General features: G+C 38.2%; 2 protein-coding genes across 2 annotated transcripts; both read left to right on the plus strand.

Annotated features, from left to right (window-relative positions):
• The first annotated feature begins 13,755 nt into the window (after positions 1-13,755).
• Positions 13,756-18,457, plus strand: LOC134531569 (uncharacterized). Its single transcript, XM_063367280.1, has 2 exons — positions 13,756-14,409; positions 16,186-18,457. Exons 1-2 carry the CDS (start codon positions 14,199-14,201, stop codon positions 17,748-17,750), a joined length of 1,776 nt encoding a protein of 591 aa, XP_063223350.1. The 5' UTR covers positions 13,756-14,198; the 3' UTR covers positions 17,751-18,457.
• Positions 18,458-27,002: 8,545 nt separating this feature from the next.
• Positions 27,003-41,456, plus strand: LOC134531570 (putative nuclease HARBI1). The gene is made up of 2 exons (XM_063367281.1): positions 27,003-35,173; positions 36,059-41,456. Exon 2 carries the CDS (start codon positions 40,377-40,379, stop codon positions 41,370-41,372), a length of 996 nt encoding a protein of 331 aa, XP_063223351.1. The 5' UTR covers positions 27,003-35,173; positions 36,059-40,376; the 3' UTR covers positions 41,373-41,456.
• Positions 41,457-72,089: the final 30,633 nt, after the last annotated feature.

Genomic DNA, 72,089 nt, shown 5'->3' on the forward strand with positions numbered 1-72,089 from the left:
TGATACCACAATGTTAACATTCCCTCCCACCCTGCTCCTTTTTTCTCAACAGCCAATCAGGTTGTGAAGTTGCAGATGAAACCCTTCAAAGACATGCAAACGATTGCAAGTGCGTACTTAACAAACTGACGAATAGTTCATAGATTCTGTTTCAGCTCTGCGTGTTTTTTTTAGTGTACGTTTATTTTCATTCTTCAGTCATACAGAACTTATTTTTGCTGGAGATACGTATTTCCCAAAAAAAATTATGCAAGTGTGTTATGAAGCTAGTTATTTTATATTTTTTCTATTGCCAATTTTTGTGCTGTTTTTAAATGCATACCTTTTGTTTCACTTATGTATTTTTCATTTATTGGCACCTCAATTTATTTATATTTTTTAATGTTTGCCATTTTTATATTATGTAAACATTTTAGAAGTACATGTTTTACCTTCTTGAATTGCAATACAACCCCTATATTACACTTTTCTAAGAACAAACAAAAAATTGTATACATGAAGGAAAATAAAATTGTTCGGTTTCATCTGCAACTATTAAAACTTAGTTTACATTACAAATGTATGGAATATTTAATTTCAAATGACAGTTCAAAAGCCAGTACAAATTTTGTTGTAAAATATTACATGGTGTACTCGGATGTACTGTCACCAGTAGTTAATGTTGGTGCCTGAGCTACCTTGTCCTTTCTCTAGGTAGGGGGGGGGGAATACCAGTCACATCCTCTATCCCCGCTCCCCTGTGCAGAGAGGTGCCCTGATATCAGCCAGTCACGGTACCTATTGGAATTTGTTTGAATGGTGAAAAGTTGTAGTTAACTCGGCACTTAACAGAGCGCGCGCGTAGCATGTAGTCGGCAAGCTACCGATATTGATATTCTGCTACGTGCGCGTGCTCTACATAGTGATCAACACAACCAAACACAACTGATGCCAACAGGCACTGGTTATGTTTTTATAAGCGGTACACAGCGATGCCGAAGACCAGATAACTTTGTTTTACTATTAATGAGATTAGTAAGCGGTAACATGCGAACGAACGGCGTTAATTGCAGGAAACAGATTATAGGCGTGTTGTAAACAACAAGAATTTATTGCAATGCATCAAATGAGGTTAAAACGGGACCAAAATAAAATGGTGCAAATAACGGGAAAACGTAAATAACGGTAACGTAAATAAGGATTTTCGCTGTAGATTGCTTTCCACTCACACTGTTTAGTGATTAATTACATGTTAAGTAAAAAGAATATTTAGGGAGACACTGAAAATAACATCTCAGAAATGTTTCAAGCCTATTTACTTACAAATGTCTTCATGAACTGTTCCTCAGACAATTTCTCTTCAAAAGCCATATAGTCTTCCATGGTCTTCAAAGGAAGACACCCAAGCAACACCACATGATCAGAGTTTTTAACCGAGGTTTCTTCAGTAATATTTCCTTTTTCAGCAAGGAGTACATCAAGTTTTCTTTCCACAGACTGTACCTGACTACACAAATCTGCCAATGTTGCCTGCAACTGCCCAAGTAGTTTTTCAGAACCTAAAATCAAATAAATACGTACATATAAATGTGGATGAAGGTGTTCTCTATAAAGGAAATGGTACACCAGTTACGGAAATTTAAATTACTGTCAGAATAACTGTTACATTAACTGAAACAAGACCAAAAACATTTAATATGCCCAAAACAAACAGTAAACTCCCAATTATCTGGGTGTGGATTAACCGTGCCATTTCACTTTCACAAACCATTAATACAAAAATAAAGTTTTGACTTTTTTCCGTGCACGCACAATGGCAACAGCACTTGTGTAGCATGAAATATAGAGCAATCAATTAGTAATGCAACAAATTAATATGACGAATCCACCAACAATATTTCGCTTTTCCTCAATTACTATCAGCTTCCTTCATTGCATAATTATTTCCGACAACACCCAAGTCCGCCATTCTGCCTGTCAACGGCAGCTCTGGAGAGAAAAGCCAGAAGCTTGCCGGGCTAGTTTATACTTTGCTCACTAAGATGCGCATTTAGTAAACAACAGAGTCAAGAATTAAGATTAAATAATGTCTCTAATAATAGAAAACTTTATGTAAGTGTATGTTTTTTAAATTATCATTAGAACTGAAATATATCTTCTGTATCAATAACTTTATCATTTTGTAACTCAGAAATGTTGGTAATGTCTACATTAGGAAAAAAAAAAGAATGCCAAAATCCTATTACTGTATGTAAACAATATGATATGTGAAAATTTAATATAAATGTGTTTAATTCCTAAATGTTATTTAACATTTTTTAATGTTATTTAGTAGTATACTTAACCCATTTGCACCTAGTACACAGCTGTTTTACTGGCCGATAACACCATAGGCGTACTGGTACGCAAAATGGCTAATCTGCCCGAAAAACTTGAACAAATCTCTTTAGAATGAAAATAACCCCTCAGAGTAGCTAGTATTGTTATAACAAAGGTTTATTATCGTGAAACTTAAACTATTTTTAAAATTTTATTTAAAGAATAAAAATATAATGAAAATAGAAAATAACTTTAATAATAGTAATATATAAAAAATTTATGGATTCCATGGTATGTCTAACCTTAAAGTGAGTGGATGAAAATGGGTTAAATGTACTTCTAATGTATTTGTACATTTATTAGTATGATAAATTAATTTTAACGGGAGTATTGTGTTGGCAAGCACACTAAACCATTTCTAAACAAATTATTTTTTTATAATACTCCCTTAAGCAAAAAAAGTTATATAACTAACATTGTTTTGATTAACACTATATATTATCAAAACCAATTAGGTGCTACTTTAAGGGGTGGATGTTTCAGTGTTAAAGATAGTCTGGTTACTAACATTTTAGTCATTTTTGATGAAATTGCTTTAACAGTGTTTTTCAGGTATTGTGGACCCCTTGCCAGTCATTACCCCAGATAATCGGGAGTCTACTGTACTTTGTACTAGTGAATATTTAATTGCCAAATTATTACTATAACCCCAGACGTAACAATGTTTAAAACACCACACGATTTGTCAAATACCTTTTCTCTAAACCATTAGAATGGCTGGTCAGAAATAACCAATTTAAACTATAGCTACTTATCCTAACCTAAACTACTGTTATGATTTTACACAATATTTGAACACCTAACTAGGCAAAACACACATGGTGTTGAAGTACACAGGAAGAAAACCCCAAGGAAGACCAAGGCGATGGGAAGAGCAAATAGTTAAAGGTGTGCAGGAGGAAGGAGAGGACTGGAATAAAGTAAAGAATAAGGAATGGTGGAAGGACACAGGAGGATGGAGGCATTTTGCTTCATACTTGATTGTGGTGATAACGACGATACTAAAGAAATCTGTCACCTTATTACATTTCAACAAATTTGGATGCAAATGTTTGAAGGCAGACATGACAATAGGTTCAATGATACTCACTCGATAAACAAGAATGTGTATCTTGATACTCCACTGCCACTGTTTCCAGTTGCTAGTCTCTGTGAAGATCCAGGACTTGAACAATTATTAGAATTTTCAATTTGAACTTCACTATTATTCTGGAACCCAGAAAGAGAAGGATAAACTAATGTGGACTGCTTTTTAATTAAAGGCACCACATCATCATCAGTTTCTTCACCAGGCAAAGCAATGATTTTTTGTTTCTTTTTTCTCCTCAAGCTCTCATCATTGCTCTCTAGATTAGAGGTTTCCTCTGCACATCTTAAATTTAACTTGCCTCTGAATACGTTCCTGAAATGAGATATATGCAACTGTTTTTCACAAACACAAATTATTGATCTTCAAATATAATTCACTTTACAAACATGGATACTACAAATGTCGCAAATATGTAAATGAGAATAAATTATTACTTTTTGCTAACATGGAAATTAGGTCAGTTCATTTTAAATAATAATTTTTATTACAAATTATTGTAATTCAAATATCTGCAAGAAGCTATGCAAATCTCTTCCTGTAGTTACAATAATAAAATTGCGGGCATAATTGAAATCAACACAACCAAATTTGTAAATATTGTATATTTCAGAATTAACAATGCACATTGAAAATTTTATTTAGCATTTTCGATCCATTGTAAAAATATTTTGGATCTATAAACGGACAAAGAACAACCTCAAAAACCTATCTAATCTGAGAGGTGACACTTGTGTTGATAATATGACAGCAGTAAGATAACCAAGTTTGAATGTGCTACACTAAACAACACTCAAAGGAAGGAAAAGAACTCCAATTTCAATAAATTTGTAGAATAGCCAGAGTTTAAAATGTGATTTACTGTAAGAAATACAACAATGCTTCATCTCACGTGTACAAATGAGACAAAGGATTAATTTAATTTGTATACAACAAAGGTGATTTTTAGCGGCAAAATCACCAACTTTTGAGAAATATCAGAAACACGTCTGATATGAACATCTGACAAGTCACTAACTTGAAAAACTTCTAAAGCAGAGCTTTCACAAAAAGGAGAGGAGTAGAAATTGTCTACCTGCTTGAACTTTTTGCAAAGAATTACCATGCAGTCTAGTGTTGTTGAAAAAGTGATATTCACAACTAACACAATGCTGTTATCAATTAAACTACAGCAAGAATTTGGCAAAGTGGTAGTCAATTTAAAATTCTCAAATTGTACACATTTATACTGCTCTGAAGAGAGACAACCCTCCAACAATGGACCTTCATGATGGGGTAAGACAAAGTATGGAAAATCTTTGGTCTGATGTAAATTAGCATGATTGTAAAACAAAACATTTGAATTTGACATTTCTACTAGACGTTTAACTACTTGTTGAAGTGGTTTGTCACCTTTCCTGATGAGTTTTTTAATGAACTGCAAAAAATTTTCAAACTGAAATGCACTACATAAATCTAAATGTACAAATATGGAAACATCATCAGCTAAATGTAGTAAGCCATGAAAGTTATGCGTAATAAATTGCTGTCTGTAAATGTTCTTAAAAGTTTTAACAAAATGCTCCAATAATTCCTTTGCGTAAACTTGATGACGATGACAATGCTTAGGACTAAGAAGAATTGTCAACGAAATGTGTAAACTTAAAAAAAATTTATTATAAAGTTCTTCCTTGCTCGGAATCAAAACATTCTGTAGTGCAACTGGTCCAGTGTACAATAGAAATTGGTGAAACTCTGTTGCTTTCCATCTTTTTATAAAAACTAAACTACGTGGTTTCCTGCAAAATTCAACTGGAATGTATGATTTTAGAGAAAGAAGATTTACAGAGATGGAACTAATTAGATGATGATGCAATTTGAGAGGTACTGAAGCAAACATCCAGATGTATATCATGGTATGCACAACGCCAAGACAAACTAGAACCATATAGTCTAAAGGGAAAGATTTATTAAAATGTATATCAGGTATTCTAATGAGTGGAGTTTCTGTTGTGTGAAAATCTGGGTAAACTTTATTCAAAAAGCCCACATTTGTTCGTGGAGTACAGTGGAATTCTGGGAATGTCAATCTATTGTTGAAAAAACTCCCTTCCTGAATGCACTTGGTACATGAACTATAGCCAGTATGTCTTTTTATGCCCAAAATGAAAGCTTTTGCTGGCGCATCACAGCAAAATCCCATTAGGGAAACAGGAATTACTTGACCATTCAACATTATGCCATTAGTGACCAAAGATGAAATTTCTTGAACAAAGTCTTTGAAAAAGTCAGCACAATGTGCTGGTTTTTTGTTACCGTAGTATACACCCACAGGAAAAACCATATACATTAAAGATGGAACACTAACAACTGAAGCTAAAATGGGCCATAGTTTCCCAGCACTACTTTTGAACAAAAGAAGACCATCTATTCCAATTATTAATTTAATTTCTGAAACAGTGCCTGTAACTTTTGACCATATTCTTTTCAGACTAGACTCAAAGCCAACATGGCAATATAATCCAGGATCCACTGAACGAATAGGAACGGAAGTAGGGGTCTTCAATACAGTGTGGCTATCTGATGGTAGTGACCCAAAGCAACTGTGGGTTTTCGGAATACACAAAAGTGCTGAGAATGCAACAGCTGATATTTGATATTGAATTGACCAATCCTTTAGCCTATCGTTAAATTCTTCTGGATCCTTATCTGGTAAGATCTTATCTTCAGAATCATCGGACAAAGGCAAGTCGTTCAAGATATCTTGTACAGATGAAGTAGCTTTATTATTCTGAAGTGAGGCTTTATGAAATGTGATATCATCAAGATGATCAGCAGCACTTTCTTCACTCACATCAAGGTGATTAGTGGCACTTTCTTCATTCATAACACTTTCTGCAATATTTTGCCTTTGGCTCTGATCATTCTCTATATGTGACTGAAAACCATGCATTTTGCGCAATCTTTTCAATTTTCCTTGATGTGTTAAGTCCAAGAATGATTTCTGACATGCCATTTTTTCTGAAAGGAAGTAAAAATAATCTAAACATTTTCAAAAAAACTAAGACATTTTAAAAACTAAATAAAACAAGTTGTAAAACAAGCACATAGCTAGGATGTTGGTGGTACTGTGATTTCAGCATTATAATAATTTTAGGCCTATGCATAGAGTTGCAGGGTAGTCTTCTATGTAGTTACTATACTAATATTAAATTTTTTTCTTTTGTAAAATCAAGTTCCATTTTTATTTGAACTTGAATTTGATATAATTACAAAAACACTAAAGAAAACCTACTTGCATCAAGAAGGAAGAGCTACATGACAACACTATTCTAACTAATGGATATTCCTGCATTTTATATACAGTGGTTGGCATGAAAACAAAATGCAGTAGAACTGACCCATCCAGTAATACCAGATAAGCAAGTTTCTAGGCTACAAAAAAATCCTACAAATTCAACAAAGCACATGACTTACTTTTCATAGTTACTACTGGCAACTGTTCTGTAATAAGGGAATTGTGATAATTCAAATAAATTACAGTTATGTTTGTTTTCAGTTTTAACAACTAGGCCTACATAGAAAATACTATAACATATTATGTAGATGGTTGGTTAGGTTAAGTTATTTATAATCAGTAATTCATAATCAAATTCATGATTTAAAGTTATTTTTAATAAATATAACTAAACTTCTTATTAAAACTCTGTAATAGTGCTGCTAAACTACTTTACGTATCCTGTTGTGAATACATCCTGTTATGGAATACTTAATTTAGTAACTATAGACATTAAGTGAAATAATTTTCAGATATTTTGAACATGTGGTATTTATTAAGATTGGCCTCTTTTTCGTAAAAATTAAGATAAAAAAAATCTGAAACAACTTTCATTACGTGTATAGAAATTTCCTGTTTTTATGGCAAAAAGGCGCATTAAGAAATTCCTTCCCGTTTCGGAGAAATAATAGTATACATGAAAGTTTAAAATACCTGTTCCTTAAGATGCCAACGGACATTTGTTGTCATTGTAGGTTCGTGAGAGTGGTTTTTAGAAGTTTTCAAAGGGTATTTTTTCTTTTGGAGAATGTAGTCACGTGGCAGGCAAATTTTAAAATCTATTCAAACAGTATTGTATTACTTTGTTATATACGGCCTACAGCGTTTAGAACGGCAATTTTCACTATTAAATGTTGCGGCCGTTAACGGGAATACGTCGATCTAAATCCTCGTAAATTCTGATATTGATACGGCTAACAGTCTGGGTACCAGAGAACTATGTGGCAGATGTTCCTTGGACATATTAGATTTTGTACACAATTGACTTTTTTATAATGCACCACAAACCCTTACAGTAGATGCAACGGCTGCCATGATGGTTTTTGTTTACGTTCATTTATATTACATACACGACCATGTTCTTAAATAAAACAAGCATATAGTGACTGACCTAACCCAACCTAACCCTTCACATTTTTAATTGATCCCGGGGTTTCGCTGGCAGCGAAGGATTTGTACCAGACGCCAATATATTTATGTTAGTTTTGAACGTTTAAAATGTTATGTTAAATGTTAGTTTCGGTTAGGTCAGGTTAGGTCAGGTTAGTCATAATAATTATGCTTTTTTTTATTTATGAAAATTGTTGTAAATATAATATAAATGTACGTAAACAACAACAAACATGGCGACTGCCGCCATCATTGGTCAGGTTTTATAATGTAAACAATAAATGGTAATTACTCCGAAACTGTAAGGAATTTGGTATGTGCGCCTTTGCTTAAAAAATTGAGTAATTTTTTTGCACTTAATGAAAGTTGTTTCAGATTTGTATCTTAATTTATACGGAAAAGGGGCCAATCTTAATAAACACCGAACATCTTTTAGTGAGAAGCCCCTAGTACTAAGTTGGGTTTATAAACTACGCAAGAAATGCCAGATGCTAAAGTTATGGTAAACTACCCAAAAGGAAAAAACACAATGCAAGTGTTGGCCAACTTTCAACTCCTTGTATTTCTGCTTGCATTTCTGTCTTTCGTATTTGAAGTAAATTATTCCAAAATTTCTCAAAAATGCAAAAGTTGTGAGCATAGAGTGCCAAAATGGTTTTATTTGAAGAAACCTTTTTACTTCTAAAAATATGTAGTTACAGAAAATAACACTTTCAAAACAAATTATTGAAAATTGCATTTTTTTCGGTAAAAAAAAATTATCAAAAGCATGCGGTAGATTGTTTCCAACATTATATACACCCCCTTGTGCGACTCACTGACTGATCTATAAAAATTCTAACCCACTGCCAGCTGTGCTATAAACTAATAAATTTCACAGGCAGTAGCTCTCGTCCCGCAACCGATAAGGAAAATTCCGAAAAGTTGAAAATTTTCATTTCGAAGCCAAAAAATTACGATGCCAGACCATAATAGCATTGTTGTACACATGACAACACGAATCGGGCCAATGTTTATTAGCAAGCCATGGCCATAGACAAAATAACACGCAAATACTGGACAAGCTTTGCTCTCTTCATTGATTGATGTATTTTTTTTTGCTACCAAATCTAACATAAATGTTTCTATGATGTTTAAGTTGCTACTGAAATTGTACAAGTATTTAGCCCCCAACGAGCGATAGAGTTCTTTTTATAGAATTTCATGTCGTAAAATTCATAGGCCTAACACCTTGGATTTTGACTATTATAAACAACCGTAATTTTGTTGCATTAAGGCCGCTGCACACGACAAAATGTTTTTTACAAGCTTTAGTATTGGATAGTTTACAATTTTCAAGTTTCCAAGCTGACGTACTTTCTATGCTACAAGTTTTCGCTGCACATGATACTGGCTACTTTGATGGTTGTGGTCTGAGCATTTTCAAAACAATGAGTTATCAAAACGATTCTTTTCAAAGCTGCAATATGAAAATTTTTATTGTGGTAATTACTACTTTTCACCGCATACAAACAAAGAACTTCCATCTAAAAATTTATTATTGTTGTTAATTGGTCTTTCGTCCACTTCTTTCCTTCCATATTTATGTTTCTCAATCTTGCGCGCCAAATTCTAATGTTGTTTTGATTCATTCTGATTGGCCGCTGCTTAAATATTGTAGTGAAACTCGTATGAAAAAGAGGACACTGAGATTAGGCTAAACCAGTAGCCGATCTCTCAGGGCTGCTCGTAGCCAGCAAGTTTTTAAGTGACAAAACTTACAGCAAGCCAGGATAACATCTCTTGTACAATATTATAAGAAAAATTATGTCGTGTGCAGCGGGCTTTAGTTGGAGTTGCATCAATCACTGTGTAGTTTATAATCCTAGCCTAACTGATGTTAGGTTAGATACATTAATAGAAATACTGTTAAATTAGAATACACCTAACATAACCTTCAACACTACTTTTGAGAATTTTTTTCCATAGCTTTCCTAACCTCGCCAACTTTTAAACAATTTAATGCTATGAATGTAACTAACAACTATTACAAGGGTAAACAACTACGTATAAACATACGGTAATGAACTTTCACAAAATTATCATTAAACATGTAAGAAGTAAGAAAATGCAAGTAAATTTTTTTACATAGTATCATTTAAGTAGGCCTTCATGCTTAAATAAATTTTAAAAAATCTGCAATAACCCACTCTCATTAACCACATACATATCCATATAAAATTTTTATTAATAAAATCACTTCATTTGATTCCCTAACAAAAAGGTTTTAATGATTTCAGTATTTAATGAAGTTATCTAACCATTCTCCTTATTTAATGTTACTACTAATGTACAAAAACTTATGTTAAAACAGTAATCTAATTGTTAACGAATTAAAGCAGGCCTATTGTAATAGGTACCCTTTCATGGGGGTTAAGTTTGTAACACCTTTGGCCAGGCCGATGTGTTAGTGCCGTGATAAGTAACAGTTTATAGTGATAACTATCATAAGGAAGGATAAATCTAAATCATATTAATTTAACTATCATGTGTCGAATTAAGATGCCCATAGCCGGGCCATTCAACACAAAAAAGCCGTAACCTGCTTTATTTTTAAACATAACTTCTATAACCGTACCCAAAATTATTTTTAACAAAACTTCTATTGCCTTAACCTGCATTATTTTTTAACACAACTATCAATAATTAGTTTCACGAAATAAATTAATTCATAAAGGTTTCTAAAACAGAAAAAAATTGAAGGCCTAAAACGTATGGTTTGCTCATTTTTAGTGTAAACGAGTTAAAAGATTATTTCATTATTAAATTTTTTTTTTCAAATGAAATGAAAGTATTCAAACAAAACGACCATCCAATTTAAAAAACAATATTTATAAAACAGACTTATTTTCGAATAAACACATGTTAAGTACAACAAGAATTGTATTCAATTAAATTAACGAATGGTAGATCATAATAAGCATTAACACAACACAACTATAAAAAAAAATTACTTATTAAAAAATAACAATATATTTGCCTAAGAAAGTAATAAATTTACATAGTAACTTACCTTGATAGCCTTATTCAACTTCAGCAATATGGAGTATTTAAGCTCTGGCCAGAAAAAAATAAAGGAACATGGAAACGGAAACAAAAATACTAAACTCCCAGGATGCAACAGGGCTGCAACACGGCAAGTCAAATTCAAGCCTTCGGCAAGCTTACCGAAAAAAAAAAAAAGATTGATATAGCTCACAGATGACTTAAATCAAGCTTGAATCAACCTTGCATGGAAAGTTTAATTCATGCCTTTGGCAAGCTTGCCGAAAACAAGTGTAGGTCGCAATGGATGACAGAGCACTTGAATCAAGCTTGATGCTTCAAGCTTGCATAGCAAGCCAAATTCAAGCTTTCATGCTATGTGGGCTGTTTTTACACTCATGTGTTTTCAGCTAATGATTTGCTGGTATTATTGCATGATAGCACAAATTATAATCAGCTCCTGACTGATGCAGAAAATAATTTCATCTCATTTCATGATTGAGAATTATCATATGTGGTAGATCATCTGCTTCATGTACAACACTATTATATAATGTCTTTCAGGATATTTCACTTCTTTAGTAATTTGTCACACAGATTCAAGGCAACTACTGGGAAGCTTAAGATTACTTTGCTCGCGACACCAGTGTTCCTCATGTTCTGTTCCTAGCCAGAAGATGAACCCCAACATTAGGTCACCCTGAACTTCAAGTGAGATTACACTCGAGTGACAGTGATTATTTCAAGACATAGTGTTTTCCTAATATAAATGCAGTGATAAATAAATTAATAAGGCCATACATTTCTTTCTTTATTTTCTATTTTCTTCTGAGTGGGCCTGATTACAAGTGTCACGCTGCAGTATGGATTATCCAACAGAAGGTAAATAGCTCATAGAGTGTTGCATGGCTTTGTAGTAGCAAGAGTTTGTGGCTTTTAGTAATTGCAATGTGCATGACTGCTTAGGAGACACACAGCTGGTCGGCGGATACAAAACACACTACTTTTTGGTACTGTATAATCTTCATACTTGTCTCAGTGGGTAACTCACATAGTATATCAGTTGTAAATACTCATAGCTGACATCTTGTCATGCTAGTGTGTAAATGTTGTCATTGCAACCAACTAGGTTGTGCTAGGGCCATGTTGTATTATACATCTAACTCATGGTTAGACACTGTTACAAAGATTCCAAAGTGTGAGCGGTGGTCCACCAGTCCTCTATACACAGAATCATAGCTGGCTTTACACACTACTGGATACCAGCGTAGTGCATCACATGACACTACGAAACCAAAACAGCATACAACATAATACATGGCAATTAACAGCTTCTTGCTGGACACAACATATTTAACATCACACATTTTGCACAGTAGGATGCCCTGTCCTTTGTTTACTTTGGACTATCCTGTGTATACTCACAACAACTGTATACAAAACATTCTTCCACTCTGATTAGACATATATGATTATAACTTAACTTGACCAAACATACTCTTACAGAGTTGCAGGCTTATGGTATGGCCTTAATTGTGTCAAGTTGAATCTTCCCACGGTGTGTTGAGTTGCAGGCAGGGTATGAAAAAATCATGATTTTTTTAAAGAAATCAAAAAAATCAGATTTTTTTGATTAAAATCGGATTTTTTTGATTAAAATATAAAAAATTGTAATCTGTGCTCTACAGTACAATTAATAACAGATTCGTTCATTTTGTAAAGACAACTAGCCTAATTTTCTTTCTTTGAAATGACCACATTTTACATTGCATAATGTTTTAAGGAAACATTAATGATGTCACTTTACGAAAAATTTTAGTACAGTAGCATAGTAAACATTAGTAAAAAAAAAAAAGATGTTTTATATAAAATAACTATATCACTTAAAATATATCATAATTTAAAATGTAACTTTGTCACTTCTGTCATCCCTATAGTATTATTGTTCTAAATAACATGATTTAAATCAAAACCCCAATTTTCTTTTTTTTCTTCTTCTCAGAATTGCACACATACGAGAGAGTATTCAAAGTAAACGTCTACATAAAATATTACTTATTTTAAATTTTAAACAAAAAAAACAAGTTTTGCAGCCTTTTCTGTACTGAGTCGATTTCTTAATGTTGTCTGAATCAAACCAAATGTGGAAAACATTCTTTCCACTGATGCAGACGAAGCAGTTGCTGTTAACAGTGGTTCTATGACATTCATAACTTCATTAATTTCTGAATTGACGTTTATTTTCCACCAATCTATTGGCGACACTTTTGAGATGACATTGTCCTTGAATTAAGAAGTCGTGGAAGAGAGTAGATTTTGCTTGGAATTTAATAATTACAGGCAGCAGAGACTTTGTGTGTTTGTATCGGTTGTTTGCAAATGAAAGAGCTTCAGATCTCTCATCAGCTGTCAAATGTTGACCACAGAACCGTGGGTCTACAAGATACGCCAGGAAATGTGCTCCATCCAGTGCCTGATGGTAGCGACTGGAAAATTTCTCCATGCTGTCTGCATTCAGGTTTTCATCTTCAAGACTTTGTTTTAGACTTTTCCACACATCAACAGCAATGGAAATCGTACTGCTATCTTTCTGAACCTTATCAAGTGCAAGGGCCATTGTTTTCAAATGCCTCAGCATATCTTCTGCGTTCATCTTTATACAGACATTCACCACTTTTCTGTAAATATTATCATTATCATTGCAGTGATATATTTTTTTTTAATTTTTGCTCATATAATGGTCGCACCTTACTTTTATTCGTAAAATTTGGTAACATTGCGGGTATGTTGATTTTAATCAGCATAATTTAAATCGTGATTTAAATCATGATTTAAATCATGTGATTTTTTTTTTAATCAGTGAAAAAATCAATTTATAATTTGACATTTAATTTTTCCTATACTGTATCTTACTAAATCAAGTAATCATGCCTACTTACACAAAAATTGATTGCTGCAAAGATATGAATGGAAATTGAATAGTACTTAATTTCTTCTATAATATATTTATAGTTATTTTGTTATTTAGAAACACTTGGTAAATATAGGTGGGTTAAATGTACTTACCAATAAACACCACTCATTTTTTCTCCTCCTCTCCTACTCATGTTTTTGTGTGTGTGCGTGTGCATGTGTGTGTGTGCGTGCGTTTGTGTGTGTGTGTGTGTGTGTGTGTGTCATATCTCCTTGGCAACAGGTTTGACCTTCAACTATGTCAGGTGCTATTTTTAGAACTGTAGGATGGAAATGTGCAGTTCTTTGTTATGTCTATTCACTTGGAGTTCATCATAGTGTATAGTTGAAATGGCTGGAAGAAAGAAGGACCCAATATGGATCCATTTTGTTGAAGAACCAACATTGTCAGGAAAAGGTCTGAAAGCTACCTGCAAGTCATGTGGAAAACAGTTAATGGGGTTGGTTGCCAGAATGAAAAAACATATTGAAACATGTCAGAAGGAAGAAACAGAAGAGGATCATCTGTGTGAATCAGAATCAGCACAGAGAAGTTGCAGAGGTAATTATTGGTTTTGATATAAAGCACATATTAAAATAATACTGTAAATACTGCTTTTCTAGTACTTGAAGTTAATTTTTTAAAATAAAAACTATAATAGAATCAATAACTTTCTGGTATTTTTGAGAAATATGTATTTGGAAATATTGTTAAGAACATAAGAAGTCATTTTTTTTATTATTTATTGTGTTTTAACTCCTCAAGCTTAGTTTTGTTTAGTTTATTTAACTGTCAGAATGTTTGTTTTAATACCACTACCACATAAATCTTAATTTCCTGGTTAGGCATAACTACTACAGGCGAACTGTCGAATCTGTATCTATCAATCTCGCTTATATTGTTTTCCCGCATATATCATTTATTCTGCAGTCTGCATGGTCCCAACAATAAAAAAATCTGCATCAATTGTTTCCTTAATGATATATTATCCAGTATCCTTTGTTGGAAATTGTCCCGCCGTCAAATTTTTAATGCGTAAATAGATCATTCAGTGTTAATAATATGATGTCTTAGAACAAATAGTGATGCAAAACAATAACTGAAATTACAAAAATGTCAAAAATGATATTTACAAGCATTTAGTTTTACGTTTCAATTGTTAAAAAATTATTTACTTGAGTTAGAGATTAGTAAAATTATTAGAATGGGGACCAACAGTTTTTGTACATTGGTTTTTATGGTTTATTATTGGAATATGATGTGCTGGCATTGTTTTTAGTAGTTACACACTCTTATAAAAGGCACAAACATAGCTTGCCCGAAACTGATGCAATAGACAATTGGACATAGTAAATTAATTAGTATATTATACTTCAGGTAAAGTGTGCAGTAAAAACATAAACAATATACTTTTAGCACCACGTTGGCTTTTAATGTTCTTAGAATGTGCAACATGGTTTCATTTACCTAACCTAAAATTTTATGAATCATTTGTCCGCTTGCATGATTTTTTCATTCAGTCCCTCGGAAAATGACAGATGTTCCACTTCATTAGCTTTATCAAAAATAGGACAGAGACACACAAGTACTCGCAGATCGGTACTTGTAGATAGTAGACACATACACACAGATTGGACGAAACAATTTTTGTCATCTATATTTCAAATGTACCGCCTACCCTAGTTCATATTCTGGCCGCTAGGTTCACTGATTACCACCAACACCAACGCCGACAAGGAAAATTCAATAAAAGTGTTATTTTCTTTACTGTGACTTATACAACTGTGCAATGTTTATATCAGTGCATTTGGCCCGTGTATCTAATCATTTATGTATTTAATTATATTAATTTATTCAGAGCGTTAGCATAAAACTAGAGCCTGGCCATTGTTGTAACTTAAAAAAAGTTAAGTCTTTTGTTCAGGACATTGAATAAATGTTTAACAGCATTCATTAAATTACTCTTAAGGCTCAGCCTCCCTTGACATAGTTGACATTTCTATTTTCACCTCATAAGCTTTGCTTCATTGGAATTTGTGGAAAAGAGAGTTAAGAATTTACAAGTGACTTGATATTTAGTCCCCAGATATCAACAAGACTAATATGTTTGACTAAGTGTATCACAATAACATGCCAGTGGTTAAAAATTAGTGTTTGTAATGTAAGATAATATATTTTGCCAACTCCCTTCCCTATCGTAGCAGTTTCTAAATATGTGCTTACAAAACAACTTAAATAAGTAAAACAATAAATAACACAAAAATGGCAAGTGGGACTGAGTCTTAAATTTTTGTACATCACTAAGTGAAAGATAATATCTGATGTTTCTTCTCACAGGTAACGATTCATTGGCCATTGTGAGAAAAACCGGTGGGCAAATATCATCTTCGACTTCCCAAGGGCCTTCTATGCAAACGAAGAGAACACATCACAATGAAAACAATGGCGATAGTGAGATTAAAAAAAAATTTCATCAAACCCTTGTTGACACACATCTAGTAAAAACCAACAGTAATCAAAAATGTATTCTTGATGAACAGGTTGCTCGATACATATATGCTACAAATTCTCCTTTCCGGCAAGTAGATCACCCAGAATTCAAGAAGATGGTAAGTTTGTTGCGTCCTGGATATAAACCACCCACTCATGTTCAGATTGGGGGTGATCTGTTAGATACTTTATACACTGCCGAGAGAGAGAAGTGTGCGACATGTTTGGAAGGAAAAACTGTATGCTTAAGTTTAGATGGGTGGTCAAATATCCATAATGATCCTATCATTTGTGTAGCTGTAACTGCCAGTTTAGGAGAAGTTTATCTGGTAGATACAATTGACACATCAGGTCATTCACACACAGCTGATTATTTGGTACATGTAGCGAAAGCTGCTGTAGCCAAATGTGAACGTGAATTCAAGTGTTTAGTTCGCAGTATTGTGACAGACAACACTGGAAATGTGAGAAAAATGCGTTCAGACCTAGAAAAAGAAGATTTAAATTTTATCACATATGGTTGTTCAGCACATCTTTTGAATCTACTAGCTAAAGATTTGCAGGTACCTAATGTGAAAGAACATGTGGTAGAGATTGTTAAGTACTTCCGCAATAATCATTTTGCACACGCTAAGTACAAGCAAGAAGGTGGACAACAGCTTATACTACCTCAAGATGTTCGCTGGAACACAACAGTTGACTGCCTGTCAGCATACATAAAATACTGGCCAGTTCTCGTGAAAATCTGTGAAGAAAATCGCACTGCAATTAATGATAATATTTACAGAAAAGTGATGAATGTCGTTATAAAGAGGAACGCAGAGGATATGCTGAGGTGTCTGAAACCAGTGGCCATTGCACTCGATAAGGTTCAGAAAGATAGCAGTACAATTTCCACTGCTGTTGATGTGTGGAAAAGTCTAAAACAATGTCTTGAAGATGAAAACCTGAATGCAGACAGCATGGAGAAATTTTCCAGTCGCTACCATCAGGCACTGGATGGAGCACATTTCCTGGCGTATCTTGTAGACCCACGGTTCTGTGGTCAACATTTGACAGCTGATGAGCGATCTGAAGCTCTTTCATTTGCAAACAACCGATACAAACACATTAAGTCTTTATTGCCCATAATTATTAAGTTCCAAGCAAAATCTACTCCCTTCCACAACTTTTTGTTCGATGAAAATGTCATCTCAAAAGTGTCGCCAATAGACTGGTGGAAAATGAACATCAATTCAGATACTACTAAAGTTATGGATGTCATAGAACCACTGTTAACAGCAACTGCGTCATCTGCATCAGTGGAAAGAATCTTTTCGACATTTGGTTTGGTTCAGTCAACATTAAGAAATCGACTGGGTACAGAAAAAGCTGCAAAACTTGTATTTTTGTTTAAAATTTTAAATAGGTAATATTTTGTTGAAGTTTTTTTACATAGACTACTTTTGTATATGTGCAATTCTGAGAAGAGAAAAAAAAAGGAAATTGTGGTTTTGTTTTAAATCACTTTTATCTAGAACAATTGGAACAAAGGGATGACAGAAGTGACAGTTACATTTAAGATTATATGTATATATTTTAGAGATATAGTTATTTTGTATAGCACTTCCTTATTTTTGTTACTAATGTTAACTGTGATACTGTACTAAAAATTTTCATAAAGTTACATCATTAATGTTTCCTTAAAATACTATGCAAAGTAAAATTTTATTTCACAGAAAGAAAATTAAGCTAGTTGTCTTTGCAAAATGAGTTAATCTATTATGAATCACTGTAGAGGAAAGTCACGAAAATGTACTGTATATTACACAGATTATAATTTTTTATATTTTAATCAAAAAAATCCGATTTTAACCAAAAAAATCTGATTTTTTTGATTTCTTTAAAAAAATCAGGATTTTTTATACCCTGCGATCGCTGCGACGATTATGCGAGTAAATATGGTAAGTAGGCATGATTACTTGATTTTTAAAAAATACAGTATAGGAAAAATTAACATTCATATTATAAATTGATTCTATTCACTGATTTAAAAAAAAATCACATGATGATTTAAATTATGATTTAAATCACGTGATTTAAAAAAAAATCACATGATTTAAATCACGATTTAAATCATGCTGATTAAAATCAACATACCCTGGTTGCAGGGTCTGTCAACTCGTAGCAATTATTGTGGATGACTTTGGTCACCACATAGGGGCCTTCGAATAACAAGACGAGCTTCTTAGTTACTCTGTCCCACTTCTTGCTTACTGGAGCGGTCCTATGGAGCACTAGGTCTCCAACCTTAAACTGGCTCACTCTTGAGGCTGCCTTGAACTTCTGTCTTGCACTTCTGTCTTGCACTTCTGTCTTGCACTTCTGTCTTGCTAGGGCTTCGGACTGCAGATGGTCACTTATCAGCTTCTCCATTTCTTCTTTATGAGCCATAAATTGTCATATTCTCCTGGCTCAACTTTAGGCTTAGTATAATTTAAATAAATATTTGAAGTATTTTTTCTGTAGCCTGTTACAGCCTATCAAAATTTTATCCCAGTATTGTACTCTCCAACTTAATTTTGTCTCCGGCCGTTTCATCCACGGGCTCCCACACCACTCAAGTCCTGATTAAGCATCGTCTCATGTCTCCCCGCTCCTAGGCACGTACGCGAGTGAAATTTCGCACCCCTTCAGTGCTCTGCGCACGTCCTGCAACACGCTACCTCTGCTTCCGTCAGCCCTCCTAGGCACACCCGTAGCTCAAGCTACAGTTGACCGAAGCAACTGTGGTCAGGTTCGCCGGCACAGGTTACAGTCGGTCCCAACACGCCTCGGGAGTCCTGTAGGCGGCCTTTCCCACTACGCAGCACTACCCCCCCCCTTCTCTTTTCCCCTCTATCCATTCCAGATCCTTCCATCTGGATAAACCCCCTCCCGGTCTCTATAACAGACCCCAGGCCGGCGAATGGACAGTTGCGCCATCTCCCGGCGGCACGGCGAACTAAATTACCTTCTCTTAGGCGTCGGAGAGAGCGCTCTGGCGGCCGCAACCATACTTAATCTAAGTTCCTTTCCTCCCCGACAGAGCTCGCACCAAGGGGGCTCCATATGGTACTACCTTTCGCTAGTCCCCCCCCCCCCCCCCACGGGATACCTTGCGTACCAACACAGAGTCAGTTCCTGTTGTCCCCAACAGAGCGCTCTGCTTTGCACACCTCTGAGGCCCCTTTAAGTTAGTCAATGAGCCCATTTCATATCTTTTTTTTGGAGGGCGGAGCAAGTACTCCGCCAGGGTTATTCTAGCCAATCAGAGGCCATTTCTCCCACTCCCTAAGACTCCGGGCACCTCGCTCGAACTTAACTTCATGTCACCCGGAAGAGCGAGAGATTCTTCCTTCGGCGGTCACCGCGATAGCATCTCGGGCCGTAGCTGCATCGCCCGCGCCGTTTATGTATTCAGCCGCCGCAACCTAGCTAAGAGATGAACTATTATTGTTATTTTCATAGTCTCATTTATGAAATGTATCATAAAATTGTAACCAATGACTTCAAATGGCCCGAGCCCCCTTTAAAATAATTAATTATTGATTCCAATAATGTAAAATTTGTAATTTCAAAGAACATCAAAATAATATAATGCAGATTCTAATTAACAATAAAACGGGTAAATTTTAAGGAAAAACATATTTGTTTTTCACTTCAAATACGATCCTCCTTCCTAGTTCCCTTTGTGAGAACTAACTAATATTTTTGGTTGCTCCCTTGTGTCCTCTGAGTTTTCAGTAGTTACTGTTTCTCCCACTTGATGCAGCTTCCAGTATTTTCAAAACCATAGATAAAGTCTCTTTAACTACACAAGGGGCACAGATGCTAGCAGAGCATTGGTTAAATGCATTTAGAATGGTTTGCTTATAAGTCTACCCTAAGTGTTGAAGTACTACAAAAAATTTAATAATAATTTAAAATCCAGAATTTTTTTAATCTTTTAATATTTTAATTGTAAACTGTGACTGGCGGATAGTATTTCCGTTGGTGATACTAGATTTGACTCTCATACATAAAAATAAAATATAAAAAGATAATTTTCTAGTTATAAAAAAATCGTCACTTGGCTTCAAATTTTTGCGGATTTTCTTCCTATTTAGTAGGCCTTGTAAATATTTACGCTATTAACTCCCAACTAATGAGAGAGAGTGTTGACATTTTAAATTCAGTAGACGAACAATTTTTTCATTTCCCGCTGGCCGCCTCTCTGACTCGGCGCAGTCCAGCCACCCAGCTGATTGACCCCCCTCCCCCCTCTATCACTAGCGCGTCCAGTCGGACCGCCCGTGACTGCCTTATCACGCTGTAGCACCCTCCCCCTCCCCCTCTCCCGCTTGTCGCTCAGCGACCTCGCCAGGCCGACGCCCAACCTTGTCCCGGCAGAACAAGTCCCCCCCCCCCCTTTCACGCATCTCCTAGCGGAGTACGTCCGCCAGCCGTGATAACACGTCGCAGACCCGCTATCTCAGGCACGCGACTCGAGGCCTGCTAAGAGTCTCTCTACAATAGATACATTGGCGCAGATAATTATGATCGCCCATCGTTACAGGTACCCAATGGTTCCCACCTTTAGCAGCAAATTTTGTTAAGAAAATTTCCCCTTTTGCTATATAAGCTACGAATAAAATCAAAACCTCTTTAACCTTGGTATACCACCCAAACATATCCGCTAATCCCCTTACTCCTGGCAGAGTTCAGGGTAATCAACAAGATCTTTCTGTTATAAATTAGTGTAAGACTTAAAATAAGTATTTTATTAGTCTAAGAGTGTCCTTAGGTTTAAGTCTAGGTTAAGTATATGTTATGAGTGGTGTTTCTACACCTTAATTTTTTTATATCAAGTTGTACCGAAACTAATGTAAGATGATTACACCAGAGTATCTCTTGAAGGACGAGGCAGCGTATGAGCTAGCCCTCCGGGGGATATCTTCATTAGGTGATGCCCAAATGTTAAGAAAATGATTTAGGGTCGCTTGTCATGATCAAATACAGCCATCAGTGACGAATTTGTCACTGGATGCCCTAGAAGAATTTAATACTTCGGTTAGCAAGTTCCAAGACATTGCTAGTTATACCAATACCTTGGATGCGGAAACAAACAAAAATAACATACAGCGTGTTCTTACACGTCTTTCACATGTCTCCACCAGACTCACAAATTTAGTGATTTTGTCCCCGGGTAAATTGAATGATGTTTACCGCAAGGAAGTAGAGAAGTGTCGGCAACAAATTCCAAAGCTCACTTATAGGTTAAAAACCAAGCTTCTCTTATTAGAACAGAAATTTCCCGAGCCTGAAAATCCAATTTCCAGTCCCCAGCTGCAAATGCCTGGAAGTAATACAATCACAGAACCCAATCCAAGGACAACACCCCTCCACGACCCAAGAACAGGTCCACAGGTGTTGCAGCCTATCCCCTCTCTGGCTTCACCCTTACCAGCATCACCACTTGTGCACTCTCCACCCCCACCACCCGTTTCCTTTCCCTCCCTTCCATTCATGAGCTATCCCTCTTTCACCACCATCACGCGCCACCTAGGCTATATGCCAAGGAGAATCACCTTTCCAACATTACCTACACTTCAGTGACAGAGAAGCCCCTAATGGGTAACAAAGATTTTAACAAGAATAAAGGTAATTATTCAGGAAAATTCAATCAGAAAATCAGGAAAAATTTTCCAAAAAGGAAAAAGGGTTTTAAATCAGCAACAAAATTATCAAAACATTGCTCAACCAAGAAGCACAAAGAGCACTTTCCCTAACCTTACTCAGTGCAAAACTTGTATTTGTCCGAAGGTTTCAGGAAAACGTCCTTGTCATAACATTTTTGGTAAAATCCCTACTGCGCCTCCTTATGCCAGCACCTTGATTGGCACACATAAAATACCTGGATTAATTGACACAGGTTCTGTTCGCAGCTTTATTTCAAGAACTCTTTTTCGAAAATTGCAGGAAAACCATTTAATTAAGAAAGTTGAATCAACAAATGTGAGATGTTTTACAGCCTCTGAGAAGCCCTTACATATTGACACCGCTGTGGTAATCAAAGTCAAAATTGAGTTGTTTTCATGGACATTCCTATTCTTAGTGTGTAATGATTTAGCAACAGAACTTATTTTATTGCTAAAACAGGATTGGTGATTGACCTACATGCACAAAATATTAATTTTAAATTTAATAAAAATGTTGTCATCCCTATTGGTTAGGCAAGAATCTGTACTCCAAGGTCACACCAACAATATAACAACAAGCATTGAGCATGCAGATAATTTAGTTCTGGAACATATCAGCCATGAAAAGCAATCAGCGATTAAAAATCTGTGCGACAAATTTTCAGATGTTCTATCAAAAAATTTGGGACGCACCCACTTAATGGAATATGATATAAAACTTTTGGACCCAACTCCTGTAAAATGCCACCCATATCAGTTGCTTGGTCCCAAAATGCAAATCATGCGTGACCACATTCAGGACCTCTTGGATAAGGGGGTGATCGAGCCCTCGACCTCCAGTTTCTCTTCGCCCACATTTCTGGTACCGAAAGGTCAAGGTCACCGTTTGGTGGTCGACTACCGAAAGCTGAATCAGCAAATAAATTTAGAGGCCGTTCCTCTCCCAGACCTCAAAACAGCCTGCTATTGGTTCAGCAAGGCAAAATACTTCAGTATTTTCCACCTTAATTCAGCCTATCACCAAATTCCACTGACCCAAAATTCCAACCCTATCACTGGTTTTTGTGTCCCCTGGAATCTCTACCAATACACAGTAGTTCCCTTTGGCCTGGCCACCGGAGCACAAGTGCTGACACGACTGCTTGACCACGTACTTGGGGATTTAAAATTTAAGTTCGTCTTCAACTATTTGGATGATGTAGTGGTATATTCGGAATCATTTGAGGAGCATCTTAACCACCTGACAGAAGTACTCAACAGTTTACGTGGAGCAGGTTTGACAGTAAATACCAAAAAAGTAAAATTTGCAGTTCAGGAAATTTCCTTCTTAGGACATTTAATCTCAAACAAAGGAGTTAACAATAGATCCCAACCGTACACAGGCCATCATGGATTTTCAGCCTCCTACTAAAGACCCCAAGGGCATTGCTCGTTTCATTGGCATGGCCAATTTCTACTCCAAGTATATCCCAAATTTTGCCGAGCATGCAGCCCCATTAAATGCGCTGCGCAAAAGGAACATACAATTCCACTGGGGACAGAAACAGGAAAAATCTTTCCAGTTTTTGAAACAGGCGATAGCTAGTCCTCCCGTATTGCGAATGGCTGATTTCAGCAAGCCATTCATTCTACAGACAGACGCATCCAGACTAGCCATTGGAGCAGTTTTATCGCAAGAAATTGATGGTTGCCAGCAGCCTATAGCATTCACATCGCGAACACTTTCACACCAGGAAAGAAAATCATCCTCGGTTCACGAATTGGAATGTCTTGCAGTTGTCTTTGGCATTGATAAATTTAGACAATTTTTAGAACACCGCGAATTTCTTTTGGAAACAGACAACCAAGCTCTTGCATGGCTATTGGCACATCCGAAACAACTGGGGAAACTCGGACGCTGGATTGCCAAAATTTCATCTCTTAAATTCCAAATCCAACACATAAGAGGTTCGCAGAACATTGTGGCGGATACGCTTTCTTGCATGTTCGAGAAAACCTCTGACAAAATTACCCCAGAGGCCCCCCCAAATAGGTGTCAGGCTCTTCTTACACACTTCCCCTTAGCTTTTCAAGACATACAGTCTCATCAGCAATTGGACCAATATATTGCCAATATCATTGATCAAGTTTTCAAAAGGACTTTTGTATCGACGAACAGAACAGTCGAAATCTTTCAAAATTGTTCTACTGCAAAATTTAAGGAATATGATTTTCCAGTATTACCATTCTTCACCTCTAGGTGCACATTTGGGTACATATAAAACAATTCAGAGCATACGCCGACATTTCATTTGGGATGGCATGCATCGTGACATTGCCGAGCGTGTAAAGCTGTGCAAGCTGTGCACACTCAGTAAACCTGCCCAAAATACCCAATTTGGATTCCTGTCATCCGAAGTAGCAGACCGACCTATGCAGAAAATGTTCATTGACTTCGTAGGGCCATTCCCACGCTCTAAAAGTAGTCACACCATGCTTCTGGTGTGCATCGATGCATTTTCCAAATTCGTCTGGCTCATTCCCTTAAGGAAAGCCACAATTACCGCTCTGCGAAACCAGATATTTAAACATGCTGGACTCCCAAGCATAATCGTCTCTGACAATGCCTCTCAATTTACTTCCAAACTTTTTAAGAACATGTGTTTTTCTCACGGCATCCAACATGTCACCACATCCCCATATTATCCTAAACCATCGCATGCGGAAAGATTCAACAAGAATCTCCGTTCTGCGCTTATAGCGTATCATGCGAATGCACAGGACAATTGGGACAGTAACCTAATGTGGTTACAGATGGCATTCAATTATGCCCATCATGAGGGTCATAAAACAAACCCATTCCAACTCATGCTCACTTACCTGCCAAACACTCCCCTTTCCAATCTGTGGTCCTTAACGGAACTTTTGCACGATGATCCAGCAGACATCCGGGAGATTTGGAAGAGAGCTTACAAGAACCTTAATCTAGCACATGAGTTAAACCGAAACAAGTACAATAAGAAACGTTCCCCTAATCCCTACTTGGTAGGAGATGTTGTGATGTGCCGGGCACATCCTCAGAGCAAGGCCATTGACAAGAAGTCGGCCAAGCTTATGTATCGCTGGACTGGTCCTCTACAGATCCAGCGCTTTCTGACACCTATAACAGTGTCACTAGTGGACCCACGTTCGGGGCAGTATGTGACTAGGGCTCACATCTCCCACTTGGAAAAGGCACACCCTAAAATGAAATAAGTGTGTTATTGTGCTTTCCCTGCTCCTACCATAGGAGTGTCCACTAAATATCGGCATGCCATTCTTTACATCTACAGGATGTACAAAAAATCCCTAGGTCCTAGTTAGTAAGTACACCAAAAACCATGGTACTAGTTTTAAGTTGAGCTCAAGATGTATTAGTTTTAAGTGGCGCCACTTTAGTTATAATTTGTGTATAATGAGTTGAAACTCACGTAAGTTAGGTCAAACGTTAGTTATCTATTAACAGGGTAAAAAAGAATCCTGTGTGTTTGTATGTATGATGATTACCCTGGGCTCCGCCATTGAGCGGGGGAGTATGAGCCATAAATTGTCATATTCTCCTGGCTCAACTTTAGGCTTAGTATAATTTAAATAAATATTTGAAGTATTTTTTCTGTAGCCTGTTACAGCCTATCAAAATTTTATCCCAGTATTGTACTCTCCAACTTAATTTTGTCTCCGGCCGTTTCATCCACGGGCTCCCACACCACTCAAGTCCTGATTAAGCATCGTCTCATGTCTCCCCGCTCCTAGGCACGTACGCGAGTGAAATTTCGCACCCCTTCAGTGCTCTGCGCACGTCCTGCAACACGCTACCTCTGCTTCCGTCAGCCCTCCTAGGCACACCCGTAGCTCAAGCTACAGTTGACCGAAGCAACTGTGGTCAGGTTCGCCGGCACAGGTTACAGTCGGTCCCAACACGCCTCGGGAGTCCTGTAGGCGGCCTTTCCCACTACGCAGCACTACCCCCCCCTTATCTTTTCCCCTCTATCCATTCCAGATCCTTCCATCTGGATAAACCCCCTCCCGGTCTCTATAACAGACCCCAGGCCGGCGAATGGACAGTTGCGCCATCTCCCGGCGGCACGGCGAACTAAATTACCTTCTCTTAGGCGTCGGAGAGAGCGCTCTGGCGGCCGCAACCATACTTAATCTAAGTTCCTTTCCTCCCCGACAGAGCTCGCACCAAGGGGGCTCCATATGGTACTACCTTTCGCTAGTCCCCCCCCCCCCCCCCACGGGATACCTTGCGTACCAACACAGAGTCAGTTCCTGTTGTCCCCAACAGAGCGCTCTGCTTTGCACACCTCTGAGGCCCCTTTAAGTTAGTCAATGAGCCCATTTCATATCTTTTTTTTGGAGGGCGGAGCAAGTACTCCGCCAGGGTTATTCTAGCCAATCAGAGGCCATTTCTCCCACTCCCTAAGACTCCGGGCACCTCGCTCGAACTTAACTTCATGTCACCCGGAAGAGCGAGAGATTCTTCCTTCGGCGGTCACCGCGATAGCATCTCGTGCCGGAGCTGCATTGCCCACGCCGTTAACGTATTCACCGCCGCATTTTAGTTAAGAGATGTGATCTCTTAAGTTCGGGAGTGTTCCTAACATTTTTTTTTTTATTCTTCGGGTTGGCTTTTGCCATTAGTAGCGAAGTAGTAATTTCGCATTATGTTTCGCGACGGTTCATCGCGACACCTCGCGCCGCCTCCCTTCGGGGAGTGACTTCACTTCACTTCACTTCACTTCACTTCAACCCCAGATCGTGGGGTTCAAGACTTGAGTCAAGAAATGTTTCAAGACTCGAGTGGAGTTTCCTTTCAACACTTAGTCTGCCAAATTTACGCTGATCCTTCGGAAATTGAAGCCCAGAACCTCCTAATTATGCTCCGCCAGTGAACAGTCCGCTATGCAACATTTTGTATATGTACTCCAGCACCAATCAGAGCAATTAATGTTTTTTTTTATAACTATCAATTGTATTAATGTTAAAACTATTATGGTTATTTTCATAGTCTCATTTATGAAATGTATCATAAAATTGTAACTAATGACTTCAAATGGCCCGGGCCCCCTTTAAAATAATTAATTATTGATTCCAATAATGGTAAATTTGTAATTTCAAGCAACATCAAAATAATATAATGCAGATTTTATTAACAATAAAAAGGGTAAATTTTAAGCAAACATATTTTTTTTTTTACTTCAAATACGATCCTCCTTCCTAGTTCCCTTTGTGAGAACTAACTAATATTTTTGGTTGCTCCCTTGTGTCCTCTGAGTATACAGTTGTTACTGTTTCGCCCACTTGATGCAGCTTCCAGTATTTTCAAAACCATAGATAAAGTTTCTTTAACTACACAAGGGGCACACTTACTAGTATAACGGACTGTCCCGTCTTTTCTGCCTACCATCCTGGGTAGCAGCATATTGCTGGTTTGGTGCAGACCAGTTAGCTTGGCCATGGGCTGCACTCGCCACAGCTGCTTGGAATTCCGCTGCAATAGGGTTGATGGGCGTGTTCCTTTGAAAATATCCCATAGGCTTGTTGATTCGAAATGGGAGGATATATGAATGATGATTGCATGCTGCCAGAAGTACCGGTACTGCAACTGGTTCCACGGTTATCTTCTGGTTCAGCTGGGGACCTGGGGTGTGGTTGACGGTAGTCTTGCTTACCACTGGTAGCAGGTGAGTAGACTCTCTTCTGACTTGGAGGTCGGTAGTCTGCTTCTCCGTGTGACTCTGCATACCTGTGCTTGTAGGCTGACTTCCTGGGAGGCCGTTCCGAACCCTCCTTCTGGTGATTCTTGGGGTTGCGACCACCACGTGCTCTTATAATAGGGTTTACCCCTATACTGTTTATGGTCATTCTTCCCACAGTATTTTTGGTTACGAATGTTTTCACCTGGTTCTGACTCAGCGTATTTGCGGTGCTTCTCGTACGTCAGGGTATGTACATTAGCTTGCCGGTACTGCCAGTAATTATTTACTGGACCTAAAATTATTTACTAGACCTGACTTGTGGTAGGGCTGCTGTTGCTGGGGCTTGTCAGACTCATCTCTACTCGTCTGACCATTTTGAAGTTTTTGCAGCTTGTCCACTGTCAGTACGTGGTCTCTAAACTCAGTCACATCACGAGAAGTGTGGCCGGACATCTGGATCTGGTACGCTACGGGTAGTTGTGTGAGCATGGTAGCTATAAATTCTTCATCTGACATGGTTATGTCCAGATACCTCGTGTGCTCATACATGGTGGAGATATGCACTTCGAGAGATCCACCTTTCCTACTATCAAAGCGATCAGCATGAAGCTGAGCCTTCAGATTTACCTGTATCTTTAAGTTCCAATATTGGTTCTTAAACTTTTCCTTAAACTGATCAAAAGAACTTGTCTGGGTGCTATGCAGTTCCCACCAATAGAAAGCCGTACTTTTTAATGCGAAATTCAAGCATTTAAGTTTTTCACTATCCGTCAAGGCAAATGTACGGGAATATTCTTCAAATTTGTTGAGGAATCTGATAGGATTCTCCTGTGATTTCCCGGAGAATGTTGGGATGGACTCTGACCAATGCTTGGCCGGATGGTGGAGCAACGTATCTTGGTTGGCTTCATGGGGAGGTACTGATTCAAAGAAGATCTCCCCTTGAACTTAGTTTTAGATTCATCTATGCTTTGGTATGGGCTCTCTTCCCTCGCTTTCAGGTGTAGCCTCTCGTGTTAAACACTCGAGGGGAACAAGGAGTAGGAATGGAACAGAGTGCGGTGAGGTGTCATCTAATAGAATTACAACTCTATGGTAACAACACATTTATTATCGCTTATACATTAAATTATTCATTAAAACTTCATTAATGACAAAAATGTAATCAGCTGATATTTGGGGTGTGGCTCTGATCCAAAAGTCTGCGAACAGAAACTTTTAGGAATTATTGCAACGTGAGACACGTGAATGCAGCTTAACAAATTCACTTCACAATTACCCGTGCTCTCATACTTGGCACCGCGCTTGGCGCTGGGTACACCGTCAAAACAAAAGCTAAGTTACAAGCAATTAACGTACATAAATTTCTAGAGTGCAAATGAAAGTATATAACAAGACCCCTCGACTTATTGAATATTATGCGACACACCTCGAATATTATGCGACACACCTCTGTCAATGCGCAAGTTAGCAAACATCAGCATAATCATTAATATCATTTAACTAAAATGCTATTTATACACAACATGACTAAAAAAAAGGACCACTATACATGTTTTCATGAGGGTACGCAGACCTCTAATTATTAATATAACTAGTCGTCAACTTAGATTACTCTTGTCGACACGTATCTCTGCGGGCAAGTTCTTATTCGTCGATGCAGGGGTTACCATTGACTATCTCCCCAAACTATCGTAGCGGGAGAAATGCTCGTCGGTGTGGGGACTGGTATTATTCTTGACGTGTCGCTGCCGGGATTCGCACATAAGTGTTGTGTGTCCAGTCAGATGTAAAGTCTTTCAGCGGGACTCACAAGCTCACACCGCCGTCTCCAAGCCTTGCCTCCGTCACCACTGCCCCTCTTCTCACTCTTTTCTACCCACTCGGTCTATAGGTGTCTACGACGAAACAGTACTTTACCAAGTGGTAGCTTCTTCCGACGGGCAGTGTGACGGCAGACCGGCGAGACGTGTTGACAGTGTAGCTTCCTTCGGCAGGGAAGGCCAGCAGGGCCTCCGGCTGGTGTCGCTGGTGGTCGCGGCGAGTCTCCTCTCTCAGCGGAAAATGGGACCCCTTTTATACTCTGCGAACTGCTAGTATCGAACATGGCAGATTGTTCTCGGTCGGGGCAACCGGAACAGGCGCCTTCGGCGATGTCCGGTTGGCAGCCCGCCAAAACGAGCCTCCCCGAGGGCTGCCGAGCGGCTCCGAACGTCATGCGCGCAGCGCGCGAACACTTGGCTTGTGCTGGTTGCATCGGCGCGCGGTTAGGCGCAGCGCGACACATCTTGATGTGCGTATGCGGAGCACACGCAACACAGGAAAGTAAACTTCAGGCATGAAACCAATTCATCTGCATAATATGTTTTAGAAGCACCGGTAGGTAGTTCAGGTTCATTGAAATATAGTTTGGAGATTAGAACTTGGAAACAATTTCGTGACATTGTAGTTTTGATTGTCTCGTTTCCCATCGATGTGTGATGAGACCAGTAGTCTGATAAGCTGGGAAGCTTATTGTAACACATAACCAGTACAATGCCCACAAGCATCATGATTTCATGTGGGTCTGTATCAAAATTGTTGGCAGATTTCGTTTTTTCAGCATTTTTCTGCCCCACGTTTTTCTTACGTAGTAAATCTAACCTTTGGTTCGTACACTGACTAATGTAAATAAATAAGCTTTGAGCGAAAACCTGCAAACTCAGTTGATGATCAGTCAAGTCTCGCAACGATAACTGTGACACGATTTTTGGTTGCACAGAGTCTGGGAGTAAATGAACTTTTCGGCACCGACCACACAATATTCAAATTTGAAAATGAAGTTTGTAAATTAACTTGTTTGGAGCACGATTGTTCAGTAGTTTGAATGGCCTCATCCTCTGAAGTGTCTTCACTAATGCTGTCTGCGCCATCATTGTTATCAGACGGGTGGTATGAGTCGTCAGATAAATTAGAAACCGAATCCCAATGCTGCAACACATGTTGCAACTCTTCATCGGTGTAAAATGTTTTTCTTTTTTTGTTTGACTTTTCAATCTTATGAAAAGGAAAAGAAAAATTATGTAACCAATTGTAATGGGATAAATATGTCACATTTCTAAACACCAGTGGGACAAATGTGTCCCACTTCTAAAAACCAATGGGACACATGTGTCCCAAACACAAAATAAGAATAAATAATACTTACCACAAAAATAAAAAAAAACATAAAATTGTGTTTAGATGTTCCAGGAGATGAATAAACACGAAATTGTGCCATAAAAACCAAACAACAACAAAACAAATTGATGACTAATGAAAATGTAACCATAGAACAATATCATAGGTGTGAAACAAAGGAAATTTTTTTTTTTCTGTCAGATATGGTGACATCTTTTGAATACTTTGTGAACTAAAATTCCCAGGGAGGTTGTATCCCAGTGGGACAAGCAACAGGAAGCTTTTAAGAAGCCACAATACCCACTGGTATGTAGGTGACAGTTGTTGGGATGTAAATGTCCCATTGGTAGTCAAAGGGTTAAGCTGGTCAAGTGACCTTTATAAACGTCATAATAAAAATTGTATTGTATTTTTTGTAACCTTTACGTTAGTGCTGGTGCACACTATATGGAAATGTGTAAAATGGTTATTCATATAATTTTTGTAATCCTTTACAGCATGTAACATATGCTCACGTAACTCTATTCTAGTCATGTTTACGTATTGTATTAAAACGCATGCGTTGTTTTTTTAAAAAAAATTAATTTAAACATGTTACCTTTGAACTATTTTGTTACAATAAAAATATTGTTGATCAAAAGGTTTACACTCTTTATCCTACTGTTGATACTACTCTCACAGAAAAGTGTTCAATTTATTTTAACCTCGCTTTTGATTGATATACTTCTTCTCTTGTCAGCGGGTTGAAGTCTCCACTGACTGAGAAAGCTCTAAGAAGTTCACAGTACACTTCAAAATTAAGAAACATGAATATTCGGGATGTTAAAGTATACAAGTCTGCCAGTTTTGCAACATTCACTAAGAATATTTTAAGTTATCGTGCTGCACTCGTAAAATGTCAATCGTATATATGTGTGTGTATATATATAAGTACCGAGATTTTAATGTGGTTAAATCACATTTATTCGTACGCATTTGCTAACCTTTAACACTTAATTTCACACCAATTTGGCATTCTTTGAATCTTCGATTTTTTGTATTACAAATACGTTTATACACGTACGTGATTTCAAAGTTTCACAAGCCATCGTACTATTCAAATAGCATGGTACTTCGTCAAATTGCATCAACTTCAGACTTTACTGTTAAAAAAAAAGTAAAATTGCACTTACAAGTGCTTCATAATTGTACATGTTTGTACTTGTAATTACGGAAATCACATACAGTACGTGTATTCAGCTCAAATGTTCCTGCGAATCCTAAAATGCGGAAATACCGAGATTAAAATACAGAAATGAACATAGTTATGCACTAAAAGTTGATGTTACATAACACTTTATATTATAAATGCAAAAAACACGAACATCAAGCAATATTATTCGTTATAAGGATTTTTAACGCATTGCTAGGCGTATGCTAAATTCACATTTGCGATAAAACAATTTTTTACGTGCATTTTTACATTTTAAAGTGAATAATCACAAATTTGCAATAGAATCAATTTTACGTGAATTTTAACATTTAAAAAAAATTAACCCGACATCCACATCATAGGAGACTATTTTTACGCGAATCTTAACGTTTGAAAACAAATAAACCCGATAACCATAACTATTTGATTAAACTATGCTAAAAATACGTACTACTGAAGTCCGTAACGTAGGCCTAACCTGGTGCAGAATTAGTAAACAAAACACGCGCTGCTTCCTCTCACACGCGAACATGTGACGATGTTTTTAGTATTTATGTTAAGAAAAACGGTGTAAACACGTATAGAGGCGAAATTGAATGTTTTGAATAACTTGAACGATGTAAGCAAAGACGTAAGTATAGTTTGATACACTTGTACACAAAACATCAAACAAATACGCAGTAGCTACACAACACGTCGTTACTCGCTGATCTCACACAATGATGCAATCAGCAGCAGCAGTGCAGCTGGCAGCCGGTAGGCTGCGCGCGCATTCACGCTCACGCACACTCACACAAAGTCACAACAAAACAAAGCGGTTTATGGCCGTGCCCGCGCGTGGTTGAATACGACAAACTTGTAAACGGTATGAATTGAACTTGCGTGGCGTGGTACTTATGCTATAATACTTACGTGGCGTAGGCCCACATACTTATCCGAAGTAATAAATATTGTTGACAAAAATGCTGAAACCTTTAGTGACTGTCAAACAACGGGCCGGAGAGATTTTACAACATGGTTTGTATGCGATGAAAAAACTATTTTCTGTCGTTTTTCTAATGTGTCTGAGACATGGGACCGCAATGACTCGTGTGCGAAGCATATTGGCAGTGAAAAACATAAGAAACGGGCAACAGAAAGTGTTGCTGAGCAAAGTGTAAAACGGCAGTGTTCGCTTTCGGCATCTTTCAGTAACACCGCAAAGAAGACAGAATTCAAGACTAACTTCATCAAGGACACCACAGAGGCTTTCATTAAAGCAAATATACCTTTACAAAAACTTGATAATCCCAACATTAAGAAATGGCTTGATAAGTACATAGAAGGAGCTGGTGATTTGCCGAATGCACGTACTTTCAGAGAAAAAATGCATGGAAGATTTGGCACACCAGCGAGTAGAAGACTGAAAGAGAAACGAGTGGATGTGTTTTGTGATGAAACGACAGATCGTATGGGAAGATGTGTGTTTGTTGTTTTATTTCGTTTTTTTGTTGATGATTTTGATAAGCCACAAATTGTGGGTGGTTTACATTTTTTAGCTGCAGCTAATGCAACTACATGCACAAGAGCAATTGTTGATTCCTTGCATAAGTACATCAAATATGACAATGTGAGATCCTTAGGCCTGTATTATACTATCATATTCATATGACATAGATCTATTATCAAATTTATTTGATGAAAAATATGACTGTGTAATGTACAATCTTTGATAACAGTTGAAATATGATTATATGTCTATGATAATATGTTCTAGGAGCGAGAACCTTTCATAATATTTTAAGGTAAACATGGCAGGTGAAAAGTTCCATTGGACCATAGCGGCGACCAAAATGCTAATTGCACAATATGAATCGCACGAAATGTTGTACAATGCAAAACATAACGACTATAAAAATAGAAGCATGCGTGTAGCTATATGTAAGTCTATCGCCGAGGACATAAATCAAGGTTGTACAGTGGAAGACGTGAGGAAAAAAATTAATGGTTTGAGATGTCAGTATGCAGCTGAAAAGGCAAAGGTAAGAATAATAGTTTTTATCATTTGTAAATGATTTTCTTTAACTTGCTAATATTGGGGAAAACCTTGCAACGCAAAATAAACTAACCTCTTTCGAGACAAAAACTTGAAATTTGAAATGTATTTGTATTCTCGATGACAATGCTTGTTAGTTTTGGTTTCAAACAATTTCCGGTAAAAGTTATGTATCACGTATCCAAGTAGACATATCTCTTGATATTGTTTACATATTTTCAATGTACCTATACTGACATAATAAACAATCCAAAATCATTTTAAAGTATTTTTACTGTAACTATATTAACCTAACAAACCGTTCCTAATGGTTTTTTAACACGTTTTTTGGTATGTACAAGATCTATTTATGGGCTATATCAAACCAGCAAGCATAATGTACCGCAGGATAAAAATGTACAGGAATATACCATCAGGATCGAGGGATATATTTGGGTACACGATAAGGAACTTTTACCCGATTTCCCTGGTTCATTAATTTTTAAAATAAATAAATTGGGTTTTATATAATTAGGCTAGAATCGCATTGAATATTTATTAAAATAAGTCACATTTTGATATATTGTAGACAATAACTTCATACATAATTAGAGTATTTGAAATTGTTCCCCTCACCCATTTCCAATAAATAATTTAATAGCACAGATAAGCATTACCTTTTTTAAAATTGTTTTATGATGTAGGCCTACATTTGTAAATGTTCATGGAGTTAAAAATATTGACTCCTTTATTAAAACCTTGCATGTTATGTAAACGTAAACATGAAGCAGTACCTACATATCATATCCTTGAATAACAAGTGACGAAGAGACTAGTATTGAGCTAAACAAATAACATTTTTTTTTAACACTTATGTTCTGTTCTATTACAGATACTTAAAAGCATGAAAAGCGGAGCAGATGCAGACAGTGTTTACAAACCGATGGCTTATTGGTTTCCAATGTTAAATTTTCTGGATGCGTCACTAACACCAGATGAATCACTATGTACTGTGGAAATTTCACAAAATCCGTCCATTGAAGAACAAAATGTAAGTTATGTATGTAAGTACTGTACTTAGTTAGTTGCCTCCTATGTAGTTCTCTTGCCATGGAACCTTTCCTGGCCCATTGTAAAATGTTTTGAAGTCATTACGTATTTCAGTACCATGTCGCATATGACCAAAATTTCTTTGTTGTTGTATAGGCTGCATTTGTTGACACACTTCTTCAGTAAATGGTTCAATAAAACAATGACCACCTACCTCAACAGTTCGAAAGTCTGTATGAGTATATATGTGCTTTCGTTTTTCAACCAGCATATTGTGTAATGTGCAAGCTGCAAGCACAATTAACTTTACTTTATCTGGTGGTAAATTAATAGTTGTTAAAAACACATGGAAACGAGTTGCCAAGATTCAAAAACTACTTTCAATCATTCGTCTTCCACGAGACAATCTGTAATTAAATATTCTTTCTTCCTTGGTAATATTTTTCAATGGGTAGGGCTTCATAATGTTGTGACGTAAAGGAAATGCATCATCAGCAAGCACAACAAAAGGTAATACCAAATTTGAATTGGGCAGTCTCCTATCTTTTGGAATATTTAAAAGTGATTGGTCACTCAGACATTGTTTCAATGTACTGTTAGCAAACACTCCAGCATCACCAACTCTGCCATTTGCCCCAACATCAACATACAGGAATTTATAATTAGCATCAGCTAAAGCGAACAGTATGATGCTGTTAAAATGTTTGTAATTAAAATAATGTGAACCACTGTTTTTGGGACATTTTATACGGATATTTTTTCCATCCATTGCTCCTATTGTATTGTATACATTCCATTTCTTCTCAAACTCATTTGCTACAAATTCCCATTCCTCAGAGGTTCTTGGAACCTGAAAAAATAATATAACAAATGTTATTTGTTTCAGAATCTTCAAGAAACCCCATTGCATGATGAACTTCAATTACCTCGAGAACAATCGCCATCTCAAGAAAATGAGAAAAACAACACAAACATGCATTACAAAATAACAGAATCACAGTGAACACCATCGACATCACACATGAAACATGCCGCCAAAAAATAAAAAAGGAAATTAGACTCTGATTCTTATGATTCACTTTTATCCCAAGCATCTCATACAATGAAAGAAATGGCAAAGCTTGCAGTTAAAAAACCGGAGGGCTCGATAAATGTTGATGAATGTGAGGCATTTGGCAATTTTGTAATATCTGAACTTCGGGCAATTAAAGAAGCTAGTAATGATTACACATTCAGGATGGCAAAACCAAAGATTCAACATGCAGTGATGGAAATATGGGACGCAATCGATGATCAATCACTAACAACCATAATGGTTCCTAGTGATTCAATGTCCTCCACAAGTCAGTGGACAGTAGTATCAGACCAGAGTGAAGTAATGGTTGGTTCCCCGGAGAATGCTGACAACTCTTCCTGAATGTCATCATCAGATGTTCATACAGCATTCCAACAAGCAAATGCTCTCAGTACAAATTCTTACCTTAAAAAACTCGTCCTTCATTGATTCATAAATAGCCTTACATGTTTCTGGAATAATAATGGAAAGTGTGCATTGAGGTATTCGACTACTGTACTTTAAGCTAGAATATGATTCACCGGTTGCTAAAAATCTAAGAGTTAACATAAGCCGGTCTTGCACACTAATACTACTTCTCATGTGGGTATCTTCCTTCGAAATTAACTTAGACACTTTGGATACTACAAAATTAAAAGTATTTTCATCCATTCTTAAATAATTTTCATAGTGCTTGGGATCTTCATATTGAAGTTCTTTCAGTAAATTATTATGAATGCCAAACATCTTCCGTCTTCCAATCCATGGCCTAACCCACACTCGCTTCTTTTTTTTTGTTCTTCAGTTGTTTGAGCAATAAAGCAATTGTAATTATAGCACTGACACAAGCACCAGCAGCAACAAGTTGTGAATCCATTTTGTTACAGTACATACATGATCAAATATATTACCTAGTGTAATAGCACAAAAAAGTATTTAAAATATCTTTCAATCATGTGTGCTCATCATATATATGATAATAGATCTATGTCATATGAATATGATAGTGTAATACAGGCCTTAGTTAGAGACTCTGCAAGGTACATGGTCAAGTGCAGCAAAGCTTTGGAAATCATTGTTGGTGATCATTTACAGTATGTGCAGTGCTGGCCACACAAACTCAATCTTGTTGGTGGGGTGTGGATCAAAGAACTGTCCGAGCTGAATCTTACAGTTGTTAAGGTAAAGAACTTTTTTTTGAATACTAGGAAGAGGCGACACCTGTACGCAAGTTTCCTAGAAGAGAAGTACGGAGAGAAACGACCTTTGTTCCCTATTCCTGTAATTACTAGGTGGAACTCTTGGTTCACATCTGTGTTTTACCTTGCACATTATTTGCTTGATATTGCTGACTTCTGCCAAAAAGACGAGATCAAAGCGCTTCAGAATGCTGGTGTAGAATACTTCAGTGCCATCAGCAAACAGCATCTGGCAGCTGTTCATGTACAAGCAATTTTCGTAAAGGAGCATGCCAAGGAATTGGTGGATTTGATGCTAAAGTTCGAGGGTTCATCATATCCAACTTCACATTTGCTAGATGGTGAACTGGAGCATCTCAAAGAATGCTACACAGCTGTTTCACATGGTGTTTACTTTGATAACACCCAAAGTGCAAGTTGCGACTTGCATAAAAATACTACTATTAAGTATAAATTAATAAGGTAAGTGAGGCAGTAGTTGACCATGTGTCAGTAATTGACCATTTTGGATAAAAATCGTTGAAATAAGGTTTTTTTAGTGTAAATATTAAAAAAAATTGCAGAAAACTACACTCCTGCCATCTACCTGGAGTAGTATAATTGTGCTTGTTACTTGTTTACATTTGGAAGTAAGATGGTGGACATGGTGGACAGTCAATGTTGGTGTGTGGTTATGTCATCCTATTTTTGAAACTTTGTTAGGGAATTTGCTAAGGAGACCATGACAATAAGGTTTCATAAAACTGCAAATGTACCTTTTAATAACATTTTTCATAGTACTCACTTGAAATAGTAATGTTTTATATTGATTTTATGTAGTTTACTCTTTGTTTACTGTTCACCATAATATTGCTAGAGGGTGGTAAAATAATGAAACACAAATAAGAAAATTTTCAGTAATTGACCAAGGCGGTCAATTACTAAGTTATTCCTTTTTTCGTTTAAAAATATCAATATTGTCCCATTTGTTGTTTTGTATTTTTACACAACATTTAATACTGTTATTAACACAATGAGTTAGGTTTTCCCAAAGGTCACCAGGTGGTCAACTACCAGAACATTGGTGTGTCAACTTCTAAATAAATGTTTTGTATATATCATTACAGATCTAGAATGTCACCCATTAAAAGGCAGTTTTCGTCATTACACAGAAGAGGCGATGAGGGAAGCCATAAATGATGTAAGAATTAACAAGACACCTGTCCGCACAGCAGCTAAGAAGTATGGTGTGCCAAGGATTACTCTGAAATATAAAGTAGAAGGTAAATCCCCTATTGGAAGAAAAATGGGACACAAAACTATATTAAGTCATGAAGAGGAAACCATTCTAGCTAACTGGGTGCTGAAAATGGCAGGAGCTGGGTTCCCCATAACCGTCAAGCAACTGCAAGATAGTGTTCAGCGTATTATGATTGACCTAAAGAGAGAACCCTTTTCCTGAAAATAATCCAGGGAGAACTTGGATCCAGAGTTTTTTTGCGGAGAAATAATAATATATCTCAACGCATATGTCAGAACCTAACAGTATCTTGTGCTTCAGTAACACAGGAAAATATTTTAGGCTGGTTTGCAGAAGTGGAGTAGTACTTGAAAAGAAACAATCTTTTCCAAGTACTACTGGAGCCTTCAAGAATTTTCAATTGCGATGAGAGTGCATTTTTCCTTAACCCGAAGGTTAATAAAGTACTTGCACGTAAAGGCGATAAGACTATATATCAACAAGTTAATTCTGATGACAAAGAGTGTCTATAGTGCTTCTTACAGGCAGTGCCAGCGGTAGAGTTGTAACTCCTTTAGTGGTGTACAAATATGAATGTTTGCCTTCAGAGATAACACTTAACTTTTCTTCAGACTGGGCGATTGGGAAAAGTGATTCAGTTGGATGCACTCTAAATTGTTTTACGAATACCTAGCAAACTTCTTCCACCCTTGGCTGAAAGAAAATAATATAACACTCCCTGCCTATTATACTATAACACTCCCTGTTATATTATTTGTAGATGGACATGTTTCACATTTGAGTTTGCACACGAGTCAGTTTTGCGATCAAAATGGAATTATTCTAGTGGCTCTGTACGCTAATGCAACACATATTCTTCAGCCCATGGATGTGGCTGTTTTCCGTACGCTAAAAGAAAACTGGAAGCAACATGTTCACAAGTGGTGTGTGAGCCATTTAGAAGACCCTTTCTTGAAAAAAAAGGATTTTGCTAAACTACTGAAAGAAGTGGTAGATAAGAATGTTACTCATTCAGTGTTGGCCAATGCTTTTCGAAAATGTGGTTTCTTTCCATGGGATCCATCTATCCCCAGTGTTCCAGGAAATAATTGTATTGTAAGGTAAAGGAGCACATTGCAGAATGACAGACTTCATGGACATTTGGAATATGTCAAGCAGGGATTCAGATTTCTAAATGACAGTATAGGTATGGAAAAAAGAGTATTGTTTGAACAGTCTGCAGATGACTGGGAAGGAAATCCTGCTGACCGTTCACTTTTTTTGCTGTGGAAGAAAGCAGAATTAGAACTTCAGAAGCTTGAGCTTGATAATGCAACTGTCTCCATATCAATAGATGTATCTACAAGTGTAACACTTGAAGAATCATCCCTGTCAGACACACTCATGACTGGCAGCAACGATAATGTCTCTATTCCAGGGGCCCGTTTCACAAAGCTACAAGTTTGTTTGTAACAAGTAAATCCTGAAAAACTTGTAAAAAAAATGTAAACATGGTGTTTCACTAAACTACAAGTGAACACTTGTGATTACAAGTGAATTTGGACAAGTTACAAGAAAAATACTTGTTGCGGACAACTGTAGTGCTTGTTACCAACAAGATAATGGCTCAAACTTGTAGGTTACAATTGTTGTGAACAAGTCTTTTTTACAAGTCTCAGTAGGTAGGTAGACTGCTCTACAAGTGAGTTTAAAACATTAATTTGAAGGGAAAATGTGGTCTAGTTCTTCTGAAGATGAAGAGAATCCACCAAAAAGGAGAAGAATTTTCAGAGAAAGAATAAATGGCAATTTTCAGTCAGTGTATGAATTTAATGAACGGTTTCGGATGAATGCAGTGAAAATGGAACAGTTGCATGAGGACATTGGGCACATATTATTTCACCCCACAAACCGGTCTCAAGCATTACCTTCAAAATTACAGTTATGCATTGGTTTGCATTGGCTAGGCAATGGGGGACAATACCATGTCATAGCAGATGCACATGGAGTGAGCAAGGCAAGTGTGTGTAGATGTGTGAAGAGTGTTGTGAATTCAGTAAATGAAGTAAAATTTTCCACTGTCATAAAGTGGCCTGAGAATGTTCTCAACGTCTCTGCAAAATTCTTTGCTGTGGCACATTTCCCACAAGTAATAGGATGTGTTGATGGCACACTAATTAAAATAGATGCTCCACCTGCCTATGAGTCTGCTTTTGTCGATAGAAATGGTAATCACTCCATAAATTGCATGATAGTTTGTGGTCCAAATATGGAAATCTACTTTGTGAGTGCCAAATGGCCTGGCAGCGTCCATGATGCGAGAGTATTAAGGAACAGTAGCCTGTTCCGAACAATGGAAGGGGGCTGGCGTCCAATCCCAAATGCCATCATCCTTGGTGACTCTGGTTACCCTTTGCTGCAATGGCTTATCACGCCAACCATAAACTGTGTGCATGCTGGAAGCTTGGCATTTAACAGAGCACATAAAAAAACAAGACGCATTGTTGAGAATGCATTTGGAATTCTCAAAGAGAAGTTCCCTTGTCTCAATTATCTTCGACTGTCACCAATTTATGCTGCTAATGTATTTAAGTGTTGTGCAACACTTTGCAACATTTCACGTGAGGGGGAGTACATTGACCTACCAGCAGTCAATCATGAAGAACCTATGGAAAATGAAATTGTTGAAGAGGTTAACCATGCACCTCCAGCAAGACAAAGATTGTAGGAACTACTGAATTACTTCAACCACTAACATTTTGCATGAACATTAATAGAGCTACTGTGGCAGAAAATGAAAAACATTGACACAATGAAGCATGTATTTTAAAAAATTTGTTCTACAGACATTGTTTAAATATCATCAATATCATATAGCCTAAATTAAATGTACTTTGTGCTCTTAAGTAATTTCAGTTTGTACATGCGATGGTTTGTATCATCTACTCAGTCTACCAAATAAGAAACAGACATTAATGATTCTGTAAACTTAGAGGGAGCAAGATCTAGTTCCTTTTCTAACTTCAAAATTTGCAATGTCTTAAGGTAGTTTTCCTTCTCCAGAAATTCCACCTGCAACATCAGCTTCTTCTTCTTCAGCTGATGCAGTGGCTCTTGTGACAATGGGTCTTGAGAATCATTTCTTTTCTTCTTTGTCCCTTCATTATTTCCTGTAGGTGTACTAACTAATTCACTAACATTCCCTGCATTTTCAACAACTTCAAATGTATATGCTTCAGGCATGACTGTTTCAATGATGTCTTCAACACCTACAGCTTCCCACGTCTCAGTAACACCAAGACTTTGAATGACAGGGCTATCCTTTCCAATAATATCTAAAACTAAGATATCCACTTCAGTGTATATGCAGTCAGGACCACCTGCTGCTCCAGTCTTCTTTCGGTTATCAACCTTTTTCTGTAAAACAAACAAAATATATATAAACATATACTATACATTTTAAAACTAACTCCAAGAAAATTAATGTAAATGATATGCTTTGGTGTTGAGTGCCTTAGAATTAGTAATTATATTTATTATAGCCCATTTGTGTACTATTCGAGAGGTAACTGTAATTTTATGTAAATACACAAATAAATATACACACATACCATTGTTGATTTCTTTACGTTCTGCCACAATACATCACGAGTGTAAGTCCATTCTTTATCAGCCGCCACCAACCCCAAACTGCCACATTGAGTATGAATTTCTTTCCAGCATAATGTTTTCATTTCCTTTGTTAAGGTACAAGAAAATGGTCCAAACAGTGTCTCCTTCTTATCTCTGATTTCTTGTAGGATAAGAATCTTATTAGTGACTGCAAAATGTTTAGACATTTTTACTATGCGAATGTACTTCTGAATATAGGTTATGTTTATACTTGTTACCGACAACACTTGTTGCGGACAACTCTAGTTGGTAACAAGAATTGTTACGGACAAGTCTTGTCACCAACAAGTTTTCCAAAGATACGTGAAACACTTGTTGCTGACAACTTGTAGTAATAAGTACTTGTTACACACAATTGTGGCGAACAAGACTTGTACATTCGTGAAACGGGCCCCAGGTCTTGATGATTCTGTGGTACAGCAACCCTCTAAAAGCATACATTTGCCCATGGCCGAACACAATGACGATCACAGCATCTTAGCACCGTTAAATGTAGTGTCAACCACACGTGAAGATCATGCGAACACAAGTAAACCAAATTTAACACCTAGGGTAGAAGATTATCAAGATGCTGCTGTACCAGAACCATCAAATGTAAAAACTCATGAGGTTAAAGAACACAATAATCCTAGTATCCCAGGACCATCAAATGTACCGTCTTCTCTATCTGAAGACAATAAAGATTCTGACACCATAGTAAGACCGATATTGTCAAACACACCACCTTCATTTAAGAAATACTTATTCTGTCCTCTTGTTGGCAAGAAAAAAAAAAAAAGAAAAAAAATCCAAAAGAAAGACTGCAATAGTGTCAGGGGAACTTGGACAAAAGTATTTTGAAAACAAGAGTAAGAAAAAAAAAAGAACTAGAAAAACTCATATGCTCTTTCTCTTTTGAAAGGAAAAGAAAGAAAGAAGAAAAAATGAAATACAATGAAGAGAAAATAAAAATAAACCAGAAAGGAAAGAAACCATAAGCCAAGAAACAAACCTGTTAATGAAGATTCTGATATAGAGTCATCAATTTCTATTCCTGATGACAGCGATGGTGAAGGTTCATACTGGAATGAAGATTCCTATAATGAAGATGAGCCAAGTACCATTGAAAAGGATAATTTTGTAATAGTGGAGTATGAAGGGAAATATTACCCAGGTAAAATAATGGAAGTTATTCATGATGTCTTTGAGATAGCTACCATGGTTCAGAGTGGTATTTCTACCTACCGGTGGCCTGTCAAGGAAGATAAGCTTATTTATACGAGCCAACAGATAAAACGTAAAATTAACCGTCCAAAGTTGTGTACCCGTCACGGGTCGTACCTTATTCCAGAAATGAATACTTACTCAGTATTTCGTAAATTTTAAGAATGTGTGGTTACTTAGGGATCCACCTAACTCTCTGACATTTAATTTCTATGTGATATTCCAACGAAATTAAACTCGTGTATTTGTGGCAACAGAAAAAATCTTGTGTGCTCATCATGTGTAATATTTGAGTGACTTACTTAATGTAATGATTTATATTTATGTATCTTACACTTACAGCTAATATGATGTGTGTCTTTAGAATTTTATAGAGTATCTTATTGCATTCAAATATTAATTAAATTGTATTATAGCCATCATTATTTTAATTTAGAGAATATGGTCAACAACTAAAACAAAAAGTGGCCAACTACTAGTGATTTGACTTTTTCAGATGGTCAATTATTAGCACAAATCATTGATTTCAGAATAAAGCCACTTTTAATAGAAAATTAATTTATTTCAAAATATTGATGAAATGTGTGCTAGAGGGAAGTATAGTAATACATTTAAGCTAATAAGTCTGAGTCGGTAGCTAATAGTTAATAATATATAGCAGCTACAAGGAAATTTTTCTCTTAAGGGGTCAACTACTACCTCACTTACCTTTGTGAAGTTTTAAGTTTGGTCCAGCCTTTAAGTACATCTCAGGGGGGAAATATGTTAAAATGAACTTTCAAAATGCATATTTTTGTACAACATGTTATTAGTATGAACCACTAGCGAATTACTTTATATTAAAAATATACATAAACAATCATCATCATCATACATGCAGAATTTAACCTTAAAATATGTTATTTTCTTTCGATACCTATAAAGATATATTTTGCTAAACAACGCAGCTATATTATTTAGTATGTAGTGTAACAATTTTATTTATATTCTTCATTCCATTGAAATGTATCAGGGATTATAGAGGCAATAATTACCACTGTTCTTCATATACACCACTTTTAAAGATATCCTGATAGGCTGGCCTTCCAAGGGGCAACAATTCAGGATTATAAAATTAAGAAAATAGATACATTTTAAGATACTGGAAGGGCTGCACTTCCAGTCAATTTACAAACTAACCACTGTCAGAAAAATCCTGAAGGGCTGCCCTTCCAAGGGGCAAAAATTCAGATAACCTTTCAAAAACACCACTGTCAGAAAAATCCTGATGGACTGCCCTTCCAAGGGGCAAGAATTCAGACAACCTTTCAAAAACACCACTGTTAAAGATATCCTGATGGGCAACAATTCAGGATTATAAAATTACTAAAATAGACACATTTTAAGATACTGGAAGGGCTGCCCTCCAGTCGCTTTACAAACAAACCGTTGCCAGAAAAATCCTGAAAAGCTGCCCTTCCAAGGGGCAACAATTCAGCTCCCCCCAATAATTAATATATGTGTATATATAAATAAACTTGTATTTCTCCTGGCCATGCTATAAATTGAGTACGGCTTTACCGATTTTGTTAATGTTTTTAAATGTTTTCTAATACTTCTTAGAAGGTTCTTACATTAAAGGCGCACGGGACCAGGACGGAAATAAACGCGCACGTAGATGCTATCAGATGATGCGCGCAGTTTACCGGTATTTGCTAGCGTGGACAGTCTAGAGGGGTGGTATCTATTTTTAGCAGTCTTTCGTATGCCGGCCTGCATACAGTACAGCGCTCGCCAAGATAAACGGGAACACAAAGTGTAACAGACTTGTTTTTCAGCCGATTTTACTCAAATTTTCGACTTTCTCTGCTCAAATTTTTCACGGTTTCTCAAAAAACGGTCTTATAAATGAAATGGACGCATCAGAGGGGGGTCGCGTCGGCGGGATTCTACTGTACACACACAACAAAATCTCTATTTACATTAACATTAACTGTTAGTATGTGTTTCATATCAATATAAAATATAATTACAATAAAATGAATGCAGATCAATGTTTTATAAATTGTACATGGGTTCTTACAAATATGAAGAAATAAGCATCGGGAGCATGTGCAAATTGTAGTTTGTTGTCATACTGAGGAAATTTTTATTTTTAGGGTTACGTATTAGTACTTTCACAATAATCACTAAAATTGTAATTGCCAGCAAGCATTGAATTATATGGCTTTAAAAATGTTTTATTTAAATATGAGTCGTACTGGTATTGTGATGATCAGAACGGGTTATTGATATATTCCTTCCGTTTTTTAGCATTTTGTGCTTCTGTTATGTATGCTGGTTCCCTTATCGACATATTCCGCAAATGTCTTGGGTCAATAATTTCAGAAAGTAAGCCGTGGTTGAAGAAAGTGACAAGTTTAGTAAGCGTTTGGTTTTTTCAGAACTCGTCTCTGTATATTCTGAGTTACCATACCTTGCGGAGTCCACACAACAAAATGGCAAATTTGTCTACGTGAAATATGTAGGAGAACTTGTACTTGATACATATAGTTATGGGATGATTTTAGTTGAAGAGTATTTTTTTTTATTTCTAAAAAATTTATTTTCTTTTCTTTAACAGCATCCATTGGTAGCATTAGTTAAGCCGATGAGGGACACTTGACTTCAAGTATTTCGTGGTCGCCTATTAGGCCATCAGGTGATGTTCCTAAAAATGGAAACTCTTCGTCAACAATAAGGCCAAATCGCCTTACCACAATTCCAGGATTTTTGCTTTCAAACTGAGCAATTACTACCGGTTATTTTTCAGTGCCCCAGCATGTGCTTGAATTTCCTTTGAAGACCTGATACCTTATTTCATTAACAACGTTGGCACAAGACGTTGCTGCTTTCATTTTGCATATCCTCCCGAACATGGATGATGTCAACCGTTTAATACGTTCAACTTTCCATTCATGACAAGAGCTTTGCTCTCTTGTTCTTTTCTCTATGGTTTTTTCTTTTCGAGTTTCATTGTCTGTAAAAAAATTTCCTTGGCGTTCTCAAACTCAGGTTGAGTCATATCAGGTATGACCACAGCAGCTTGTGGCCCATAATCGCTGTCTGCACTGCTTTGTTTGTGATTTTCGGTTTTCTTTCTGTTTGGGAAGATCAAACGACATCTTTTCTGGTATCCTGCTCTATTTTTGTGTCTGTCAATGAAATTCTTCGTATGGATTCCAGGACTTTCCTTGAGAGCAGATTTGTGAATAACTCGTTGCAATTCTCTGCTGGAATTCACAGATACTACTGCTGCTTCACATCCATTTTTGTAAGAATTGGCTAAGGCAAAATTTATACGTTTTCTTCCATTAAACTTTGCTAAAACCGAATTGAAGTTTTCTGCTACATTTTTGTCTACATTCAAAATAAGACTAGTAGCGTTTTTTGCCACTCTCTGAATGTGTGTCATCAACTCTTGCATCAATCATGTTCTTTTCATCTCATCTACCAGGTTTAACTTCCCCAAGTTTTGGTGACTCATCACAGAAGTATTTCCTTTCTCTGCACTTGGAATGATCCCCGAGAACGTGATATGGACTATTTAGAATAACCTTTCTCTGTTCTTCAACAGACAAATATGATTATTCTCACTCTTTTTTTTTCTAAACTTAATGGCACAAATTACAGCTGCCCTCAATCGTACAATTCGACTTTGGAGAGCTGAACGTAGCTCATTATTCGAAATTTTTGTGTTGCTACAGGTATCTCGTATTTTGGTTACATAGTTCCTACAAATGAGGTTGTGGCATTCTATTTTCTCTACTTGTCTCATTGGCCCATAAGGCATGGCATCAACTAATTTTGCGTGCACACTACTATCGCCATCTGCGATCAAACTACTGTAAATGATACCACACATGCTTAAGCTTTGGGAAAATCCTTCTACAATCACATCTTGCTCCATTGACGTGGATGTTCCTGACCAGTTCTTCGCACATTTGTGTTCTGGAATAATACTTGTACCTTTAGCTGAAGAACGTTCACATAAAGTGCAATATTTATTCCTTACGTCAATGAACAAAATCTTTTTTGTCTTGAAGCCGATGATACAGCCCTAGAAAAGAAAACACTAAAGTTACAGAATGAAGATATGAATAAAATTAAATAACTATTATAATGGCCTATGTAAGTTTTGTTTATAAAATTGTTACATGATTAAAGTAATATAATTACAACCTACCACACTTGCTAGTGAATTATATTTGATTTTGTAAGATCACTTAGACCAAGCTGTGTCGGCAACAACGGCTATCATTGGACGACCTTCCTCATCAATATCGCCAGCTTGTATAGCGATCTCTGCTTCTTCTTGCGCCGCTTCATCCATAAGCTCCCACGCTGATTTCTGAATAGTATCAGAAATACGGTAATGGTTTGACTTCCAAGTTTGTTTTGAAATACAGGACATGTTTAATGCACCACATAACTCTTCGAGTTGTGAGTAGCCTCCTCCAACAGATATTGTCCCTGACATAGCAGCTGCATTGACACTCATCATTCCTGTCTTTTCTTCAGTGCATTCAGTTCGCAAAGTCTTAATAATGCTACAAAATTTACATCTGAAAGTGATGACACTACTGAACCCAAAACATTGTTCACTGATTACATCCATGTCACTGAATGTACAATCAAATGGTTCGTGTCGGCTAATTGATTTTATACTGTCAATAACATACTGAATATCAACTATTCTTCGACCTTCTAATTTGAGGTCTGTAGCTGTTGGTAAGTCGTGTTCTATATTTTCACTCACGTAAGCATTGCATTGGGAGTCACTTAAATTTTGTTCTGCGTTTGGAGATCTGAAATAATTATACAGACAAATAAGTTACTTGACTGCTATGCTAATTGGCATGAGTCTCCTTGCTTTCTGTAATTGGAGTCATGTTATAAGTTGAAAATTACAATCACTATTAAATCACATCTACGATACTTTTTAGGTAAATACACCACATTTCATAAGAAATGTTTTATTCCGATTCGTGTCATTTTATGTAAAACACAATCCCTCTGACAATTGCAACACTATGAGTGATTTAAGGCGTACATAAACATTAGGCAACATTTTTTTTTGTTCAAACAATTACTTTTGGTTTATTGTTCCATAACCATTTGACAGAATTATGCCATTCATTGAGGTAAAAAATTCAAACAAATTGCAAAGTAATTACTTTCCTTAACTCTATTAAAATTACTGTATCAATAATTTAATGGGAAGATTATACGTATCAATTGTATGTAGGCGCCCCTATTTATATGTGTGCGGGCACGAGTGTGTGTGGATTTATGTGTAGTGAAATATCTTATCTTGAACATATATTTTTTTAGGCAAATGGGCTTTACATCTCACAGACTGCGACCATGAGGTCATAAGAACTGGTGACACAAAACTTAACACAATGATAGGAAATGAGGGAGTAGTGTTGTCATCACCCTTGCTAAAGAACCATCCTACAAAACATTCACCTAGAGGAATTTGGAAACCAAAATCGAGATGGCCGGAGTCCGGGATCGAACCCAAGTCCTACCAAATGCAAGACTAACTTCTTATTGCCACGCCACCTTCGCCCGATATTTTCAAACTGTTATTAACCATAGGGTTTTCTTGGGGTATCTCCTGTTTGCGGAAGCCTAGGGAATACCAGCACTTAGTTATTGCTGCTAGCGTCATGGTTGTGCAGACGATTACGGCCTGGTGTGCAACGACAGGTGTACCTGTGGATGTCTCTCCACCTCCACGTGGTAGTGAATGTCTAGGTGTGTGATAAGTCGATCAGTCTCTGCCAGAACTGCGTCGCTCTAATTCCTTTAACGGACTCCCTGTCACGGCGAAGGAGAGACAGGGGATAGGTGCATGCGCAGAGGTGGACTCGTCCTCCTCTGCAAACTCCTGGGACCGGATGAACCCCGACGAGGAGCGCGGGGTCTTCCGTAAGCCCAGCACTAGCAAGCGGATGCTAAAAGACCGCCAACTGGCACGAGGGGGGGAGCGCACGAAAGCTCCGGCTCGCCCCCCTACTGAATCGGAAGTATAGACCACGGTTGACAGCGAGGACTCGGCGCAGCCTAGTAGGTCTTGCGGTGAAAAGATGGTGAAGCTGGTCGAACGTGTGTGGAAGGAGGCCAAGGAAAGACAGGCGGACCCAAGAATCGGAGCGAGGTGAAGTGAAAGAAAAGGGCATGCCCAGGGACAGGCCGCAGATGCTCTGCCGGGCCCCTCCGCAGATGGAACCTGGGGAAAACCCCCCAGTAGGGCAGATGGTTCGGAGCCATTGCACGCCCCTGAAACGGCTCCTGCCCAGGAAAAGAACCAGCACAGGAAGTTGGAGACGTCCCCAACTGCGCTCAGTACTGAGGCACTCCAGGTGAACCGACTCGTGGCGGAGCTATATGGCATCTGCTCTGACAGCGAGCGCGTCACCAGCGGAGCTGCGCGCGAGATTGGGGCGAGGGTCCACCAGATGCAAGAATGCAATCGACCGTTTGGTCCACGCCAACCTCTTTCTTGCTGGTGCGACGAGTGATGCAGCCAAGGTCGGAGCGGGTGACCGGAAACGGTCGTATGCCGGTGTTGCCAGTAGCAGTCCGACTACTGAAGTCATGGCAGCGGCTGGGCCCGTGCAGATCAGGCCGGCACGGAAAGTTATGGTTGTATACCCCGTAGACGAGGCTGCCCCGTCCAAGGACACGCAGCAGGTCGTCAAGAGTGGACTAGCCAAGGTCGAGAATGAACTTAAGAGCAAGGGGATGCGCGCCGTGGCACGTGGGGGCGTAGTGGTCGAGGCAGCCGATGATGCCACAATGATCGCCCTCCGCACGCTGCTAGCCGCGCAAGCGGATAAGATCAGGGTGCATGAGGCAAAGCACCTCATGCTGGAGGTGCTGCTGTATGACGTGCCCCAAGACTTGGCCACCCCAGAGATCGGCAAGCACATCCACGGGAAGAATTTCTTGGAGGAGACCATCCTACTGGCAGAGTTCTGCAAAGATCTCAGGATCGAGCGCCAGATGGGCAGCCGTACAGGTGACGCGACGACGCATCTCATTCTGCAGTGCTCGCCAAAAGCTCGACGTGCAATGCTTGATGCGCGCAGAGTGTACCTAGGGTACACCTACTGTAAGGTGGTCGACTACTTGAATCCGTTGCGGTGTTACAACTGCCAGTGATTTGGGCACCACTCTGCGTCCTGCAAGATGAAGGCACAGTGCGGAAGGTGTGGTACTGAGGGGCACACCACGACTGAGTGCCCTAAAGGTGCCCAGGCGAGGTGTGCGAATTGCGTGCGGGCGGGGTTGAAAGAACTTAGCCATGCGGTCTCCTCGCGGGACTGCCTTGTCTTGGCTAAAGCAATAACAATGGAGGCTTCTCGCATTGATTATGGTTAGTTGTGCCCAGCTCAACATGCAGAGGTCGTCTGTGGTCACGGCCGAACTGAAGGCCTACTGTCGACAGCAGAATCCAGATGTGCTACTACTCCAAGAGCCGTACTCAGTCCATGGTAAGCTCCCTGGAATAAGTGGCCGTAAGGCCTTCCTGGGTGAACATCCTCAGGTTGCTGTGGTCGTGCGCAATGACAAGTTGGACATGATGGCATGTGTGGGGCTCTCCACCCCGTACTACATGGTGGTGCAATTGAGAGACGAGTGCCATAACACAGACTTTGTAGTCTCGTCATACTTCAGGCCATCTGACGAGGTCGGTCAACATCTGGCCCAGTGGGGACGCATCCTTCGGGCTCTGCGTGGCCGCTGGGTTATACTTGGTGCAGATGTGAACGCAAAGGCTGAACTTTGGCACTCCCCCACGACAAATGAAAAGGGGGTCATTGTTTCCCAGTTTCTCCTTGCCCATGACCTCTACATTCAGAATGATGCAGGGCATTTGCAAACGTATGTCTCCGACGCGCACGGAACTGAATCAACCCTTGATGTGACGCTTAGCACCTGTCACGGAAGGGGTAAGAAAACGGACTGGGTAGTGTCGCAGGAATCCTCCAGTGACCACAGACAGATCGGGTTTAAACTGCAGCTTGGGGTTCCTGGCCAAGAGGTGGAGGTGCGTACCATTCCTAGGTCCCGATACATCCACAAGGGCACAAACTGGAGACGTTTTGACAACGCCCTGCATCATAAGTTTCGCACCCGCGAGGCTGACTTGGGTTGTGAATCGGTGCATCGGCGGGCTCAGGTGGTGACTGCTTCAGTCGTTTCCTGGATTACATCAGTCTTGCGAAAACGAACGTACTCCCGAGCCTCCAGTCAGTGGTGGACGGACGAGTTGGTGGACCTCAGGCTATCACTCTTTTGTGAGCGGAATGCCCTAAAGCGTATGCGTGAGCCGGATAGGGAGCTGGCACAGGCGGAGTACAACACCCGATCGCGTCGCTATAAGTACTTGGTGAGGTCCACCCGGCTTGACTCGTGACACCGTTTCGTGGAGGTCACCAGGAACGCAGAACCTTGGGGACTGTTCTACAAGATAGCGGCTGGTAAACAACTAACAGCTACGCATCTCTGCAGCTTGCGTCAGAGTGAGACAGTGGACCTGGATGTTCTCACTAGCTCAGTTAAACTTTTGCAGGTGCTCCTGCCAGATGATGATCCTAGGGAGGATCTCCCTCTGCATGTTCCTGTGAGGGAGACTTGTCGCCTCCCCACGGGTGCAGCTGACACTGCCGACTTTGATATGGATGAGTTACGGGCTGCACTGTGGAGTCAGAAGAACAAGAAGGCCCCAGGCGTTGACGGTATCACAACCGAGATCCTGAAGCGGTCCAGTACTCAGCTACTTCCTCCCCTGCTCGATTTGGCTAACAAGTGTCTCACCAATGGGCAGTTCCTGGATTGCTGGAAAGTTGGGAGATCCGGGTTCTGTACAAAGGTGTTGGCAAAGACCAGGGGGAAGCTGGTTCGTATCGGCCCTTGGCGCTTCTACCGGTGCTGGAGAAGTTAATCAGTGGCCTGCTTACCAGCTTCTTGGACATCGTTGATGGCATTAACGTCCGCCAGTACGGGTTCCGCAAAGGGCTGGGTACTGATAACGCTCTCTACAATGTCACATGTTGTGTGAGAGAATGTCAGAGTAAATACCTGGTAGGGGTGTTCCTTGACATCTCGGGTGCCTTTGACTCTGCATGGTGGCCCGGGATTCTAGAGAGGCTCCATGAACTTGGATGCCCAGCAAACTTACATCGGTTGCTGGCACACTATTTTGTCAATCGCAAAGGAGTACTCAGGCTCAACACCTGTGATGTCGAGAAGTCGCTCACTAAGGGGTGCCCCCAGGGCTCTGTCCTGGACCCCCTGCTCTGGAATATCCTGTTTGATGGGTTTCTCAGGATCACGCTGCCCCCAGGCTGCCAAGCCTTTGGGTATGCGGATGATGGACTTGTCCTGATTCCTGGTGAATCCAGAGCTGAATTGGAAGAAAAGGCCGTACAGCCATGCAGGCAATTGAGGATTGGGGAGCAGCTGCAAAGTTGCGCTTCTCGGTTGCCAAGACCAAGTGCATGATGCTGCGTGGCCAATTCAAGGGGAAATGGCCACATTATCCACGGATCCAGCTTGCTGGCAACAGGCTGGGTTTTGTGACGACCATCAGGTACTTGGGGGTCTACTGGATGAACGTCTAACGTATCTTCCACATGTCACCTGCGCGACACAGAAAGCGACAGAGATGTTCCAGAGTCTGAGGAAACTATTGCCTAGTTCTGGAGGTCTGACCTTCAGAACAATGATGGTGTTGTACCGCAGTGTTTTCCTCTCAGTTATGACGTATGGGGTAGTAGTGTGGTCACAGCGGGCTACCCAGGCTCACGTAAAGAGGAAGTTGCTCTCGGCTCAACGAGCAGCCCTTCTTGCGGTAACCAAGGCGTACGCCACTGTGGCTAGTGATGCTCTGCCTGTTCTGGCTGGTGTGGCTCCCCTGGACATTGAGGTATTGGAGCGTGGGGTGTAAGCCCACCTCAGAGTCCAAAATGAGATGACTTCTGCATGCGAACACCTGGTGCGGGAGCACAGTCTCGCTGCGTGGCAGTTCAGATGGGATATATCGGAGAGAGGGCGGCACACCTACGCAGTGTTTCCGTCTGTGCGGAGTCGCGTGCGGGCTGGATTCCTCCAAGTTATCCATGTGCTTGCGCAGATCCTCACGGGTCATGGGAACTTCAGGGCGAGCTTACACCGGTTTGGGTTGGTGGACACACCACTTTGCCTGTATTGTCATGTGGACGATGTCCTGACCAACTGTGGGAAGATGGAGGACCTGCGTGAACAACTGCGCCACCAGGCTGGGCTCTTGGTGGGTGAGATTACATTCCCTTAGATGCTCCTACAGAAGAGCACAGCTGCCTTAGTAGGAGCATTTGCCCGCCAAGTGGACCGCCGGCTGAGTGTAGCTGAAATTCTGCCGACGCCGAGACCCCTGGATGGCTGACCCGGCTGCAGTGGGTGGGGTGACTCGCCTCCTGCCGGCGAAAGCGCGGTGGCATAGGTGCATGGGGTCCAGTGGAAGGGATGTTAACACTGGATGGAGGCGCCAATGATTGCACGGGACGACTCGGCACACCGGCCCTAAAGGTCAGGTGCGGAAATCCTCCCCAGATGTCTGGGACACTGGAGTTGAGACATTTCGGACGGTGGGAGGACCACCTCCGACGAGACTGTGGAAGATGTGGTAGAGACCAGTACCATTGCCTATGTTCCGGCGGAAGCATTCGGGAACTATCTCGGCTAGCACAGCGGTGCAGCATCGGCCGCAGTCTGATCCTATTGAATTGAGCCTCAGCCGGTGGTGAGTGCCCGTGGATCTCACGACCTGGGGCGACGTAGTTCATCGTCCCTAACTGGGTTAATGCGGGTGGCACCCCGGCCTATACGCGGATTGCTTGAAAGACTAGAACATTAGTCTAAAGAATCTGTAAGTGCACGTGGGCAACCTAGATTGCCCTCGTGTACCTGAGAAACCTGCCTGGCGTCAGCCAGACAGGTGGAGGGGCGTGCTTTCAAGCAACACGGATCCTTGAGATAGGCAACAAGTTTGTGTCGAAGCTTTGATAGGCCTATTCTAACACGTCTATCATCTGTTCCCTGATTCTACATTTGAGGTGCAGGTACAGGGAGGGAGGAGGTGCAAAAAGCCGGACATGTTCCGGGAAACGTGTTATTAACCATAACAACAATTAAAAACTAATATAAGAATGTTGGCATTACTATTACTAACGTTTCCATTGAGTCAGTTCGTGTTAGAGTCCCCCCTACAGAATCTTTCTGACTCATGCAGCTATTGTGTCTGTTCATTGATTTTTGTATTGTGGTTGATGAACTCATATTTAGTGCATCAGCATCAACATTCATTAGCGAGACGTTCTCAACCATTGACCGAACACCACAGTTATGTTCATCTTTTAAATACCTAGAAAAGTATATAACAAATGACAAACATATTTTTAAAATGCCTCAGATACAATGACTCCCACTTTCAGTGACCGGTTTAACTATCTGAACCTAAAAAAAAACCAGACACTTATGTTTCATCATCTGATAAACAGTTGCCAGCATCATTTTCGGGATTTCTTAAGAGACTGTCAACGTATGACCGATAAGCCTCCCATGTCTTGACTTCATCCTGTCTTGGACTAGAAGAAGTCTCTTTGCTTTCTGGAGAAAGTGGACGTAACTCTGCAATAGTGTACGTCATCTCTTGGCTTTCCCTTGATTCACCTTTTTTTCCATGTCTGGAAAAGGACCAAAAATACGTATTTAGCGACAGTTTGAATTCAATTACGTGCAGCTAGAGAACGACATTACTCATACACTAGTGATGTGAATTTGACTTATAAGTGCTGAAGTACATTCACATTAGTGGAATGCCTAATTATTTTTCCTCTCTCGAATCTTCTGACATTGCAGTACGTCATAATGCAGAGAAAAGCAGAATCAGCATAGTTTGGCTGCCTGACATGAGTTTAGGCTGCGGTGATAAGACACATCCATCTTAGGAGTCTTCGAGTGTGGCCCTGTTTTAACAGAGGCCCCAACTGCACTCTAACGTAGCTTAATTTATTAGTGTGTATGCTTATTTATTCCAGTGACGTTGCCGATCAAACACGAAAGAATGGAACTTTTGAATCAACTATCATAAATAATTTAATTACTATCACATACGTTGATTGATTAATTGGGTAACTGAGACAAACGATTTTCAAGTTTTTGTATAGCTGGAGTCCAACGGAGTAAAATTAGTAAGTAAATTAAACAATCACTATTTGCATGTCGAAGGAGTTAGTGTCAGGAAGTCTCAAACCTTAAATTTCTCATATGAATTAATTTATTCCTGCCTGGTAATTTTTCAATATAATTTCTTTCATTATTTGCTTTCAAAATTAAATTAATTTCCAAGTATGTTTTATTTCTCTCATGATGGGGTATTTTATTGTTGCTGTCTAGTTATTTTTCTAAGCCTTGTTAGATTACAGGTAATTCCAGGTAAATGTGACACTTTTGTACTGAGGTGATATTTCTCTGGCTATAATTTCATGAACAATGCTACCTTCACCTAGCTCTCACATATACTAATAAGCTAAAATATGTTGCGTTTACCGCCACTGTTGTGACACGAACATCAAACTCTGTAATATTACCGCTGAACTTTAACTACTTGGGTGATACATAATATATTCAGTAATTATACATGAAATAATGGCACCACTGTAGACAAAACCATTTCTGTAATATTTGTACAAATCCACATAACATCATAATTTACACTAAAGTTTGTGAATTTTACACTTACCATTTGAAAGTTATGACACAGCTTACTGAAAAACAAAGTTATGGTCATGAAAATTGTTTATATGGAATGAATAATTATGCTAAGTTACACAAACTACATTAATGAGATGGTTCTAGTGACTCCTTCAAAAATATGTACGAGTTTCACTACATCAAATTCACAAAGCATTTGAAATTAAAAACTTAAGCAGGCTATTAATATTGGTATAGTGAATTAAAAATTTAGTATATTTCATTGTGATGATTTTAAAGAAGAAATGTTTTTGACGAGAACAAGTTTGCATAAAATTTATCCTGTACTACATTTGAGAAAAACAATGTGTAGAAAATAATCTCAATGCTTTACTTACATGCATGAATTAAGTACATAAAATAATTTTTAAGGACAGGCGCAGAAACAATGTAAATTTTAAGGATTTGCTACTTTCCACAAGCTCTCAAATACATCTAACTAAGTAAGATTCAATCCAGGAAAACGTAAGGTAAAATGAGCATATTTTCACCGTGAACACAAATATGTTTGTTTTTATCACCTTTTTTTACTCAAAACTCCCAAATATCGGGAGATGATGTGTAGTTAGGAAAACCTACAATGGACGATAAGAGTGCAGTAGAATGAAGAACGGCATACTAAAAGAAACCTGCCCTTGCTGACATTATATCCAACTGTTAACTGTAATTTTATACTTTGTCTGTTTAGCTACTTGTACACATCTATTTCAAGCGTATTTAGTATAGTTACAAATAAAACAAAATACTTTGTAACTATAATTACTAAAAATTTTAAAATTTAGATATAATGGAATATATTTTATTTTTGATTTCCACTGCATTAAATAATTGTGCTAACCGGTTTATAGCAGAATCCAGAAGGGCAGCCGGAGCTTGTCTTTTCCTTCTCCTGGCACAGAGTCTCATGCGCTTCTTTTTCCCATAGCGCCAGCCTTTGCTTGTAGAAAACATAATGCAACGAACTCAATTCACACACCAAAGCACATCAACACCCATACTTTAAACACTGGCCGGGGTTTCCTGCCAACTTCGTTGCCTTCCCGCACCGCCCGCTGTGCCAACCCCTCCCCCTCGGCGGAGAATCCTGCCGGGCCCCCTCCCTTACACGTCCCTTCTATCCCCTCCACTCTGACCTCAGTGTTGTCGCCCTCCTGTCGCCTTCCGAAGCAGAAGCAGCACCGTCCGGCCATGCGTAGAAGTGAGGTTTGCCAGAATCATGGCTTAGCTTAGAGCAGGCCCAAAAAAAACCCAAAGCGACATCTATGCAATTTGATTTGATATTTGTGTTGTCTAAGTATGTATCTATGTTCGTGTAGTCTCCAAAACCTAATAAATTTATAGGATATAGTTTAAAAATTGTGTTAAATTTTCTAATATTATGATAATTGAACCGTGAATTACTAAACTAAATTACGAATTTTAAGAACACGGATGCATATAGAAACATCAATACATCTTTCTTGTGAATTATTTTTTCGAAATTACCCTGACAACTTTTCTCGTATAAGCAGGTAATGCTTTACCGTAGCCGTCAGTTTATTGTCTCTATTTCTTACTAGGACGGCCCCTTAAGAACATTTTTACCTCCTTCATAAGCCCTTTGTTGTTCGAGAAGAATAGCATGTCATCAACATACTGTGCGATTATTAGCAAGTTTTTACCATCCCTTAAGTGGTAAACACAGGGGTCAGCACTCGATCTGTTGAATTTAAGTTGTGACAACACTTTCTCTATCTTTTTATTACAGTTCCTCCCAGCTTGCTTCAGACTATATAGCCTTCTTCAGCTTCCATTTTTTTCCAGTTTCTGTTGTTGAGAATTCCTTTGGTGGGATGACATATATATCCTCTTCTAAATCTCTATAAAGATAGGCTGTGGTCAATTTCAAGGTCTTCTCTTACAGCCAGGGACTTCAGATATATGAGGGAGGTGTATTTGAGGACAGGTGAGTACTTCAATGCCTTGCACCTGGTTGCATCCCTTCACCACAAGTCTGGCTTTGAATGTCTCCACATTGTCACCGTTTCCAAGTTTTAGCTTAAGCACCCACTTTGTCTTTAACACTTTTGCAATAGTTGGTGGGGTTGTCTCTTCAAAAGTGTCATTTTTGATAAGTGATGAAAATTCACTGTTGATAGCACTTTTCCACTTTTCTGAATGCCCGCCTTTCAGTGGGTTTAATTTTTTTTACAACTGGTATTTGTGAAAGGAAAAACATCTGCATCGGGCAGTTGAGGTGTGGACTGCATTAAGTTGTCTTTCAGGGCATTAACTATATCTTGATCGAAAGGATCTTGTTTTCGATTTCTTTTCAAGAAGGGGGAAGCAATTTTTTTCGGAAGTGATTGTGATGACGGTTCACTCCTCACAGTTTCAGCACTCGTGAGTGAGTGGTTTATGGTTCCAGAATTTCTGCAAAGAAAAAAAAAAATAAGATTTTATTAGTTATAATGAAATATATAGTTTAAAATACCAAAAACATTATTTTATCAATTACACAACAATAAAAAATTTAATTCATTATAGTTTTATAATATGGGCTTTTGTCAGTTCGGACTGAAAAGTACAAAATAATATAGCTATATCTACTTTACTTAAAATGAATAAGTTAATAAAAAGTGTGGGGCGCCTTATCAAAATTAAATATAACTAAATGGGTCTCAAAGAAACATAATTTTTACGTACAATTCAAGGAAGTCGATTTCAACCTACTTCTAATTATATTATAATGATACATAATACAATTAGTATTACGATTTCATAAATTCTCCACATGCATCAACATTGCAGCCATTATTTTTTGCTCTATTGATTAAGCTATTATATTGAATGTAAATAAATTTTGTATACAAATTTTGGAGGTCGATTTTCACCTACTTCTAGTTGTAAAGCAGCCCAAACTGAAGTGGTTTACTACTAGCCATTGAAGACCTCAACTATCCATGCACACACACGCACACAAAATTATTGTATTGTCATTCAGATATCATATACTTGTAAAGTTTAAAATCGAGACAACAATTTGAAGTAGGTTAAAATCAATTTGTTTACATAGTTAGTTAGTTACTTAATTACAAGTGAGATCAGTTCCATGGTACAAAATTATTGAATTGTCATCCGGATTACATATACTTGCAAAGTTTCACATCTATACAATAAGAAGTAGGTCAAAATCGACTTCCAAGATTTGATAAAATGGGTGATTGCCAAAAAAAAAAAAAGGTAAGGTTTGACAACACATTTGACAATTTGTACCAAGTATTTAAAAAAAAAATATATTTCTGAAAATTCAGCTTTACCCCTTCTTTTGATATCACAATGAAACAGAGATCGTTTAAATATATTTTATTAGATATTTAGAATTTTTAAAATCGCTGTGTCCACGGAGTGGACCACACAGGTTACAGAGTGGACACATTTGATAACAATGTGAATCTCAGTAAATGAATACATTATACCTAAATAAAATAAATGAAAACAAAATACTGAGCAAATTACATATTGTATGCAGAGAAATCAAAATCAAATTGGTATTGGTTTCTTCGGAAGGAAACTGGTTGGGCTAAAATTTTACAGATGTCAGAAGCCTCAACATCATAAATGTTTCTGTCCTCTGGAATAGAAAATTTTGTCAGTCCAGTTTTCTTAAGAAAAATCACTCGGTAGTCTTTGTAATATACACTTTTTCCCTCGACAGTTGCAACAAAGTGCTTCAAAGTTTTTTCCCCCACTACTGTATACTGACAAAATCATTTGGTTGAGGCTCGTTACGGTTTTGTTGTCTCGCCATCATGATGTGAACTCTTTTCTCCTTCACTGTCTGTGTAGATGTCAGACACGGACAGACGTTTCTTTTTAATCAATACTATAAGTTAATTAAGAAAACATAAACGTAGTCTAAGGGTGGGGTGAGTGGAGTGGAAAAGTGTTTATTTGGCTTTTAACCTAAAGGTCTTGAGAGCCGATGAAGCTGAAATGACGTGAAAGGACAACAAAACATCCATACCCATGCCCGGATTTAAACCGGGAACCCCTCGCACCCCCGAACCAGTGAGCAACTGGTTGCACCACAGTGCCCGTTAAAGTGTGGGGTGAAATATGTTAGTAGCATGCACAACCATGCAGTATACCAACTTATTTAAATACAGAGATTTAGTTTGCCTTCCCAATAATTTCAACAGTAAAAAACTGAATGTTTCAAAGAATACATTTCCTTTTTGTTCCAGCAAATTGAACCTTCCAAGTTAAAAATGCTTGCAGGAAGTTCCAGGATCACACTGTAAACATGTGAGACGTCTAGCTTGCAATACATAACCTGTTTTAAGAGTTAATTGGTGAATCTGCGTGGTACGTCTTCAGGCACTTCCTTATCCATTTCCAATATAGACTGCTCGGTAATTGTTTCTATTCTAATTCCAGGGCACCTTTTCTTCAGAAGTGGAACAATTGTCTGACAGTCGGTAACATCAGCTCCCTTCGCTACTAGGTCATCAGCAGTTCTTTTCAGAGATGCTCCCTCTCCATCAGGAGCACCTTATCCATGGCCACTCTCCAAAAAATGCCATTGAACTACCTTTGCATCAAGTTCCTTCCGCAAATATCTAATGAAATTGAATTTTTTTTTATTTTTGTTTTGGCCAGGAGCTCCATCGGTTACAAAATGACAACAGTTCACAGATTCATTTTTTTTCTCACAAGTTGTATGATAGGTTTGAGATGAGCTAAAACTGCAGCTGGATCATGTCTGTTACAATCAGAAAAGGTTCCAATGCAATGAGGTTCCTTCCCATAGCTATATAACACACCAGTATGAATAGAAACTTGAGGTGCTCTGAAGTTTTTGCACTCAAAGTTCTCACTGAATTCCATATGAAACAGCACGTCTCCAGGAAGAAGATTTTCTTTCACACTTTTGATCTGTCTGTATTGGTGATAAATATTTGAAGTATGCTGCATGTATATGGGGGATCCTATCATTCACAAGTTCAAATAAATTTTTTTTGTTGTAACTTTAGTACACTTAATTGTTTTTTGCACAAGTCTTTCTTTTCCTTTAACCAATTCTGGGATTTTCTTTGTTACCCATTTCTGATAACTTGTTTCGCCATCAGTGAATAATGTTGTAAGGTTAACTGTTCTCACAGAGCACACACAGCAGGTTCTTTCAAGACATTCCCTTTTGCTGGAATCACAGCAAAGTTTTTTAAGAAGATTTTCCGGAGAATTCTCCAAGATAAGGCCCTCTGTATGTGATTTGCCAGTAAGTAGAATCATGTTTTCATGTGTTTTTCCCCTGTCAGAAACTTTTGGGTACAGTATCCATAAAGGTTTGTACCTACAAAATGTCCTGTAACTAATATTTCTTTCCTGAACAATGAACTAGGTGCTTTAAAGTATAATTCAAGTAACGTTTCTGTTTTTTTTTCAATTGGTTAAGAGGGGCTACGAGATCAGACAGACGAGGTATAAACCGCCCATAATAGCCTACAATGCCCAGAAATTTACGTACACAGCGTAAATTTTTGGGTCGTCGGAATTGCATGATGGCTCGTTTACGGTCTGGGTCTACCAGCCTATTACCATTTTCCACAATGAAACGGAGTACTTGCGCATGATCTTGCGCCCAGGTAACCTTTTCCGGATTGACAGTCAGACCCGCCGCTCTAAATGCCTTCAAAACTGCCCTAACATGTTGCAGGTGTTCGGCTTCTGTTTGACTATAGAATTAATCTAAATAATTTACCACAAATTCTCCCAGGTATGGTTTTAAAATGTTTTCCAAAGCGCGGCATAACGCCTGGGCACCAAAACACACTCCAAACGGGTTCCGCTCCGATTCATATAATCCCCATGGAGTTACAAAATGCTAAAGCATGTTTAGTGTCTGGGTGCAATTTAATTTGGTGGTAGGCCTGATTCAAGTCCAATATGGTAAATATTTTACCTTTTCCGAGGGTCTGGAAAATATCCTCGGTCTGAATAGTAGGGAAAGGGTCTACTGGCATACACTTATGCAATTCACGGTAGTCCGCTACGACCCTGTACCGCCCGGGTTTGTTCCGGTTTCCTACTAGGAAACACGGACTAGCATACATGCTTTTCGATGGGGTAATTATTCCCTCCGCCAGCAAGCGATCAATGTGTTGCTTAAAAACTTTGAGTTTCGGGGGCGCAACTTTATATTGTTTACGCCTTATCGGAACGTTATCCTGAAGGGGAAGAATGTATCCTTTCTCCTTACACAACCTATTTCCGGGGTTATGACATCACCAAACTCACGTTGCAGATTTTCAAGAGAGAGAGCATCTAGTTTTGAAATGCCTCTACGTTTTACATCTCCTACAAGGGACAGATGCGTCCGTGAAACTGAACTTTAGCTCACGGGAGTTCAGATCAACATAAGCCCCTGTGTGTTTCAAGAAATCGACACCAAGAATTACGTCGAAAGCTAAATCCGGAATAATAAGGAATTTAAATTTCCACCGAAAATCACCTATCTTAAAAGCATTTTCAGCCTGCGCTTCACACTATACAATGCCGCCATTAGCCAGGCTAAAAGGAATTGTCGAAACTCTTGGAACTATTCAGAGAGTACAGCAGTCTTTGGTTTCCATATTTTTTTGTAGCACGAACTGTGAACACTCTCTGAATCAATATTTTGTAACATGTGTTGATGCTCCACACATCCTCTTTTCATGCTCGCCGCTAAGAGAGTCTGAACAGCTCTCTTTTAAGTCACATAAATGTCTTTAATCAGAGGTTTTTTTTGCAAATGAAACAATTGCCCATTTTCACAAAAATTTTCAAATGCGTACTCTTGCTTCAAAACACTCGAGACAACTGACTGGAATGCTATGAAAAGGAGCAGATGTTCCGGCACAAACACGAAAAAAGGGTCTTTTATACCTGACCTCTATGGCGAGACACACATTGAACCGTTGGGTGCGCTGCGCTCAACTTTGCGGCTCCCCAGAGGTAGTAATTTTTGTTGAAAAAAAAATAAAAATAAGGAAACTGTAGGTCTGAGCACGCTCTACAAGTTTTATACTAGACATTTTTGTAATATCTTTCATGAGAAAAAAGAAAATAGCAAAAAACGAATTTCACTACCCAAATTTATGGTTTTTTCGATTGATATCTCAATAATGATGAACGCTATGTGAAACATGTAAAATACCTTAATTGTAGATCGTAAAAAAGCAACCAAAAAGTTTTGTATAAAAATTTTCGTACCTCAACGGGGAACCGAGTTATGATGAAAAAACTGATTTTAACCTTTTTTTCAAGATGGTGTAAAATGCACAAGATAATTTAGGTCGAAAATTTGAAATTAAGTTGTTCTAGGGGGGGGGGGGGGGGTGGCACGTAATATCCAAAATTTAGCTTTCTCGGTTCATTTGCATTTCTAACCCGTTTTTTCCGACATAATGACTGGACTAGTTGAAGACATGGGAATTTTGGGTGCAGCACTACTACTTTGTTTAGGAATTTGATATGTTTAAGAGATGAAGCATTCTTCTGAACAGTAACCTCATCTTTAAAAACACTTAATAAAGGATCCCAATGATCCACAAAAGGAAGATGACTTTTTCCAAGAGACAACCACCTAGTACACACATGTTTAAGAATCTTATGTGCTTCTTTGTTATGCAATGTCTGTAATGTCTGCAGTTTTTCTTTTCTTTTTGAACTTGTTTCGAGAGATAGTAGTAGACATCCATCAAAATGTCATGGACATCACAAGGGAGGCCAGCAGCTGCCTTCTCCGCTGCCAAATTAATCAGATGACAGGGACATCAAACTACAATTAGTGCTTCTTGTTTTTCCCTCAACACAGAAGCTACACCATTTTTGCTTCCCAGCATAACTGGAGCATTATCTACAGAAAATTAAAGCAAGCAAGTGTGTTAAAGGGACATTCAAATGCTCCAATTCTGAAATTACTTGGTTGCCATTATTTCAATCAGTGGCATCCCCCTTTAAAACTGGCAACAAAAGCAATTTGGTCACTACAGTCTTCAAATGTTCATCATAGAATGTAATTAGCAAAGGATATAGTTTAGAATTAGAATCGTTACTGCTGTCCGTTGCTATCGAAAATAGTACAGACTGCAACAAACAAATAATATCCTCAGTGGCAGATGCAGCCATTTCTTGCATGATAGCTGCCAGCTTAGTTCTACCACAACCGTATCTCTTGGCTATCTCGGAATTCGGGAACATTTTTTTCTAAAAAGTGGGCCGGCATGGTCAGAAACACTTAACGAAATGTTATGTTCCACAAGAAAACTCGTGAAAAGACATTCTGCATTTATCACAGCACTGTCAGATTTTTCATTCTTAGCAAAGTAGTCAAGTAATTTTGAGCTCGTCTCCTTATTCCTAACATTGGAAACATGTTTTGCACATTTTAAGAGAGCATTTATATCACTTCTGCCACTATGTCCGATGTTTATGTCACACCTACAAATCGAACAAAACACTAAGTTTATTCCTTTTCCAGATTTAATCACAAACAGAAAATCTTTCGCGTAAACGTCAAGGAAAATTTGCATATACTGTTTTTTTTTTTTTCAATTTTGGAGGCATTTTCCATTTGAAGTGTCTTCAACTATCACCAATATTTTTACATGACGGAAATTAAATCTTCGCAGGCGGATAACGAAAAATGTGCACCAGATTTAGAACCACTGCACAGAAGAACTTTCTACATGTGTCGGCAAAGAAAATATGCATATAAAACCAACGAAAACCTTGATGATCAACATAGGCATGCGCCGCGAGACGCTATGTTGTATACACTGACCTGCACGCACACAACTGTCGCTGCTTACAGCTTATACAAAAGACGGACACACAAACGTATTCACAGTATGTGTATTATCCAAAACTTACCAGTCTATTTTCTTTTTGTGAAAAGATTTGTATTGGTTGTTGGCAAAAAAGGTATGGCATGACCAGCAATAAATCACCAAAAAAAAAAAAAAAAAAAAAAAAAAAACTTGCCAGTTAGCCTAAACTTGACACGTGAGCGTGAGGAAGAGATTTTTTACCATCATACACTAAGAAAGGAAAAAATCCGCAAGATTTCCACACGTCCCCGTAAACCATACAAATATGTTGTTTCCCGTACATTGTACGGAAAAATCGTACAAGTTGGCAAGTCTGTATTAGGTACACCACCTCACATCCTATAAAAACTACATACACCAGAGCTCGTACCATCCTCTTCAAGGGTACAAGCTGGCAAAAAATATGAAAATACTCAAAGAACAAATGAAAAAACTTAAAAAAGAAAATGAAGAATTGGAGTAAAAAGTATAACAGACTTGGAGACACTAAAAAGGAAGATACACCGAAGAAATAAGTATGGAAATTGTTAAAGGACATAGAGTAAGTCTGAAAGTTAGAAGAACCATTGAGGTTTGCTCTGTGTTAAGTAAACAAGTACGAAAATTTTTTAAACAAACACACTCGATAGCTAAGAAAAACATTTTAGTAAGAATGATTACAGGAAAAATAATCAAGAAATACAGATTACTTCACTCTGTATATTTACCAATAATATGAATCAATTACTAAATGTAACACCTCCTCTATAACTAAATATAAAAAGTTTTAAATTAAATTATTCAGAAATATTTTTAGCTATGAAATTGTATATTTTTTTGATAATGACCCAAAAAAAGACTAGCTTGACCAGAATGTACTTGTTGTAGTACTACTTTGCTTATTGCTGGCTTCTAAAGAAGCCAGGAATACTTCACATCAAAATGAAATAATATCCCTACCTAAAGAATTACGAGAAAGATGGATATGTCTCGAAATGAGTCTTCGAGCTATTGCAAAAGCCAGCGAGACGTACTTTTCCCAGACAGAATGTTCTGACACCAGGCCTTTTATATTTATTTAAGGCAGATTTGGTTAAAATGATCTCTTATTAAAATGAATATGAATGTATCTGCTTACTGTTACAGATGTCTATTCTAAACGTGCTTGGGCAGAGCCTGTTAGAAGTAAAAACTCGAATGATGTGATTTTTGCTATGAAACATGTTTTTGAATTAAGTTCTCAACACCTAAGAACTTATACAGACTGTTGCGGGCAAAGAATTTTACAATCATACAGTCTCTAAAGAAAAAAACATGGAATAAATCACTATTCTACATTTACCGAGATCAAAGGAGGGGTGGTTTTCATACTCTAGAGCAGGGGTAGGCAATCTGGAAATGTAGGTGATCTACTGTTAAGTCGCCACATGTTGAAATGATCTACTGTTCTGTTTTATCGATTATACATAAACAAGTTTACTTTCACACATTTACAAAATAGTCTCTCTATTTGGTTTTTTCCTGGTAGTTTTAAAATACCCTACTTATTATGGTTATAGTACATAAAGAAATAATTATAGAAATAACTGAATTATAGGAGGTCTGTTAGTTATAGACGAAACACTAAAAATTACAATAACATTGAAAAATATCTCCACTTTGTGGGAAACTTGGCAGGAACTTTCCTTAACAATAGCTGGTTACACTGAGACGAATGCATGATTCCAAATTTTCATCAGTTATCCTACTCCTGTAATTATTTTTGATGAAGTTCATTTTGGAAAATGAAGACTTGCATAGGTACGTTGAAGCAAACAAGGCTCTCACTCAAAGTGCAACATCAGTGAGCACTGGATACTTCTCTTGAGGAATGACTTGCCAACAGGTCTTTGGTTCTGCAAAACTTTTCACACGCAAGTCATTTTTCAATGTAATAATTTCGAGTTCTGTAACTGTTCTATCAATGTTGAACGTCGTCTCCATTGAGGAAGTACAATCCTCAAGATTCAGGTTTGCCCATGGAAAAAAGACAAACTGGGATATCAGAGAAATCTTTTTGAATTCTTAAAATCTAGAGTCAAAATCATTTTTCAAATTAGACAAAAGTTTTACATGTTCTTCTCTTTCATATGGGGTCTCCAATGCTTCTACTTGAGCTTTCAGGGTAGGAAAGTGCCTTTAATCACCTCCTCTTAGGCTTTTCTCCCAAAATTTAAGTTTTTCAATGAAAGAATCTACTTCAGATATCATTTCAACCATTTCCCTATCTTTCCCCTGAAGTTTAATGTTAAAATCATTGATTTTTTTCTGTGAGATAAACTAAGAAAGCTAAATTATGAAACCACCTTGCATCCTCAAGAAGATTTGCCATGGAGTATTCCTGTTCTTTCAAAAATGCTGTAATGTCAGGTAGCAGTTGAATGAATTGTTGAAGAACTTTGCCCTTACTCAGCCAATGCACCTCACAATGCAGAAGTAGCTCTCCATACTGCAGTTGTGATTCATCCAGCAAATCTTTGAAGAGTCGTCTTTGGAGAGGATGGGCCCGTATTTTGTTAACAATCTGCACAACTACTTTCATGGTTTCATTCATGTTCAAGAACTTTCCACACAGAGATTGCTGATGTATGACATGACAAAAATTTTGGAAAGCTTTTATCTCTTCGACACTGAGCCAAGAAGCCATTATTTGAACCAATAAGGGCAGGCACTTCATCAGTGGAATGCCAGTTGCATCATTTGACTCATCTAGCTGGAAAGAGAAGTAGCAGCATGCATCCAAATCTTTATTTATTTGAGATATGACATCACTTGCCATATTTTCAACTCTTCTTGTGACAGTTCTAGCTGAAAGTTGCAGGGACTGAATATCTGCCATTATTTCTGATTTGTTTTTGAAATTTTCAAACAGATCATCACCGGCTTCAAGAAATGCTTCTTTAAATAACTCCCTGTCTTCAAATGGCTTGTTATGTTTTGCCAACACATAAGAAATGCGATAAGAAGCACTTGTGGCTGCTGTGCCCTTATGTCATTTTCGTAAACATGCGTTGTTGTAATAACAACATATTTTTCAGTTTCTTAATTTTCTCTCGCCTTAGTTCTGAGTTCGGGATAAACTCTTTATTTATGTTTGAATTTACTGTTTCAAAATGTCTTTGTACATTACTCTTTTTCACGAATGCAATATTTACTTTGCACAGTAAACAAATGCATTTGCAGTTTTTTTTGGTGACAAAAAAGTCATGCTCCCATTCTGCATGGAAGTTGTAAGTCTTTTGTTTCTTTGGTGCACTCATCACAAGTGATTAACTTATCATACCACAGTCAATAATTAAGAAATGCGGGCTTAAAACAAATGTAATAGTAAACGTTGTTGCACGGCCAACAATAGTCACGTGAATATCAGAAAACAATATTTACACGCAGTTGTGTCCTGTTTAGAGTATTTGGCGTTATAAATCAACGGCTGTGAACACGAACAGGGATAAGAGATGTCATCACAAGACGACTCAGGTATTAAAAAAAAAATCTCGTTTATATTCTAACATTGGTTCGTCATACACGTATGCATAAACTGTGGCTGTCTATTTTTTATTGGCATTCGTTAAATAAACATCACGATTAAAGCCATTATTTTCGTTACATACTTGATGGTTTTGAGGTTATTAACCGTTATAAACAAGGATGACTTATAAACTACGTTTTTATTCTGGCAGGATTGCCAACATATATGTACCCACAAAAATTCTCTAAGTACGTTGCATGAAAATATCTAATTCGGCAAATGAGTTTATTATAACTTCCTATACACAATATGTATGTCTTATTTCGCTTTCAATACATATTCTACTACTATAATTTCCTTTCTGTTAGCATCTAGAAAACATCAAAATGTAGCCCCACATCCGTGACATTTTCTATCAGATGAGATCAAGATGTCTACACTGCTGAACTGAGTATCGTGTTTGTTTTTATTTTCGTTACATAATAAAGACCGTTATGCAAAATGACACATTTTTTTATTGTACTGGCAGCGACATCTTTATACCTACTCAAAAATATTTGTAAATAATCGGTATCATTCGCGAACAAAGTGTTTTTTAAATTGTTCCTCAATCAGCTAATGAAGAATTGTTATATTCTTGATGTTTAAATTTCATTTAAGACTTGCAGTGGTTTGTAGTGGATAGAAAAATTTGTGTATTTTCAAAAACTCTCGTGATCTACCAGTAGATCGCGATCAACACGTTGCCGAACCCTGCTCTAAAAGAAGCCATGTGGAGGGAGTTCACAGCAAAATGGCTTTATATAAGTGGTTTGATATGTTACCTGCAATACTAAATGATTTTAACAACATAAAACACCAAACTATTCGTATGGCACCTGTTAATGTAGAAAATAACTCACTCCTGAAAACCGTTTATTCTAATAAAAATAAACTAGTGGTAAAAAAAATTGCTAAAATACGTAATTAGCATTTAAGATGATACTATTTGGAAGATTTACGATGTTCGGCGATTTGTGGTGGATTCTACAAGGAAGAAATTCAGCCTACCAAGTACCCAAACGATTATTTAGTAAAGAAAGTGATAAGGCGTAAAGATGATCGTTTCTGAAGTGGTTACGATTTCATAAATCTGAAAACAGCTGGATAAACACTACTGATATTATTGAAATTATAATATAGTGGGATATATCGTAAATTTTATATTAATGCAAGTCTTAATAAATAAAATTATTTTAATTTATTCCTGTACTGTTTGCAACTCTTCTGTAGTAACTATGCTCATTGAAGGTGCTTAAAATTCTATAATGAGTCTGGGTGCATGTTGTGACAGTACTAAATTGCACAGCCATAGGACAGGGGAGGGGTAGGTACGGCAACAATGCCAAGGACGTGCATCAGAGGGATGCACACTTGGGGCGTAAACATAAACTTGAAAGGGAGGAGTGTAGTATACTTTAAATACCGCTTCAGTTGGATGTTAGCAGGTATACAGGGAGTGATTTCAGCTAATTATCATGTCTTTTGTATGTGAGATCGACTTTGACTACACTTGGTCAAGTATAGATATTTTTGCGTCCACTACGCCAATACCTGTAATAGATATTACGACTGATGAGGATGAGGAAGCATATCTATACAACTGGGATGTTGTCGACCGCTGCAGACGTCAGGCTCGCCGCCACGGGGGTGAACTCCCGAGTGAAACCGTTCGCCACTGGAGTCGGCTCGCCAAGTTTTTGGGGAGGTTACCTTCTTCCAGTCACCGAATGGAGGTAATGTGTGAACCACCACCGCCATTCATCTCCACTGTCGCTGTCCGGCTGTAACTCACGCTGAACCATGCTAACAGACACCACCCCTTGTATCCATTCATGCTTCTGGGCAGTACGTAAAATGCACCACACTTAAAACAATTCTTCCTTAACATCAATAATTTTCCCTGGATACATTTCACCATCATATTGCACAATAACATAGTTTTCAACATTGTACGTACTTGAACAATTAGAACCACTGGCATAATCAATGTGTGATGTTTCTTCTACGTAAGTACAATTATTGAGTATCATGACAGTGACATTACTTGATTCTGCAGGATCAGCCTCCACATCCACCTGATCGTTGCAAACTCCTGTCAGATCTCCATAATCTAACATGACTTCAGCATTTCTTTCTTCCAAAGGTGATGTAGAAACAACAGATGCTCTTTAGTGGACATCATATACAGCAGGGCTCATGCTTGTCTTCCAAGTGTCCGCACAACAGTAGACTTTGGTCGACCACCTCGTACTCTTGCTCCACCTCTTCCTTTAGTACTCTTGTTTTGTGATTCCGCTGTTGCCTTGTTTTCATAAAACTGTTCCACCTTCTCAATTGATACAATCATTCCAGCGGTTACACGCAGACAGAACTTCCTAGCACGGCGGACAACTGCTTGATCATTTGTGCGAATGTTTTCCAAGTACTACTTGAATTCATTCCCAATATTTTCATTCACTTCAGCAGATTTTCTCTACAGCGGAAGTTTATGTAATACTGATTCCTTTTTGAGCGGGTAGATTCCTGTGCACTGAAATCCTTTTATCAGGTTCTTGGATGCTGTTTATTCCCCTAATTGAAGAGTATTTTTCAGCAACTGACAGAATACAGCTTTAGGAAGGACCACCACTTTTTTCCCCACTCTTGGTTTCCCGCCAGCTGGCCAAGACTTTGCGCCGATTTGCTTTCAAGCTTGAGAAATATGCTACATCTAAGGGCTGCAAAAGGTGAGTTGAATTGGGAGGAAAAAATACCAAGTGAATGTTATTTTCCTGAGCACACTGCAAGTTCTTCATTGACATATGAGCTTACATGTTATCACCTATGAGAATCTTCCTGCCCTCATTTTGTCTTGCAATTGGGAGAAAGTGGATTTCAAACCAGTCATCAAAAACTTTATTATCAACCCACCCTGATTTCGAAGTGTTAAGTCGCGTTCCTTCAGGTGCACCGTATATCCAGTCTGACCATTTCTGTGTTCCTTTCATCACGACGTAGGGAGGAATGAATTTTCCATCGGCACTACCACAGAATATGGTAGTACAGCAGCTCTTAGTTGATTTTCTCACATGCTCAGGGTGGCGAGAACCTCTTCTAAAAAAGAGTTTCCCTTTTTGTGGTACATTATGAAAACCAGTTTCATCGTAATTAAAGAGATTACTTGGGGGAATCCGGTTACTTTATTTTCCAAATTTTCAAAGAACTGGTTCAACACATCTTCATTGACCTGGGCCCTTTTGCGACTAATGTTAGTTTCAAATCTTTTGTTCAAAGCAGTCCTGTGTCACTCACAAAAAGACTGTCCTCAATCCCAGCCTGGAAAGTTCCCCTAGAATTGAGGTACTTTACGACCTTGTGAATC

The sequence above is a fragment of the Bacillus rossius genome, chromosome 5 (genome assembly GCF_032445375.1).
Source record: "Bacillus rossius redtenbacheri isolate Brsri chromosome 5, Brsri_v3, whole genome shotgun sequence".
NCBI lineage: Eukaryota > Metazoa > Arthropoda > Insecta > Phasmatodea > Bacillidae > Bacillus > Bacillus rossius.

Coding starts and splice junctions, on each gene's coding strand:
- LOC134531569 (XM_063367280.1), top strand. CDS start 14,199: ATGGCTGGAAGAAAGAAGGACCCAATATGGATCCATTTTGTTGAAGAA. Junction 14,410..16,185: donor AGCACAGAGAAGTTGCAGAG/GTAATTATTGGT, acceptor TTCTTCTCACAG/GTAACGATTCATTGGCCATT.
- LOC134531570 (XM_063367281.1), top strand. CDS start 40,377: ATGTGGTCTAGTTCTTCTGAAGATGAAGAGAATCCACCAAAAAGGAGA.